The sequence below is a fragment of the Crassostrea angulata genome, chromosome 9 (assembly GCF_025612915.1).
Source record: "Crassostrea angulata isolate pt1a10 chromosome 9, ASM2561291v2, whole genome shotgun sequence".
NCBI classification, from domain to species: Eukaryota; Metazoa; Mollusca; class Bivalvia; order Ostreida; family Ostreidae; genus Magallana; species Magallana angulata.
The window spans coordinates 34,453,752-34,525,840 of NC_069119.1; the positions used below are offsets into that span (position 1 = coordinate 34,453,752).

A 72,089-nucleotide genomic window follows, 5' to 3' on the forward strand; every position below is an offset into this window, starting at 1 on the left:
ATTAGAGGCAAGAAAGGTCAATTTCTTTTCTTTTTTACATGCGCAATGCAAATAACTGTACATATTAATTTTACTAGGAAAAAATGTACAAATTCCCGGAATATAAGTTGGTTATAATAGTGAAAAATAATACAAATAGTCCATGGTTAGTTGTATCTTCATTCTACATTCCTTGTCCAGTTGTATTAGTGGATTTTAGGACGCAATTTTCAACGTATTAAATTCAGCAGTTATAAATCGATCAGGCTTATGAATAATAACTTCTCTCATATATATTTCATTTGGTATCAAGTTTAAAGATGCAATACTATTTTTAAAAGTATTCACTTTCATAGTTTGATTGTGATTTTCAAAAAATACACAGTTGTATGATAATTGTTAAAATATAGGATTTATAATAATTTATGATAATCTATAAATTTCATCCAACGAGTTTTCCGTTATTCCCCCCAAGCCTATAATAAGGAATGAAAATTTACAACGACATTTCGTTAGTAATGCGCAAAATCTGTTTTGATTCCATCGTAGTGAAATATCAAAAATGTATTAGATGGTAAGAATAATATGTACCGTGAATTGACAAAAACATATGTTTAAGGTGGTATGGGACACCTCCATGTTGTGACGTATTATTTATCGAAACAAACAACAAAATCAAATATAATGTCATAAAAAGAATTTTTACCAATTTACGTAGCGCAGTAGGTTAGGGAGTTCAGTACTGATCTTTTAGTCATGAGTTCGATTTTCGCAGGATATTTTAAAAGTCTTACCTTTCCAAACATATTTAAAACGTATTTTTTAAAAGTTGAATGATGTAAAATTTGGAAGTTTAAAACCGTAAAAGTATTTAATTATGGTGTACTTTAAACTTCATTAATATCGTCAGATGTCCCTTACCACCTTACAATGAAATCAATATATTTCAGGTTTAATATCTCAGGATTATTATGCAAGATTTACAAAAGTTAATCAGATATTTTTTTTACGTTTTGATATTCATACTTTTAAGAGCGAAAGGAGTAAACCACAGTAACCCTGAAAAAGAGAGCAATGATACTAATAATAATCATAGCGTTAATCAAAGTACATTATGTGTTATTAAAAGTCAAATTTTCCAAGTCCACAATAATGTCAACTGACATCATATAACTTCTCTCGCCAAAAAAAAAATTCCCAAACTTACACATTCATTAAAGATGATCTACGAGAACGAAATCATACAAAAAGCTACAACAGATATTTTGGATCATTCTTACAATACTCATTAATTCTTCTGATATTTTTGTTACTTTCGTTTTAAATCCAAAAGGTCTAATGTTCCATTTGAAATAATTTGAGCATTTTTTTATTCTGTATGACATAAAAACGATCAGTTATATTTTTAACTCTACGATAAGATATTTCGATTTTTTACTTTAAATTACGCGCAAGAGTAATTGATTTATCAACCACACAATCCTGGTACAATATAAGCTCTATCTTCAGGAGATTATTTTTTCTCAATTATATACTATAATGATGAATCTGAAACTGTTAACCTCAAAGCAAAATGAGCTGCAATTTTCATGTTGAATTTTTTTTTTTTTAACAAAAATGTTATTTTCTGCTAAGATGACAAAAAATATCATGGCTTTTAAATTTCTGATAGCCATATCTTTGTAAGATTAGCCATCAAAAAGCCTTAATTGGTATAAATTTAAATTATTGTCGTCCTGTACAAAAATTGAATTGCTCTATATTTTTTAGATGAGAACTATTTCTTTGGACAAAAATTAATGATTTGTTCAAATCTTATTTATCATAAAAGTGTAAATTACATGCAGTCTTTTCATACTGACAGATTTTTGCACCAAAATAAAAAAATCTAAAAATACAGATCATATTGCTTTAAATCGTGGGGGAAAAATAAAACAATTTAGCTCCTTATATTGAATCAGGAGATTTATTTCTGTACAATGGAAAATATTGCATAACAATTTATCTAGGATTTTGTTTTAAATTGCTTCAACGGTCTCAAAACACTTGTTGTAATGTAATGTTTTTTCAAAAGAAAATTAAAAGTTTAGGAATTAATGAAGGTTCCGAAATAAAGAAATTAACAAATATTGCTTTTGAGGGAATTCATAGTTGATTTAGCATGTCAACCATTAACTGTTTACAAAATATGGTTAAAAGACCAAGTCAAATGACGTATTAATGATAAATCACATGGTACTATCAAATATCGCTTTAGGTCTCCACAATTCAAAATAATCATCAGAAACTCAATATCGTGTTTACTTTTTTTAAAGATAGCTGGAAAATGCGTGACAAAAACATGTAACATATTGTGTTTTTTACAACGAATTTGAATAAATCGTGCACCATTTATCAAAGGTAATAGTGATACAAAATATATTAAAAAAGATGGATACTATAAAAGCTTTCGAGTGGAAGTCATTTCCTAACCTTGATTTGTTCCATGCAACAACAACAATGCTTTGGTTGGCAGTTTTCTCAGCACTGACTCTTTCGGTTCCGGCTTACAGGTTTTGGAGCTGCAGTTCCATTCCTGAGGTTGAACAGGTTGAATTCTGTCGAGCTGATATTGGTAGGCTTAATGTTCATGCATATTCTTTTTATAAAATAGATTGATTAAGAAAAAAAGAAATTACGAATGATGGCAAAGATTGTTATATCGCAAATTTAAACTAAGAGCATATATTTATTTTCGATATCAGGTATCATTTCAAAGTATATATCCTGTAAGATTGTTTGTAACAAGGTATTTATTACCTTTCAGTTTTTGAAGTGAATATAACATCTCTAAGATGGTTTGATGGTAATGTTGACTACAAATATGTTGTAAACAAAGTCTATAAGGTAAGAAATATTGAACTAAGTACAAGAGAAATTATGGTTGTTCGAAGATAGATAGATAGATAGATAGATAGATAGATAGATATATATATATATATATATATATATATATATATATATATATATATATATATATATATATATATATATATATATATATATATATATATATATATATATATATATATATATATATATCTTTTTTTTTTACTAGGGAAATACTGAGAATATATCATCGATACTTATGGGACCGAGTGATATGGACACATACCCGTGTTACGGTTATGACGAAGCATCGCTAAAAAAATGGTTTCGGTTAAGCGTGAACACAACTTACATTATTTACGGTAAATCAAGTACCAAGATACAAATAAATTGTAGGTTTATAAGGTTCTTGATATTTCATGCCATTTGAGATTTTATTTATTATTATTATTTGCTGTTTGATCTTTTTTTATGAAAAAAAGGACTTGCACGTGTATTGATTCAGACAATTTCGGGGTTGTTAGCAAGCATGGCTCTATTTTCTCTGTGGGTTTGTTGAAATCAGAAAAACAAATTATTTTGAAAGCAACCTTCAATTTTTTTTATAACTTAAATTTTAAAACTTTCAATGTGTTTAAAATCATTCAAAAGTTTCTCTATTCCTAGAATAATTTTTCGTTAGGTACATATTAATACATGTGTTAATATATAAGTATTTGTACTAGTTTTTAACTCTTAATTAATTTTTCACTTTCAGCCGGTTTTAGCACGTATTTATTCAGGCAATGGCCCATTCCTGAACTTGTGATGACTTATGTAAAAAATACTGCTAAAATTACAAACATGGACATTGAACGATGGACAACTAAATTCGACTGCAACTGTAAAGTAAGTGTTTGAGTAGCTAACATCCATATACCAATTTGTTTTTTCATTCATTATAGCAATACGTTACTAATTAATACTAATATAGTTCGTACATACTGTGGAATCAATAAAATTCGTGGGGGCATATTTTCGTGGATTGCTTAAAATTTAATGGTTTGTAATTTCGTTTATTATCGTAGATCTACAAAAGGAAATAAACTTAATAACCCCCATATATTAATTCGATGAAGAAGGTTAATTTGTGATGAGAAGTACCCAAAAATTCCACGAAAATGGAGCCACTACGAAATCTAATGACTCCACAGTATAAAAAAAAGATTATGAAGCATTGTTTTAGAAATTCTTCATGTTACCAGTGGAGTAGAGTTACAGATTTATACATGAGGATAAACACTTCTGCAATAAGGGTTACTAAAAGAATATTTTCTAAATTGGGTTGTATATCAATATCCAGATTATTTTATAGTCAGTGTAAGTTTGCAGGGGTTTATTTGTTGAAAAAATAAACTGTTTTTATTCTGACAATACTAGCAGTCTTAAGAATAAAGACAATATTTCAGACTTATTTCCGGAATCATGAAACTGTCTTAAATCTTAAGTCAGACTTAAGTCAATAAATTTGCATTTAAATTTTATAATTGTTCATAAAGTGGATCACCAAAAAATGACTTAGGATTAAGTCTGAAATATTGTCTTAAATCTTAAGACTGCTTTTAGGCAGACTTATTAAAATTGTTACTTATTAAGTTTAAAATGGCGACAATCGTTGAGTTTTTAAGAAGAAATGATCAGCAAAGAAGGTGGCTCCCTCGTCCTAGGGTTTTCTATTAATAGTCTAGGTTTTTCCCGTTGTGGACTTGCTGTTGTAGTTATTTCCCTTTGTTAATTTATAAAGTGAAAGTGTGCAATGACTGAAATAGTATCAAGTAAGAAACTATACTAATATTTGTGTGTAGCATCTTTTGAATATAATTTTTGAAATTTTGTGATATATGATAATGTTTATGATGCACCCGATAGGAATCTTCAAATGTTGAAGAGTTCCACTCTTAACAAATTCGGTCGAAAACTCGCACGAGTTACTATGAAAGTTAGCTAAGACTAATCTTAGCTTAGTTTGTTCTTATATAGTTTTGTGATCCACTTAAGTAAGCAATCTTAACGAAGTCTACATCTTAAATTTAAGGACGTTGGATCCTGCGATCAAAAGTCTCTAAGTTTTTTTCTAAAGTATTTTTTTTTAAATCTACACACATATCTAAACCAAAATTCAAAACAAAATTTTGGTGTCTATATGCTACTTTAGGTGCTACGGTGTTTTTAACATGACCTTTCTGCACTGAAAGTGCAAATTGCGCATAAATCGCTTTTCCCTCTATAATTTTTTATTGAAATGAACTATGGTATCAAAAACAAATTTACATTTGGAATGAAAAAAAAATTAAAATTATCATAATAAAAAAGTTTGTAATTTCTTTACCTTGTTGATATTTTGACCTTTTTGCACTGAAAAAATAATATTCTTATTCATAAACGATTCATCATGCAATTAAATAATTTAAAAGTCTCAAACTTTTTCTCAAATTATGACAGACTTGTCAAAAGAAACTTAAATATTCAGAAAATAAAACCAAAAGTATGGGTCTATAATGTTAATTTTGAGATATGGCATGAAATAAACTAATTCTAGGGGAAAATTGGAGTTGATTTTCTCTTTTCTTTTATGAAATATCACTTAAACATGCCAATATATGTCGATAGAATTATTGAAATATTGTTGAAATATGTTTTTTGAAACAATACGAAGATATCCCAATGCATAAACTATCTGAAACGTTGGTCTGCACAGAAAACAAGAAAGCTAAAATTACGGTACACTTAAAACAACTGGGTTATGAAAAATGTTTATTTTCTTCTTAAAAACCTTCCGCCACAAAATATAGTCCCTTACTACACTCTCTAAATATGAATTTCTTTTCACTATTTTATTCAATAGAGTTTATTTGGCATTGCAAAAAAGGAATTTACGAGTGGAATTCATATATGACACAGAATTTCCAGAATAGACGTGACACAAAATGGCTACCCAAAATCAGAGGATCGAACCTCTTTAAGACAAAATTTTAACTTAAATTTAAGACAGTTTCATGATCCCGGCGCCAGGTGTTTATCATCATGGTTTATATCGTTTAATTTGCCAACCATTTATCAACTTACGCATACCGCCCTCAAAATTATTGAATGAGAATTAGGTCATCAAAATAGTACGAAAGAAACTAACTACAATGCAATTAATGATGTGAAGTAAGCAGGCAATTGCAATGCATCATCTAATTACTCAATGTTCATTATATCAATTTATAATAAGATAACTAAACTAGTGATGTTATAATTCTTCTAAAACATTAATTTCCATTAAAGGTATGACTCAATTATTTTATCTTTTCTTTTTAAAAAAAACTGTTTTATTAATTAAAGATAAACTATGACAAAGAAGCATTGAATGGCCGACCATCCCAGGGACTTCCAAAGCCAAAACCAAGCGAGTGTAACGCCCCGATAGATTTCTGTCCAAGAAGTGGGTTCTGTAAGAAAAATCAGAAGGGCATCTGTCATTGGGGTAATCATGGCAAGTGTAATTACTGATGTCGACACAGATCTATCAAATGTATTTTCCATAATAAAGTGAGTTTCAAGTACATGTTGTTTTCTATCTGTGGTATTTGTAAATTTATCCCACACGTATGTATCTAGAATAGATTTCAGAAAAAGAAACTACGTCGAATCCTTTTAACTCTACAAATAAAAAAAAATTATATTTGAATAACTTGTGAGACGATTTTTTTTAAAATTGGTATGTTACCTACATAGACGCCATTAACAAGGTATATCCAAAATCTACCCAAAAAAATGTAAAATTTTTAATGCTGTTTCTTTACACTTTTATTAATGATTAGGATATGTTCGAATACGGTCGAAAATTATATGTTATGTGTTTAAAATTGAATCATTATCTTAGCAAAATGTTATTTATATATACCGGTAGTAGATATGGTGTGCGACTCAAAAGTATAATTTGCAGATAGATAGATATAGAAAACACATTAGGGTCACTTGTTCGATAAAAATCATTTAAAGCTCGACACTCAGGTGTATAACCATCGCAGTGACTGACAAAACATCACTCTACGCTTGAACGCGCATAGTACACTTTAATTTTTTTAGTTCATATAAAATGATTATCTATTTAAGGAAAGGCATTTAATGCCATTTGATATGCTTAACAGATTATATTGAATTTCATGTTTTGCGATTAATAAGTGAAGTATTTTTAATCATTATTTTAAAAAAGGGTGAAAATAAAGAGTTTCAAAGTCAATACCTCTGTAAAGCTTCATTCATCTGCCTGTCCCTTGTTTATTACATCAAGAAAAAATAACAGTGGTTAGAACACTTAAAAAGTGTATTGATGCATATAGACGCTTGTTTTAATGTACGTCCATGCCATGCCTAAAAGTGAAGTGAGAACACTTCAAAGGTCAGAATGCACCCTAGACTGCATGGAAACATACATGGAGCTACAGGGTGCAATACACCTGGTCATATCTCTTTTTTATAAAAATTATTTTTTTTTACACTTTGTGGAAGAATAAAGCCAAGCTTGGGTTGTTGTTATAAATATTTTGTATACAGAAGTAACCTGAAATTGTGTAACTATACAAAGAACACAGAATAGACATAAATGACAAGATAATTAGACACGGAAAAACATACTTAAATGAAATGAAACATTAATGTAACAATTAAGAACAAACTTTTATTTATTATATGTTATTAATATAAGTACATCGCTATACTGTGCTGACCTGTTCAAAGGCTAAGTGGAGAGTGCCAGTCCTGAGTAAGATTTTGGCGGGAATGAGTGCATGCCTAATTAGTCATGTGACCCTTCTGTCCAGTCTTGTCATTATCCATGTTACATATTTTAAACTTATACATAAACACTCTATACACGTACATGCCAATCAAACACGTACGCTGCCCCTATAATTTAATATACAAATAATATAACTCGTTACATTAAAATGTGGCAAAATGAATAATTTTCAGGACAATTCGATCACATTCTACTTTACATTAAGAATTTAGGGCTAAACGGGAAAAAGTGGGGTTTTTTTAGGAATGTCAAGACAATTTAAGTTTGATGTGCTCCGTCCACTTTAAAAATAAATGATACGTAACTGCTAAATTAATAGATAATACCTTGGCCAGACATTCATACAAAACAGATGGTGTATTGGATATTGATTAACTCAATATATATAAAGAAATACAAAAAAACATTTAAAAAAATACATATACACAAACATACGTAACATAAACGAGTTTGCTAAAATGGTGGTAACCTACGTATGATATTGAAAGTAAAAAATCCAAACATAAATTAATTATTTAAAAACAATTTCCATAGCAAGTCTCAAGTTATTGAAAGACGGTAACTAGGATGAACACACACATCATGCATACACCATGTAAAACAATTCTATTTTATTCATAACAAAAGACATTCTCATTACAGAATACTGTATGGAATATATAAATCAAGTGGATTTCAATTAAGATTCATTGCCACACTAGTATTGTGATCCATGATTCTTACAACCAATGTTCTTAAATCAGCATCTGCAAATTGATTTGCTCGACTTTTGCACTTTTAATTAAACTTAGTTTTAGACGTTCGTGTCTGATTTTGGTGAGAAATAGTGGGTTTTTTTCGTAAGGATTTTAAGCAATAGAAATTTTCATTCGTTGAAAAGGACAGCTTTTATATCCACATGAAGCTTTCAAAAATCTTCTTTCTGTTAATTAAACCGGTATTGACAAGGTCAGTTAAGGAGGCAATCTTTTGATTTCTGAATTCTTTGAAGTATTTATGATATGGTTAATTTTAAATTTGCTGGATATGATTTCGCTTTTGTTTCTTTGAAGGTCGACAAAGTGATTAGAGTATATTTATTCTATCTGATTTCTGATATTTGTGATGATAGTGTATATATTTCTTTGTGCCATTCCTTTCTTTTCAGAAACTTTGAAAATCTTGTATGTTACCTCTCTACATATTTCGGATAACTTTCTTTTTCTAGCTCATTTAAATCCTTCAGAATAATCTCTTTTTGTTTTTAAAATCTGCAAAATGCAACGTTTAATGATTTAAATGATCAATTTAACTCAAACAATCAAAGCAGGTATGAATATTCATGTTTCACTCTAGAGTTTGCATTGTGTTGATTGATGTTTTTGACATTTAGGATAATTTGTAAGAGATTAATGTTTTGGTATTCAAATTATTTGGTCACTTATTCATCAGAGACAGGCTTCCCTAAAATGATAAGCACAGTATTGTATTACAGGTGTTACAGAAATCTTAGGGAACATGTGTCTCACACAGATGACACCGTACAGCACCCTGCTGACTGCAATTTGGATCCATGATCGAGCAATCAATTTTCTGAAGCAAAATTTGATTAGCATTAAATTTCATTTACAACACGTAAAAAAATAATTTTTTCTTCAGTAACCTAAAGCAATATCATATTTTTTAGTTGTATATTTATTATTTTTAGTTATGTACCTACTAATATCTAATGAGAAATATCAAAGTTAATAAGAATAAATTCTCATTACATTTTCAATTACTTGATGAGACATACATATGTTAATATTTATTTGGAGGGGGATGCGAATAATTTTATTCAAACCTTGACAATTCAGTACTACTGAATATTCTGAATGATTATTTGTTGTATTTAAGTAATTTATACACATATGCATGTACATGAATATTACTACACATTTAAGGTGTATCTTAACACCCACAGTTTATTCCAATTTTCAATAGAATACAACAAAACATATTCTTATCAAATATTAAAATGATGAGAGTGATACTATAGGTATTTTTTTTTTTAAAAAAATAATGTTTTTTTTGTGATTTTGTAAAAAAAAATTTAAAAGGTTAACTATTAACAAATCAAAAGAATTTTTTGTCATATGATGGATATGTCCTTCAGACACATAAGAAAAAATAACATTTCATAACATTCAAAAATTTTACTATTGCAATTTTTTTTAGTATGTCCCCAAAACATAATTTTTCATATCTTCTTACTCTGTTGACAAATTCACTGAAAAAGCTGCTTGATATTATAAGAAAATGTATTTTAATAAATGTTACATGAAAAATTGAATGAAAATCATTGCAAAAAAAAATACAAAAGGAATTAAACATTTTATTTGGTATGAAAGTTCCTCAGGTAAGAGTTATCGTTCCTAAGTCCCAAGGCCCAAACACCTTAGAGGCTTTTCAATTTCTGAGTTGAAAATAAATTCCTTAATATGCTTTAAAATGATAAATACATATTTATTTTATTATAGGCTTATATAAGTAAATATATTCGCTTTAATGCAAACCTAAGTCAAATAAATAAAGGGGAAAATTAACTTCTAGGATTTTATGTTCATGTATCCCATCCTGAGAGAAATTCAAGGCCACCCTCCCATTCCCCTAAAGGTGGCATGGAAAATCTGTTGATATTAATGTGGATTAAGGTACATTATAATTGTAATACTTTCATCTGTTTAGAATTTTCTTTTAACCAAAAAATACGTTTTAGAAAATTTTGGAAAGGTAAAAACTTTAAAACTCCCCAGCGGGATTCAAAGTCATGACTTACAGGTCCGTAATGAACCCCCAAACCCAATGCGCTACGCTGTAAGTTTGACAATGATGGGAAAGAAACTATTTATAAAAAATTTGATTTTATTATTTATTTCGAAAAATAATACGACACAACATTAAGGTGTCCCATACATGTACCACCTTACATGTAAATAAAGAATTTTCCAATTTTCAAATTAAATCTAATTCATTTAGCAGTTGTATAAAAGAGCAATCCCCCTACAATTTGTCTCATTTGAAACCAGCCAGTACCGGAAATACATGCCTTCAAATTTACTTTTTTGCGTACTGCGTCATCAAAAAGTGGTGTATAGAGCAACCTTGAGATAATCTGCGTTAGTCTTATCAGTTTATAGTGACATGATGTATAAGCATAATCAAATATAACACAAAATAACCGTCAATATAGTCTATCCAAAAAAAAAAATAAGCTAATACGTAACGTGGATGAGTCAGGCGTTTTTGAAATGACAGTTACAGTCATTTCATGCATATCTTTTACAATTTTATGCTATGCTATGGTATGCAATTTCAATGATATGCTATGAGATATGTATGCTATACTATGAAAATTAAAATAAAGGGCTTAATGATATGGTATACTATGGTATGCTATGGTATGCTATGAGATTTGCACAAACACGTCTTCAAACACAGAAGAGTTCCACACATTTCGAAGTTTCGAAATTATAAAAAGCAAAAGTTTACCTCAAATATATTATGTGAACATTTATTTTTTCAAATAAAAACATTTAAAACCGAGTTAAAATAGTGTTGTATGCTATGCTATGGTATGCTATGATATGATATGATATGACGAATGCGATTCTCTGAGATTGTATGCTATGGTATGAGATTCCAATGTTTTGCTATGAGATTTCAATGCTATGCTATTAGATTTCAATGCTATGCTATGCTATGCTATGGTTATGTTGTAAAAGATATGCTTGAACCGACTGTAAGACAACTTCAATTTAATAACATTATTTACAAAAGAACACCTGAAATATATTTACAATACCACAATCACATCCACACTCGCCCACATCCCATATTTATTCAGTTTGAATTTAATTTAATAACTAATATGCTCAAACAAAATCATGAAAAAATATATACCGGTAAAAAAATGATTTTTTTAGTTTAAAACATTGTGCCCACACTCCAATTCATCAGTTTTTTCATTGGTTTAGGCTTGCAAAATTATATTAACCACTCAATATTTAATAACTGGTTCATATCTCGACCACTTTTCTCGATTACAGAACATCAATAAGTAATCGTGTTGATGGAGTAGATTGGCTACTCTCCTTGTTGTCAACTATAAATACCTTTCAGGGCTGTAGTTCTGTAACTTTGGTATCGTCGTTGTGGTGTTACGCATCAGGATGGGGTCTCCTCATTGGACTCTCGCCACAGCATGACCAAGTCAAAACACATGGTCTGTCAGCCGAGCTCTCTTATTAAAAAGGTTAATGCACAAAGCATACTGCAATAATATTATACTGTACAGCAAATCTGAGCTGCCCTCAAAATCATGTCCTGTAACATGGCAGCCAGGGAATGACAGGGTGTGAGCAGTTCTCCCTGACTGTGCATTTTCAGAGAATTATTGATAACCCGTATTACAGAATAAAAGGGTCATGGCGCTAGCCTTGTGCTGGTATACAAGTGACTGTCGCATAATGCTACGTAAAAGTGGCGTCACTTTTCGTTCATTTAGTCTTGATTTTATTTTTAGAACTCTGGTTGTATTATGTTAGGCATAGATGCACTTAAAATGTGACTCATGCAGCATTGAGAATCTACACATATTCTTTCTGATTAAAAATAGCATTGATGTAATGTTAATTTGATAATAGAAATATTTTGCTTCGTAATAATATATTTCATTCGTGTTATCTACAGCAGTAAGTAATAATCATGAAACTGAAATATATGTTGAAATCTAGTTTTTAAAATATATAACCGAGGTCAAGGACACAGATGGTGAGCAAATGATCATAAAATACGATTGTCACTGCAAGACATTTGTTTGAAAAGTTTAGTAAAATTTAATAATTGCCATTCAATTTTAATAGGGTTGATTTTTGCTACTCACTCAACAAATTGTTAACTGATAGTTATAATCAAAGTACTGAAGTACTGTCGGGAGTTGATTTTATTGATTATTATCAATTTTGAAATTAACGATATGGTTTTTTGCCTGGCAAGTAGTTTCAAATCTATATTTGAATTTCGCACATTTTTCTGATAGGAATTCTAGAACTTTTCCGACAAGAATTTCGAGAAAACCCCGTATGAATCATGTTGTGTAATATTTAAAAATAGAGTTAATTCCATCAAAGTGTTTATCAGTAATCAAAATGTTTCTAAAAATTGTACACGTCTGGATCCAAGCAATAATGAACCCTAGTCTCGTTCAACCAGACGTTCGACTGTCTCCGTTAATATCCGACAACCAAGAGAGACTCTCTGCTTGTCAGAGATTTAATGAGACAGCCGAACGTCTGCTTAAACGAGACTATATTAAAATCTGGTGTAGGAATACATGCAACTACAAAAAAAAAACCAATTAAATTGTTCATACTGTATAAAATCGACTATTTTCAAGGTATTATTAAATACGCTTCTTTAAAAAAAACAATGGTACAGCATACAGTGCACCGAATTTATATATTATTTTCAAGATCTACGTCTTGTCAGCGGTGATGATTTGTGCTTAGGTCCAAACACTGTTTCACTTTCGGTTTGCTAGAGTAACTGCGTAGGAGAGTTGATTAAAATCAACTCCCAAAAATATGACTGAAAGGTTGAGCTATGAAATTTAGTCATCTAAAAGCTCTGTTTAAGTAATCTTTAAATATTTTCCGGTGAAATCATTATCCATGATATATTTTCGGGGTCATTTTTTGTAATTTTTTTTTTTGGGGGGGGGGGGTGGTACCTGTTAAACTACTACAAGTAACTTTGTTGTTTGTTGTTACATGTTTGTGTCACGACATCCGTCGTGACTGTTTAGTCAAACACAACAAGATTCGATTTATATTTACAATTTTTATATGACATAAAACCAAACAAATATACATAATTTATACATAACATGAACAATAAAATGTTTAAGTTTTTGTGGTGTCCCAAGTCTCCATCACGGGCATGTAGAATAGAAGTAGATGCCATCCAGTGAGTAGACAGACGATATAGGTAGATATGGCATGGCGTGAGACAGTGGCGGACAGGTATAACCACGGCGATGGACTGCCAGACACTAGATTAGGACCTAATTTAATTAAAAAAATAAACATATTTTGAGTTACATTATTAAAATACATAAACATAGGCTAAGTCGCACGGACTTAAATATAACATTATGGCAACAACAGCACGTCATACAACAGCAAGAAACCACAGCGAATACGAACACTGCATAACGTTAAGAGTTTCACAGTACTTAACAAAGAAAAAACACGTCTACACGATAGACAAAATACTCCGCACTACACGGAAAATATACAAGTACACCGTACTACACGGCAAAAATACAGGTATATCATGCATTTATATCCCAATATAAAGCACACACACTCGACACGTGACCACACAGGAACACGCGCGAGCAAGCACCTATGTTTAACAGTTCTACCTCGTAAAACCAGTATATCAAAAGTAACAAAAAATACTTAATATAAACTCCACAGTAATGTAAAAGACTGAGCCGTAGTTAAATTACAAAAGTATAAAAAGTTTAACTTACCCCTAGTAGGAGAAAGGGTTACTCAAAACCTTAGCTGCTCATACCTGTCATGTAGAAAACGTGGCAACTGTCTGCCTGGTCTGCAGTGCGGAAGTTTAAATAAGGTCAAATCAAACAATAGAAAAGAACTGACCAATACGTACTGTAGCTGACACCGTGTCCAGAGAGGTACACTACCGGTATAAAACTAGTTACACAGAAACGTTTAAGAGGGTCCCTACAGGATACTAATATGTAAAGAAAAAATATAATACCAGTAGATACTGATTTGTGACAGTTTTATTTATCGTTTCCGTCCCTCTTCTGTTTTAAATATCTTTTATTATAATTTTCATAAGCCTGAAAAATCTTCAGAATGTTCGTGTTCATTGCTTGGATTTTCAAATATTAACGATGATTTCTGTTTTGTTTCGTATCAACTACGACAACCGTGCTCTTTGGGAACAATCATAGACGGAACTCTCTAAACAAAAAGCTAACAAACGCAACGCAAAGTTTTAAAAAGACGACGAGCTATTTTAGTATTTTTTTTTAAAAATTGCAATTCCTGATCGTTCTCCAAAAACCTATTATATTTCATAAAGACATATACAGTGAAAACTTTACGGTGTTAATAAGGATTCGCTGATATAGCATGTGATCTGTGCCGATTGCTAATGGGTTCTGCGGTTTTCCTTTACACTGCAATTGACTGACACGGCTTGGCAAACTATCTCAATTTGCAATCTGTTTCGGTAATTTACGATACATTTTATTTAAAGAATCAGATAAAAATACAATATATAAAATTAGCATAAAGTGATTAACAAAATATCGTTTGAATTTAAAATTGTTATTTGGTTTTTTTTTAAAATAGGCAATATCGTCATTTCACATGCCAGCGTTGAGCAGATAAGTATATCAGCCGCCGTTTTGCTTGTTGACATATTTCAAAACACCTGATAAGAAAACTGTTGAAAAAATAGGTAAAACGATTATATTCTACTTCCTTGTCAGAATATCAAACGGTTTTCTTTATTTTATTTCAGTACAACAACATTGGGAAACTCAAAATGATTTGGCAGTTACTTACATTTGTATTTTCTACATTTTTATGTAAGTATGATGTTTTCAATAAACATTTCTATATATACCATTGCTTTTGAATATCCATCAAACACTTGTAAATGCTGATTTATTGTTTTGTCTATCAATTCCAAATATCATTTCGTTCGTTTTCCGGTTACATGCATACATTTTTATGATACCTTGGTCACTCTAGACTTTGTTCCATATCCACCTATTATTCGTTTTTTGTTTTTTGTTTTGTTTTGTTTTGTTTGTTTTTTTTGGGTTTTTTTTTTGGGGGGGGGGATTATTTGTTCAGTTTTTTGTTGTTGTTTTGTTGTTGTTGTTGTTGTTGTTTTTTGTTGTTGTTTTTTTGTTTGTTGTTTGTTTGTTTTTACTTGCAGAGTAAATATTTAAAACATACATCGAATAATATGAATATTTGTTTACGAAATTAAGACGGTCATGACCGGTGATAAAGTAAATATATGTTTGATGAATAGGTTTCTAGGTCTACTTATTCACTGCGAGTAACACTGCATGTACAAAATCCATTGATAATTCACTACGATGTCCCACAAACTGTATTGCATTAACAAGCTGCTAAGTTAAACCCAATAAGAGTTGTTATTTTTTTGTACCTGATTAAGGTGTGAGAGCAGGGATTATATATATATATATATATATATATATATATATATATATATATATATATATATATATATATATATATATATACTGATAAAATACCTTGTTAACCAGTGTTTCAGCTAGTATTCTAAGTTTATTTTATTTGTAAACTTCGTGTAAATAGATACAACATCTAAATTCTCATTTTACATATGTTACATTATGATTGATTTGAGGCGATTTTTTAGAAGACTGTACGAGGTTTGAAAACTTGAAAATTAAAAACATTACCATTAAAATAGTTGTAAATCCCAACTACCAAAATAAACTTGCCCTCTTTATGTACTTTTCTCTATGCTGTATTTTAAAGAAGCATTTATATATGTGAGTTTTTGTCTCATTTTTTATGTTATTTTAATCTTAGGTGTACGCACGAGATACTAGAACTACATGTATTGTAAACGTATTATATTTAACGTGTATGACATTTGGAGGTTTTGAGTTTTCAATTAGTACGCATGTAATACGTTGTTGGTTCAAGATACCATGCCGAACAAACAAGATGCACGGCAAACGTGCTATATAATTGCATAAAGAAGCAAGGGTAATTCTAGATGTATATTAATACTAACTTCATTCAAATGGAGTTTGAAGGTATATACATTATTTTCAACTTGCATTTTACTATAAATTGTAGCAGTAAAAATGCATCAGGTCAATAACCGTTAGCCTATCTAGTTAATTTATTTGACAATAAAGCAATATAACTGGGATAAAAAAAAATACAAGCATATTAAAAATAGTTCACAATATACATGCACCCCTTTTTAATAAAACTGTCTTATTTAAACAAAACCTTATGCTTAACCTTTGCAAATTTAAAACGTAAAACATGTTTTATCAAAACATTCTAATAAAAATCTGATAAAAATAACTAAATCCATTTTTTAAATTATTTATTTTAGCTTTTTAAATTATATCAAAGTTAGCAAATTAGTTCTTTATTTACATAAGGTATTGAAATTGTCCAGCTAATGATATTTACATATATTTACATTGGTGAGTTTTTTCCATTCTTAAGATGGAGTATGTACCGGTGTAGAATTTGAGCCATGCTTCCCTGCAGTTAAAAATGAACCTTGCAACATGACTTGCATAGTTCCTGACTTTACGGAAGTGGTTGAATTTCAATGCAATGGATCATCTAGAGGAGCATGCACTATATTTGGTTGTTCCCCAAATATTATCAAAGAAGGGGGTAATACAGTCATTCTTCAAATACCTTCCCTGTCGTACACCAATGATGCTTGTGAATGGACTTGTACATATGGAGCAACTTCATCACCAGCAACAAAATTAATAATCTACAGTAAGTATGGAAATTACATCATTAAAATATGTGGAATAAAAAAAAAATTTTTAAAAAAGTGGAATATGGTTTTTGTCACATGTCACTTTAATCGACTAAACGCCCGACAACTTTTCGCCTTTCCAATGTATTTCTTTCTTAATGCTGTTAAACACAAAAAATCAAACAACTGCAATTTAATTTTAAACTGTCATCACAATTACAGTCATATCCATTTGAAAAACCAAAAGTAAATTCGTACTGAAATCTATTTTATTTAATTTGAATGATGTGAAGAAATAAATCATACAAAAAGTACCTGTTGAAACCTAAAGCAAATACCATATCCCAAACATTACCAACAATAACTTCTAAAACACTAAATTACAAAACCAATTTTTCTGCAAGTCTTTTACATTATTTCAGAACAATATGTCATATATACATTTTTCACTGTTTCTTTCAAATCTTTTCTTTTAATAAAAGAAATGTGACAAGTATTCGCTAATGGTTATCGAAGAATTTTTTTTATTAAATTTTAGGTGGAATCTCGGATAACATAAACTTATCAGGTCGAAAACATGCAAATGGGGTGAGATTGACTGCAACAGCAGACTGTCTATATCCATATAATCCTATGGTGAATGTCCAATACAGAGAGCAGGTATAATTTTGTAACACTAATCCTCTTTAAACATCACTCAATGTTTTTAATTTTTAAAATAACTAAAAAAAGTTTTATCACATGTATTTAAAAGATGAACATAATATAACATGTAAGTACACGAGATTTCAAACTATTGGTAAAAGTACAATTATTCTTCAACAATTGAAATATCAAGACGGATTTCGTATGGAGAAATATCAAAATGTATTTGTTGGAAGAGCATTTTCTATGTCAGATAATAATCCTATATTCTATACCAAATTCTTTTAAATGTTTTGGCACATAAGGGCTGTTTAAAGAAATTGTAAGGTATTTAACAGACAATATATGATTGTACATATAGAACAGTTGAAAGTGTTTTGAAGATATTTCTTTGATGCTTAGTCAATATTGTCAATATGTAATCTCTATAGCCAATTATTTTCAGTTTTAGCATATGCCTTTGCTGTTTAAGCACACTGACTTCCTGCTCCTGTTTCCTTAAATTTAAATGGGTGTAAATGGTTGTCTTCAAATTTGAAGAACTCGCTTAACAGAGGCTGATGCATTTTATGAGATTTGGATTTAAATGTTTTGTAAATTTGTTTAGAGGGAATGATTTGAATGATTATCAACACAGCATAGTTAAATTATCGGTATTGTGACCTGTAGATTCCTAGTTGAAACTTCCAATAACTGGGTGGGTTCGTCCCTATCACGTGTAATTTCACCTCATTTAAATACATATGGTATTTTAACTAAAGCCTAAGCACGTGTAGATATTGCTTGAAACAAATTCAAACTAATCGCTAACGTTGTGTTTTATGGCAAAAACTATTAATTTTTATATACATTTGTCATGTTTGTAGTAAAGACGTTTATGCGAATTTTTGCGTGTTTACACTTTCAAAATAATCTAGAATTGTTCAATATTGAATGTAAATTCTTTACTGAAAATTTCAAAAGTCAATTTTTCACATTACTAAGTAATTTCTTAATAATCAATTTCAGATCGGTAAAGATTTAACACTACATTCTAATTGACTTAAAATTATTTTGAAACTCAAATATGAAAAACAAAGAGTCTGCACAAACTGTACATTGTATTTTAAATGTAGTTTATGATTCCATTTTAGCTCACCTGAGCTGAAAGCTCAAGTGAGCTATTCTGATCACATTTTGTCCGTCGTCCGTCTGTCCGTCTGTCTGTCCGTCTGTCTGTCCGTCTGTTAACTTTTCACATTTTGAACTTCTTCTCTAAAACCACTGAACCAAATTCAACCAAATTTGGCTCAAAGCATTCATATGGAAAGATGAATATAAATTGCAGAAATGAAAGAAAAATTTTCATTGAAAGCGGAGAAAACCTCAAAACTGTAAAAAAAAAAAAAAAAAAAAAAAGAAAAAAAAGGGGGGGTGTATTTTAAAAAATCTTCTTCTCAAGAACTACTGAGGCAAATTCAACGTAATTTAGCATGAATAATCCTTATGGGAAGGAAAATATAAATTGCAAAAATTAAGTGCTGATTCTGTTTCAAATCTGAGTTATTACGAAAATAATAATAAAGGAAAGGCGTTTTTCAATCAGTTTAATAGCTTCGGGCTCGGCATCCGGACAAATGGGTAGGCAAGACTTGGCCTGGGCAAAACAAAAGATTGGCAGTTATTAATCTGCTAATCTGATTAAAATTTCAGGACATTTGATGGACCAGTATATTTGTATTCGCTGTAAATATTGCTGCAAAATAATGTGTATTTGGAATTGACGATTGCCGATCTGCCCCGGCTTAAATTTCGCCACGGCCCGGGTTTGCATACCCAATTTACCAAGACTCGTATTCCATAATTCTAAAACGAGGTTCTTTGTTTAAAGCAGCCATGACACTATTTGATAAACGGGTCGATCTGACAATGATGAATTTGTTTGTTGTGCAACAGTTCGTGTACGAAGGGAATCTTTGAAACATGCAAAATTCATTGGTGCCGATTTTGTGAAGTAAATTGAGGCTAAATATTTCAATGCGTTGACAGTTTTCACATATGACGGTGGTTTAAGCTTGTGATTTTCGTTTCGTTTTCATTTATGCTTTGTGTTAACCTGGGAACTGTCGCTTGTATTTCCTGATTTTTACGTATCAAATCAAACAGAGACTTCGGAAAATCAAACAGTTTACTGTTTACCTGCGCAAATTAAGCAACATCTGATGTATTAAGAAAGAACTAAAATGCAATTCATTCAGGCTATCGGTAATTCGGTATCATCTTTTGCGTAATGGTAGAATAATGCAATAGGTTTTGTTGAGATGCTCGGCATTTTCTCGAGTTTATTCAGTTTAGATAGAGTTTAATATCGCTGACAGAAATATATAGGTATATACATGTATATGATTCATTTTGAAAAATAAATTGTGTTCTTCATTTGTTATATAGTGCAAGTTTCTTGTGTTTAATCGTTTACAATTTCTATTTACTTACCATATTTGAGTGTCTTAAGCTTCGAATTATAAGCAAGATACAGAGATTTGCTCACAATTCTATGTTTGTACACAGATCTGAGGCCATTCATTTTTTTCCATTTTGAATGCCGAATAGGAAATACCAAGTTAAAAATCTTAAATCTTAAAAATCTTAAGCTGCATGAATGTAATAAACTCATGTGAACAAAATATGACTCAAACCTAGCAAAATTTTGAGCTCATCTTGCTTATAATTTTACAATTGACGCTGAAATTTTGGTTGATCATTATAAATTCTATATGAATAAGAGTATGTTAAATACTTGGTCACAAAAAAATAAAGAATGATATGCTGTATATAATGTGATATGTGAGTAAATAAAAACGACATCGTTAAAACAGTTTCCATAATTCTGACACATTTCTGTTGCGGGGATAAAAGATTTATCGCTATTCGTAAGAAAATATTACAGCGGAAAATTATCCTGGATTGTTGCCATTTGTTATTTTTGAATAAAAATGAAAATAATGGGTGGGCCATAGTAAATTAGAGTGATGTGCCTGTCAATACGGTAAAATTGATTTTTATAGCTCTTTAACATGTCACGTGACAACATTTTTCATACCAGTGTATTCATCAATCAAGTGTGAGTAAAGTTATAAAAGTCACGAGTTTACGCGAAGTAAACAAGAGTCATTTAATTATAATGGAGAAGACAAATTAAGTGTTGAATATATTTAATTTGAGAAATTGAGCGCATTGAGGTGCAATTTTCTTCTTCACATATATACATGTAGGATTTTTTTTTATAAAATACAATAACTATTATATTTTTAAAAAATACAATAACTAGTAAGTAGTTGAGGAAGAAAATGTACCTATATGCTCTCATATATTTTGATCGCTTTATTAAGTGGGGGAGGGGGGCAGAACGAAAATATAGGGAATTAGAAGTTATATAACAGTGTACCCCTACCAAATATTTAGTTCTATATCTTGCGTAGGATTTTCTTATTCTGTGTAAAAACAGTATTTCATGAAGGTACAATGTCAAAGATTACGTGTATGCAAAAATAAGTGTAAAATTCGAATACTTTACAATATTTATTTTTTTTTGTTATTCTACCGAGGGCCATATGGCACAATATCTTTTGAACGCCCATTGTTGCTCAGGTGAGCGATGTGGCCTCTTGTTCTTAGTTGTGTTAGTCATTAATAAAATTAGACTTCAAAATACTTACAGTTTTAAACACCCCATTGGAACGTATCTAAAGCTATAGCCATGGAAAGATATTTTAATAGAATGATATTCTCGAAAAAAAACTTGCAAAAGGCCGGTGTAATGAAGAATAATGACCCCCGTAGAATAATGACCGGGGGTCATTTTTCTACGTAGAATAATGACCCCCCTAGCTGAAGAATAATTGGATTTTTCTGAAGAAAAATGACCCCCATTAAAAAATGCCCCCTCCCCCTAAACATGAATAGAAATTGGTTACCCCGTATCCAAGATAGGACTTTGAAATTACTTAATTTTTTCACTCTGTTCAACTGATTTTGAAGTTATAAACACCGAACTTGTAAATTAATCGCTATATATAGTTTTTCATATCCGAAACAAGTACGCGCAAAACACTCTGACATTGCCACAAATTGATTGTTAACAGTTACGTTACTTCTCTCGTCGACATACGGCGGGAAATGACGCAAATAAAGAAAAATTCATACGAAATGGTAATATTGTGTGATAATTAACGAACAATAATCATGAAAGAATAATCGGTGTAATGATATAAGCAATATTCATTGGTGAATGAATTGTCAATCGAAGAATGATACATATCTATGGTGCATATATCTTTATGGAAAAAGACTAAGGGGGCAGGTAACGTAGGAATATGAATATAAACTTCTTATTTACATTTCTGGGGGAAAATGATTTTTTTTTTAAATCATTCTGCGTTAGTTTTGTTTTCTTCTACGTCATACAAGAACATCAATATTATAAACATTTGTTGTAGTGTTGTTTTGTGATCATGAATATACTTTATTCTTTTAGAGCAAATTTGTGAAGAGTACCTGACTATAGTAAATCTTAATAGATAATAAACACTGATCGATTATAATAAGAAAAGATTGTTTCTGAAAGCGTTGATAAGAGGTTAGGGCCCATGTTAGGGGTTTATATCCCGCTTGATATTGATCACACGATCTTTATTGTATCCAAAGTTACCAATGCTCATGCAAACTATTGAAGCATTAATCATCTTGATATTAACTAAACTTACTAAAGTATGCCGAGGATAAAGTAAAATATACTTTCTGTACGAGTACTCTCAGTACTTTGACGATTTTCCTTATTGGCCATTAACCTCTACTGGCTGCTGTCAATGCCTACTAACTTCAGCTTGGTTATAATGCCTAATAGTGGAGTAAACTTTTCATAATTTTGGTTTCATCATTAATTCTGGGTGATGAACTAGTATACCCAGCAGTTTGTATTGTGGAAATCCTCAATGCAAGTATAATTCATGAACAATATGAAGAATATAGAAGATACGACGGCGAAGCGCGAAGATACGAAGACGAAAGTGCTAAGTTGCGAAGGCGAAGAAGTGATACAACTATCGCTTTTTCGCCTTTGCAACTTCGCACTCTCGCCTTCGAATCATCGCGCTTTCGCCTTTTTAGCTCACCGAGACGAAGTCAATGGGAGCATATGCTATACCCCCGATGTTGGCGTCCGGAGCTGGTTAAAGTTTTAGTTGCAGCTCCTGTATCTAAGCTATTACTTGTCCTCTCTTCACCAAAATTACATGGATGATGCATCTGGACCTACTGAATCTAGTTCCTAACTTTCAGATGCTGGAGGAGGTTAAGGTTTTTGGAGCAGGTTTAAAGTTTTTGTTGCAAGTGCCCTTTAATAGCGATATCTAAGTTACTGCTGGTCCGTACTTCACCAAACTTGCATGGATGGTGTGTCTTATGATACTGATGCACCAGACAGGCTTGAGTGCTGAATCTGAGCTATAGGTTTCGGATCCTGGAGGAGGTTAAGGTTTTTGGAGCTGGTTAAAGTTTTTGTTGCAGGTGCCCTCTAATGGTTATATCTTAGTTACTACTGGTTCTAAATTCATTAAACTTGTATGGATGGTGCGTCTTATGATACTGATGCACCTGACAGACCTAAATGCTGAGTCTGAGCCATAGGTTTCGGATGCTAGATAATGGTAAGTTTTTTTGGAACAGGTAACATGTTTAATAGATAATAGTACTATTTCAAACTTGCATAGCTGATTAAACTGTAATATGAATGAATCACAGATGTAACTTCAGATGCAGAGTTTGATCTCCATTATTAAGGATACTCAAAATACATATCTTTGCTGGTGCCCTCTGATGATGATTTCTTAGTTATTTCAGGTCCTAACTTCACCTAACCTGAATGGATGGTGTGTCTTATGATACAGATGCACCTGACAGGCATGGATGCTGAATCAGAGCCATAGGTTGGAGATGCTGGAGGAGGTAAAAGTTTTAATTGCTGGTGCCCTCTGATGATGATATCTTAGTTATTACTGGTGCTAACCTCACCAATCTTGCATGGATGGTGCGTCTTATGATACTGATGCACCTGACAGGCTTGAATGCTGAATCAGAGCCATAGGTTTATGATTCTTGATGAGGTTTAGTTTTTTGGAACATGTCACATGTTTTATAGATGATAGCTTGCATAGTTGATTTAACTATATTATTAATGAAACGCAGAGGCTGCTTTAGATAACATGAAAATGTATATATGATGTTGAAATATTATAAAATATCGTATCATACGATATTGTATAATATGATAGTGGTTTATATGATATATTATCATATCACATGCAATTGTATTTTATGATATGATATATTTTTATAATATGATTGTATTATATAATATTTTATTTTATCCCATGATATTGTATCATTTATTTGATACAATGTTGTATAAAAATACATTGTATTATACATGTATAATACAATATCATATTATGTATCAAATATGAAACAGTATCATACAATACTATATCATACTATAATATTTACATTCACTTTCTTTCCCTCTATTAAATTGAATTGGTTGATTTGAGTGATATTTATGCACAACACAGAAGACCCAATCACCAAATCTGGTGCGTATGAATACATTTAGTATTCCTTCAGTATTTCTCAAAGAACAAGAACTGACTCATCTCGCGACTTCAAACCGGATAACGACCTGATATTATATTTACGCTGATAAATATTTCATTGATGTAAATATATTTTGACAGTTAAATGAATTCAATTGATTAATTTCTTAGTTTACCAAGAGTATATTCATTAAATTATAGAAAGAAAAATAAAATTGTGTTATTAGAATTTAAAACGCTGTGCACGATTTATGTCAGCATATTTCGGCTGTTCCAGTGGCCATTCCGTTAATTGCGCATTATTCGTTGAATCAGACAGAGCTTTTTTTAAAAAAAGTCATATTTGCGGGAAGGAAATACATGTTTTAAAAACGTAAATATAAGCAATGATTTATTATTTTTTGAAAGATGAGGTCTTATAACTGCAACGATAAGTGCAAACAAATTTTCATAACGCGCTAGCGCGCGTTATACAATTTATATGCACACTTCGTTTCAGTCATGAGACCACATCTTTCAAAAAATAATAAATCAATGCTTAATTATTCAATATAATATCATATGTTTCAATGTTATGATGTATTATTGCAATATGATATTGTTTCATATAATACTATATTGTATTATGTTTTATGATATTCTATTATTTGATAAAATACAATTATAATGTATAACACATTACAATGCCATATCATACGTTACAATATCATATCACAATTTTTTACGGTATGTTATGGTAATATATGATATATATTGTAAGTTTCATAGGATGCAATTTTAATTTTATATTATTGTATTGATTAACATATGAACATATGATTATCATACACATTTTTAACAGATAATATACGATATTGTTTCAAAACAGAATCCATGAATATCCAAGATCATAAAGGATAGTTTTCATATAATATGATAAAGGTGGTCTCATAAAGGTGATGCCTCATAAAGGTGATGCCTCGTCTCGGTGAGCTTTGTAATCTGTGATTACCTATGTTTTATAATTGCGGAGCTCTCCATCGTTTAAAGGGTTCCGAGGCATATTTTGGATTTTTTTTTGTTTATAAAATTAGTAAAAATAAATTATCCAGGAGGATAGGGTCCGGACTCCCTCTCCCGTTTTACTGCGTAAAATTATGAATATTGAATTTTCCAGGGGGGCGGACCCCCTCTCCCCCTCTAGATCCATGCATGAGCAAGGGGTATCGCAAAATGAAATTAGAATGTTACTGTGTCGGTCCACGGTAAACAGACGGCTTGTAAGTGACAGAAGTCTAGAAGTACATATGTACACATTGTGGCGGATATTAAATTTTGTGTGGAGTAGATAATGATTAGGCATAGCCAGCACTGGTAAAAATATATGTTACATGTACACAATAAAATATTTATAAACATTCATAGTAAGCGCGATGGCATAGCGCATGCGTACCAATAATAGCATGGATTAATCGGAAAACCTTGGCGAGTACGGTGCCTGTATTAAAATCTATGCAATCGACCGAGACTTGCTGAATGCAATCAAAAAAGGCGAAAGTGCGAAGATGCGAAGGCCAGAGTGTAAGTTGGGAAGGAGCGATAGTAGCACATTCGCACTTTAGGCATCACATCTTCGCGCTTAATCGTCGCATCTTCGCACTTTTGCTCCTTCGCCTTCGCACTATCGCCTTTGCAACTATAGTCTGTCCCAAGTTATTGCTTCCATCGCTTTTTGATGATTTTTAATAAAATTACACATACCTGTGAAAGAAATACAGTTGAAATCGTTTAAAGGGAATATATCCAAGATATTTTCATTGAACAATTATCCCTTTCCTCTCAGAAAAATTCACAGGAACGAAAACATATTCCTTACGGAGATTTATAATGGGGAATGTTTACATCTTTTCTCCATTCGGAATACACTCGGAATACATCGCGCAATTTTTTAACGTTATCATCCGGGCTTATTAATGGCTGTTGCAATGCAAAATCTCCGTAGACTTTCAATTTCGGGATGTGTATTGAAACCTGAAACGGTAGAGGGGACGTTTCAAAACAGATAATCTGGGCATTTTTTATATTAGCGGATGAACGTAGTTTGAGCACAAAGGTATTTACTATTATTGAAATATCAAGCAAAAAGTGGTGGAAGCAAAAACTCAGGACAGAGTATAAGGTTGAAGTGGCCCTATCGGAACACCATAGATATATGTAAACGTAATTGTTAAGATAACAACCATACCCTGATGCAATACGGAAGGATGTTTATTTTCTAAGATATACCCCTTTTTTTACTTTAAGTTTATTTGAATATGAATTATAATTTCTGTTATTTTCTGTAAACTGCAGCAGTAAAAATTACAATAGTGTAAAGACTATTTCACAAATAATAAAAAAATATACTGAAAAACTTTAATTTACAAGGGGGGTCATTATTCTACAGGGGTCACTTTTCTTCATGTGGAGTGTGCTCATTTTTATGAAAATGACACTTATTCTTCAGGCAAAGGGGTCATTTTTCTACGTAGAATAATGACCGGGGGTCATTTTTCGGCGTAGAATAATGACCGGGGGGTCATTATTCTACGTAGAAAAATGACCCCCGGTCATTATTCTACGGGGGTCATTATTCTTCATTACACCGGCCCTTTCCTCTCATTATTAAGATTAATTAAACTGCTTATAATTAATAACACTGTGCCGGATAATTATGCCAGTACCAAAAAATCTATACATGCCAAATGATAGACCATTGTCTAGAGAGTATATTACCACTTTTGTTTTTAATGTGTTTCATCTAAAAATTAATACCCCATTGGAAAATTATAAATCCCATCAGAGAAATTATTCTCCTAAAGAAAATATTGACATTGCTATAGAATTTTATTTCAAAAAAATCCAATGGGAATTATATTTCCTATAGGAGAATGGTATTTCCTGTAAGAAATTAAAATCTTTTATCGGATTTTATCAAATTCTGTCTGAATTGAAATTCCTATAGGAAGTTCTTGTATTCCGATAGTTTCAAATTTCCTGCAGGAATATTGTTTGGTTTTTTTTCTATGGGAAAATTATTTTCCTGTAGGAATTTATTTCTGAAAGATAAATATCTCACATGACAGATGAGATACACTGATAACAAAGGTGGTTGTAAACTTTTTAGCAATGGTCTATCATGTGGCATATTTCAATTTTTTTTCGATATACGCAGCTTAGTGCAAAAATGCCGATTTGGCACTGGCATAATGTTTAATGATCAAACGAGCGCTCGACAATCAGTGTCTCAGTACTCGGGGTAAATCTACCCAGAGAAACCACCTTATCATAGGGAATCCAAAACAGGGAACCAAACTAAAATAACTCACCTGGGGTTTTTATCATACTATTGGATTACATTTCAGATCCAAAGTTACCTTTTGCTTTGCCTATTTGACTTACCAGAATAACTTTCTTAAATAATTTAAGAATCTTTTCAGCGTTTTCTGCTGATTTGAGAATTATCTAAAAGTTGATTTAAGCCATCGTTAATCATCAACCATATCAAACGTCATTAATTTTAAACATACAGTAACAAAGGTATATGTCTGGGTTTTGTTTTCGTGTACTTTCTCTTTTTTAAAAAATCATGTTGAAAGGTTTTTTTAAAGGACCCATTACTATTAGTTTAATAGAGGATGGAACAGAGATACCTGGTATTTAAGGAATAATTTTGATTCGGATGGTTAGATTGCGTGGGTATATTACGATAAGAATCCGCATAATCAGTAACAATTGGGTACGAACATAAGGGAGCATAAAGAAGGAAGAACTAGAAGACTACATGTACCAATACTGTGGAATCATTAAAATTCGTGGTAACTCAATTTTCGTGGTATTCGTGGGTAACCCTCGGCCACGAATTTACATGAAAGGTTTAGTTTACCTACTGAAACGGAAATCTGACTCATCCACGAAATAACATCCCCACGAATAAGCAAAAACTCCACAATCCGCGAAAATTGGCCCCCACGAAATTAAATGATTCCACAGTAACTTATGTCATTCAATAATAATGGTTTAGTATGTTTTAACTTGTAGACTGGTGGACAGTTTGGTTCCCTTAACCTACAAATTAGTCTTCAGAGTTCCACTTCACCAGGTGCTTGTAATTATAGTATCGAGAAAAGAGTAACTGCAACAGCTGATGTGTCTGGCATCCCGCCCGTTTTGAAAGGGAAAATCGTTTTCTTTAGGATGACATATGCACAGTACCCGTCAGCCAGATCTACTAGTAGTAATGAAGTGGGACCATTCAGCTTTTGAAGTGAAATTCAGTTTGACTTTTAACCATGGATATGTACATGTAGTTTGTGTTAAAACATGGTGCCTTCATTTACACTTTTAATGTATATCATTTGCACAATGTCTGCAAAAGGCATATTCAACGTATGTTTTGTATACAAACGGTGACGAAAAAAAGCTTTTATTTTCCGCGGTTTCTTAACCAGTTTACAAGTTGTTGCTATATAAGACAAATATGTATGTTTATAAAATAATTTACTTCAATGTTGTGAATTTTCTTTAAGAAAGACAATTGTTTACCTTCTAAAAACAAATCAAATTAAATTGACAAAAATAGTTAGAATTTTGTTTCAACAAGGTAAGACTTTCTACTGCATTTCCAAACGTATATTTCGTACTGACATGAGTTAAATCGTTTTAACTGTTTCAACATTAAGTTGGCATTAAATAATGTAAAATCCCAAGAGGGATTCGAACTCATGACTAAAAGATTAGTAGTAAACCAACTACTAAGTAACCAACTGCGCTACGCTGTTAGGTGACAATATTGGGAAATAAACTACTTATATAATTACACTTCATTTTATTGTTTATATCGATAAACAATACGTCACAACATGGAAGTGTCCCATACCACCTTAATAACAATTTCAAAAATTACAAGCAAGAGGTGTCAATGGAGGGGCGATCAACCAGCAAGAGGCGTCAATATAGTGGTAGTCTACAACGTTATTTTAGTTAACACTGTGAAATGACCTGTACTTGGTTAGCTACCATATCTAATTGTATGCTGTTTAAAGTCACTGTGTTAATTTCACCTCCTATTGTTATTGTTGACCACTTGCATCTTCAAACGGTCTCATCCCGTCTGAAATTCACTCAGATGAAGAAAAACAATGTAAGACATTGAAATTAACCTATTCTTCAATATCTCCTCCCAGCCTTCACCCTGTATAACGTAAATACCCGCTTGGCGATTATTTATTATGCCGAAAGTCTCTCGTAAATGTTGTCTATACATGTGCTGCCTATGTTTGGATTTAAGTTTTTAAAAATAAAGGAAAAACGTGTTTTTATTATGAATCTTTTAATGCAATGGTGATGCAGATTGTGAGTTAGAAGGTATTTCAAGATAACAAGCCAAGTGTATGCATGTATAGACAGTCGTACTGATATAAATTGTCGATGTTCAATTGACTATACCGGTATAAGGTTATGCTTCAAAATTACTGGCTCTAGTAATATTAATTTAAGATACATTACAATATAATAAGGTACCATATCATTTGTTATTTTTAATCATTAATACATAAAAATATAACATAAATCACAAAACTATCAGTGATATAAAAATATATTTATGGCTGATTTTACGATGCGTGGACCAAGATGCAAATAAGAGTTGCAAGTCAGAAAATCATTATGGTAAACGTTACTCAAAAAGAAAGCTCTTCTGATTTGTAAAGAAATCTATTAACAAATTCATAGTTGCATTGGATTGTTATATATTTACATGTACAGTCATATATACTGAGGATTGTCAAACAACAATTTCTTGTGAGCAAATGAAGGCGGGGTCAATTAACTTCATACAAGCATGATTAAAAATAAACACCGATCAAATAATAATAAAAACACTCTTAAAAATGTAAAATCAAAACAAAAATTGTATCACATTCATAACGTAATTAAATATATGGCTCGTATAAGTTTAAAAAAATTATCAACCAGGAACATCCTCTATATTGCAAATATTTTACCGGGATTAAACAATGATTATTTTTAACACAGTATAATTTTCATTTTATGAATGAAATACAAATCAGGTAACAATTCTAAAAAATTATCATAAAATTAATTACAATATGTTCGACCACATTTTGTACCTGATAAATGAATGGACCGATATTCTTACTCATGATATCATTTTGAAGGTGTTATCAAATATAAAAAAAAACTCCACCAATCGAATTTTCAAAATTTTGATTATGGTCCAACTAATTACACCTTGAATTTTGCATTGAAGTATATGGGCTACGTATGTTTTATTAAGATATTGTTAAGAGTAACTTAAATTCCGTAAAAACTCTCTTGGTTAATACATGCGTAAACTTTCATTTTATTAAAATATGAAATAAAATAAATCATTTACCGCAGATATTTCGACAAATTAAAATTTCCCTTTTTTTCATTAAGGAGAGATAACTCTTTAAAAAAAATTTAAGGTACAAAATGACTGGCTTCTTATATGTTAGTCATGTGAATTTGGTTCCTTTTACTTTCGTTGTTATCTAGCAATACATATTTAACTAGTTTAAAATTGTTCAATATCCTTTCATTATACATTGAAAACCTTTTACGATGATCTTTTTTTTTCACTTTTACATCGCAAAAAATCAAAACTCAGAAAAAAATACATCCGGTATTGTTTGCTATAAGGAAACTATTTAATGGCACAAACGGTAAAAAATGACCTCCCCAAATAAAACAAAGTTACATATTTTCCCTATTTTCGCAAATTTTGTGACACGCAAAAAAAGGTATACGGAATAGTTACAAATTTGCAATCGTTCATGATTCATTTTTCATCAGCAAATTGAAATAATGAATGGGGATGTTAAGGTATATGTTATAATGTGTTTCAATAAATACATGAACTCATTGCTCAGTTTTATCATAATTGTATTAATTGCATAATAAATAATATCTAACCCGAAGGTTTTTTTTTTCATTTAATGAAATAAAATGCAAATCAGGTTAAGATTATAAAAATATCAAAATAAAATCAGTTACAATGTGTCCTTTGAAACTGATTATCAGTCTACATGTATATAATGTGTTTGTGCCACTAAGATATAAAACTGCAGTTATTTCATAGCTTGCATCCCGTAACTAAATACATGACGTTTTACTAAATTAAATTTTTAATCAGCAGATTGAAATAATGATCAGTGACATTAAGGTACATTACATGTACATGTATATAATGTGTTTCCATAAACACTATCTCATGCCTCATTTTCGTCATAATTGCATTGATTACGTTGTCGGTTTTCTTGTCATGTCCAATCCCTTGTCAAACATTTGTTAAAGTTTGGCAGTGAGGTTCGAATCTGAGAGGACCACACTTCCTACTTGATCAAAGCAGGTCTGAATTTCCTCTGCAAATTTATCAGAGCTGGCTATCTTGCTGGTCTTCCAAGTTGTAACCACTACCTCTATGCTGAAATCAGAAGACATTTGGAAATGCCATAAAAAATGGATATCCGTGATATTTTCACAAACATGCTGAATCATCTGACTACTTTTTACAAAAAATTCATAAGTACTATATAATATTGCTACACTCGTTCTGTATAATTCTTAATGATTGATTATTCCCCATAATATCTTAACGACATAGTTCTTCACGGCCTCAGTCGTTAATGTTTTAGAACCATTTTAACAGGAGCTTGGACTTAGTGTAGTTGTGTCAAACGGCAAAATGACGTGAAAACGACTTTTAAAATGGACATTATTTTTTCAGAAATACGGAATCGTTTGAACTTGAAAAGTCCTACATAATATCGCTTCACACGTTCTGTATATTTCTTAACGATTGATACTTACCCATAGTATCTTAACAACGCTGTTCTTCACGACCTCAGTCATGAACGTTTTAGAACCATTTTAACAGGAGCTTGGATTTTGTGTAGTTGTGTCAAACTGCAATCTTACGTAGGCATATCTATTTCATTATTAGCAACTTGACGCTCTGAAATCAAGATTTGGCTGCATTTTGAGCAAACACTACAAAATCTGTGTAAATTTACTTGAAACCAACGTCCTTTTAAACTTGTTTTGAAGCAAGAAATAGATACATGTAGTTACATCCTACCAAAAGTCCAAGGTCTTGTTTAAACGGTTATAGAGCCCAAAATTTCGTAATATCCGAAGGTGTGCTATATGTACATCCGAACACTAGTTTAAGTATATTTTTTATCTTTGTTCTCTATCAAAAAGATATCGTGACAAGTTTTTCAATTTCAACTTCGTAATTCCGTAAGATAAAATATTTTTTTTTATAAAGCTCCCTTGAATTACAGCACCGATTTTATATGGCCATATAAAATCAAGTCATCGACTTTCACCTGCTAACAGCAGCAGAATCGGTCTTTTTGAAAAATATAAATATTCGAAGCAAATACAAATAGTTTCTTTGCTTGGATGAAATTTTATATTGAAACGGACCATGCAGCTTGTATGGCACACATGTTGATAATACCCATTTGGCATTTGAAAAGCGATCAAAACTAACATGGCGACCAAATGCTTTCATTACTTTTTATTTACTTTAATATAAAAGTCATAATAATTTTAACAAATATATCACTTGTTTAGAATTTTCAAATTTTACAATATTTGACCAAAAATTGCTTTAAATTTTTTGGAAAGGTCAAAACTATAAAAGCTTCACCTCAATGCGAACTCATGACTTAATGATTCATAATTAACGCTCTAATCCATTGCGCTACGCTTTTAGGAAACAATTTTTGGAAAGAAAACAATTAAAAATATGCTTGATTTTGTTTATTTCGATAGGAATTACATCGCAATATGGAGGTGTCCCAGTCCACTTTAAGTATAATTTTTAAAAAAAAAGTGTACATATGTACTACATTTCTTTTGAAAAACAACTTAATTTGATAATAGTCTTGTGTTTAAGATAGTCTAGAAGATTAGAAGTGACTGAGACGCAGTTCTGGGTCATCAACATCATATTTTTCATCAAAACAACCACCTTAGAGATATACTTACTACTTGTCCTCCATGTGGTAAAAGGAGCCGTATCCATCATTGGTCATTGCTGCCACGCCCCCGAATACCGGCGTGTACCCCACAAAGCTGGTGGAGAGTTCAAAGTTACCCCCTCCTCCACTGCAAAAAAGCATTTAGGGAGTCTACATGCATCAAAATTTACTTCTATCTGAATCATATATTAACGGTTCTAGTTTTATTTTACTAAGAGCTACATGTATTATAACCACAACCTGTTCTCAAATGAGTTAAAAAAAACACTCTGAATCATATGCTGCATTATGCATCCCCCCACCCCCCTCCTCCCAAATATAATGTTGACGATAGTTGAAATCATATCGAGACGTGACGAAAACTTTTCCTTGAGAATATAAATCAATCTTATTTCAGTGTTACATAAGACCGTAATTATTACTTCGGTTTTAAGATTAAAACTTTTCAATAACCACGTCAAATAGATACCCCCAGAACTTTTCACAATTTATCAAGATAAAGTTATATAAAAACTAATTGAATTTAACTTAATACTGGTTATATTTTTAATCAAATAATTATATATGGAATGACAGACATTTTTTTGCAGATTTTAAATTTGATTACAAAAAGTCAAATATGCCGTTGCCATGGCAACGTTTTGGGCTTAAATCATAAAATAATATTTTTTCATAGATTTTTCATTGAATAGTGGAATATTTTGATACCATATTGAATGATAAAGTAATATACAGATTATTCTACAGAAAAATACATTGTAAAGTATTATTGAACAGCTGGAATTCTAATCAAAACAATTTGAAACTACTTATTTGTATGTTGCTTTGCGCAACATTTGGCATTTTCTGATCAAAATAAAAGTAACAACAAACAATTGTAATAAAGTTTCAAAGTGTGTCTTTAGTGACCCCAAAAAGGCAATTACAATGTACAATGTGGTATATAATGTTACCGACGATATATTTTTTTCTAATTATACATTCTTGAAAATGCACAAACAATAGATACCATAGCAACAAGACCACAAAGTCATTAAGGTATCTCAATAAAATTATTTCGTTATGAATACAACAAAATTCAAATGGAAAGAAACGAAGAAGTTTTATCAATTTTTCAAGAAAATCAATGAATTAAGAATTCAGCTTTGGTATACAATAGAAATATGAAAAACATGTACATAAATTAAAAATGGTTGTCATGGCAACAGTTACCAACACACAGTGATGAATAGTTTATTTCTATTCAATAACATATTTAGATTATTTTTTAGATTTAGGTTTTAAAAATACATGGTACACGACAAAATCACATGTTTAAAAAATGCAAACCATTTGAGTGGATTAGATAAGTGCTTGGAGCCACCAAATAAAGTAAACGCATATTATTTGCACAAAACATGCAATTATAAACAGACATTTCATGATATATAAACCTATTCCATAAGCAAGTGATGATAAGTGTGATAGGCCTGAAAACAAGCTCCTCTACACAGATGTACATTACAAATGCTACAACCAAAAAATGTGTCACTTCTTCTGCCATTCTTCTTGCACTGTTTGCATCTTCCTCGCGGTCTTGTCAACTTTGTGCTGATGTGCCGGTTGATGTTAGCAACACTAATACCTGCAACTCCCCTTCCACATGAAGGTGCCCGCTTTCTGCTAGAGAAATCACCAATAAGTTTCTCCGCGATAGACAAGTTACAGTCAACCATAGAGAAATGTTTTGTTGGTTTTCTTGTTCCTGGGGTTTCAAACCAAAGAAGGAATGTGTTGATCAGAGAAATTTCAAAAATATAGTTGACCAGATACTTCCAAAACTTTTTGGATGGACGGCCAACTGGACACTTGGATCTGTACTGTTGTGTTCTGTCTACACCATAGTAGTGTTGCTGGTAGTGCTCAACTGCAGGCGGGCGCTGAATGATGATAACACCACCACCCCGAACCCTTCTTTGAGCTGGGCCATCTCCGAGAGGGTCAGATGTTGTAGATGCAATGTGAACCTGAGATTAATTTTATATGAAAAATTAAATAAGCCTGCCTTTTGAAATCATATGAAGACATGTTTACTCTCGCAAATATAATTTTTTTTTCACGTAAAACATATAAGCACTGAACCTAGACTTTTACAAATACAACACCTATTTTACCACATAAAAACTACGTACAGGTTTAGCATCATTCCATACGGTGGCAACAAGGTTATTATGTTTCATCTGTTCAGCATCTCCTCTCTCAGGAAGGTGTGGGTTCTTCAGCTGTGAGGGAAACCCTTTCCTGTTTGCCATTATAGTCCCACAACCATAAACACCGTAGGATTCAAGAGTTTGGAGAAGAGGAATAGAAGTGAAATATCTGAAGGAAAAGAAAACCAATAATATAATGAACTTAAGGTGGTATGGGACATCTGTCAATATTAATGTGGATTAAAATACATTATAATTGACATACTTTCAACGGTTTAAAATTTTCAAATATTACAATATTTAACCAAAAATTAGCTTTTAAAAATATTCTATCTGAGAGGTAAAAATTGTAAAATCCCCAGCAAGATTCGACCTCCTGACTTTCAGATTCGTAGCAATCCCTCTAACTCACAGCGCTAAGCTATTAGGTGACAATATTGGGAAAGAAACTAGCTACTTATATAATTACACTTGGTTTTATTGTTTATTTCGATAAACAATACGTCACAACATGGAAGTGTCCCATACAACCTTAATTTCAAAATTTTAATAAAATAAGATTAAGAAAAAGTCATATGACTGATGGACTGATTCTGATTTTTTATAAAGTCGTTAAAATAATGACTGCATGCGCGAGACACGTAAATGTATGTTCCTTTTATAAATTCAGTCATTTCAAAATGAGACATCAAACTTAATTTAATAATCGGAGACAATATTTTACCCATTTCCATTTCAGTCTCGAGCAACTATGACAGGATAGAATGTAAACATATATAAATAATCCCCTAAAAATGTAGTACATGTAGTATGAACACGGTCAAGATTGTAATTCAAAACTTTTGCCATTGGTTTACATATTTGTCAATATAGCAGAGACATAGTAGTAGAGATACAGTAGAAGTATACAAAAGTTTTCTATTTCACAAGAACATAAATGTGTCACATTTCCTGCAAATAAATGAAGTAGCATTCAAACATTTCATGCATCATTAAAAAAAGTTGCCCCCCCCCATCCCCAAAAATAAAAATTAGATAAAACACACAACTGAGAAAACCTATCCTGTGTCACAGCAAATTTATGGTGCATAAACTCTGAAATTTTTATAACCTTTGTTTATGACAAGTCATTTTAACTTGCATATAAACAGACAGACATTCTGACAATAATTAATTTACCTATCGAAGAACACATGATGACCTTTCCACTTCAGTGGCTTGCATAAATGTTTGACGACTCGTTCCCCTGTTAATGGGCCACACATTGAATCATGTTTACCAAGATACACTCTGTAATCATTGGTGTAGCCACTTGTTTCACATCTCATCCATATCTTCATGAAAAAAAAAGTTTCAATGTCATAACATTTATGATATTTAACGTTTCAATATTTTTTCAATTTCACATAAAAAGTGTCAGTAAACTTTCTGGGTTTTTTTAAATAAAACTTATAAAATATCTTTGAAAAAAATAATGATCACTTAGGGATTCCAAGGTTTTGAAAAAAAGATATGAAGATTACAAAAGTTATAAATATTGAAATACCTTTAGACCGCGCTTTTTTGGTTTTCCTGGCGTGTACTGCTGTGCATAATGGTGTCCCTTGTACCTGTAAGAATATGAGAATTGAATCATAATATAGGCAAATCTATACATTCTGGATAAAATAATGTAGTAGGAAAGTAAGAATGAACATATAAATATAATGAAAATATATGGCTTGACTGGAAATCAAGGCCAGGACCCAAGCAGCTTTCACTAGCATAATGCTAACAAGTTGCGTTTAGAAAGCGGATATAAAATGAGCAAGGATGAAATGCCATGATATGTACCTTATCATTCCTTCATCTATACTCTGACACTTCCCTGGTTTGTAAAACTTCTGGAAATTTCCTCTTGTCATGTCGATAAGTGGTCTGATTTTATGAAGTCTGAAATGTAATAAAACATGTGTTCTAAAATGTATTTGGGGAGGGGGGGTGGGGGGGTGGAGGATTTCAACTGCAAGCCCACACCCCCTTTGAAAAATTCTAAGTTATATAGTTCACATAGTAAAGTACCATAACTAAAAATAGATCTTGGAACCCACCCACCCCTTCCCTGGCAAACAGAATTTCTGCATCCGTGTATACATGTAATATACTTGTTCACTGAGTTACATGTAGTAGTTTTGTATTCTAGTTTTGAAATTTCGGTTTCAGTCAAAACTCTAAACCATGGTCCAAAACTTGACATGCCAAGACTCTACTAATACTGAACCACTGATTGTGACTTAGGACATGTCATTAACATTTTTGTTGTTCATATTATTTTCTAAGTGAAATAGTATGTGAATAGAAGTATTATAAGCTATGAAAATCAAAATTAAATACAATATATATTACTTTCAAAAACCTTGAAAATAAAATGATCCAGTTTATATTTCATCGGGTTTTATTTTTACTTTTCTCCCTGTGCAATGCACGTGTTGGTTGGAATCACTCATAATGGGGGACCAAGTTTTATTACCAAAAGAACTGAATGTTATAAAATTGTTTCCAGTATTTGTTCAATGAGAATATTTTAGCACAAGCTTTTCTGTTTGCTAATATTTTTTATTTTTTTTTTACAAATGTGTCTTTACAATCTTTACAAAAAATTAATAATAGCAAACAAAAATAAATCAAATTCCCTCACAAAAAGAAATTAGTTTTGTATAAACCAAAGCAAAACCATGTATGATACCTGTCATAATTCGGTGATCCAGCAGGTGCTTGAGCCTGGTTGTCATTTATGTGCAGATACTGCAGCAATTTTTCAAACCTTGTTCTTGTCATGCATTTCTTGAAGCCTTCATTTCCTGGGAGAATAAAAACCAAAAATATTAATTCTTAGGGAGTATATTATTTTAATTTTCTCTTTCTGTGTGGCAGGTTGTTTTTGTGGTTTTTGTTATTCTATTTTTTTTTTCAATATAATTTTGTGTATTTTATATCGTACAAGCGGCTTTATAAGCTTAGTGAATTTCTTGCAATATATGCAATGCAAATCATATATTTTACTTACCAACAAATGGCGGCTTTATAAGCTTAGTGAATTTCTTGCAATATATGCAATGCAAATCATATATTTTACTTACCAACAAATGGGTTTTCCGACCAGTACATATCGATGCGAGGTAACTGATTTATTCCCATAATGATATTCAGTCCAAAGAAAGCTTTCATTTCTGGGCTAGTTGTGGGGTACCAAATCGAATCGCGGGAACCTTTGCGAGTCATTTTCTGTTCTGCATATCTGTTCGTCTCCTGAGCCGCGATTTCAAAGAATTCTTCGTTTATCATAAGATAAAAATACTTCAACAAGTCATTGTCAGGCAGTAAAGTATGATCTGGCCCTACTTGTTCAGTAAATGGTGCTATGTCCACTGGGTGGAGATCGTAAGACCAGAAGTCATCATCAGTTGCTTCTGATTGTTGGCTGTCAGGCTCCATTGATGACTCTGTCTGCTGTGTATCATCGTCACTGTCTGTGTCCGATGAAAATTCATGTTCACTAAATAGCTGGAGATCTGAACCCTCAGACAAGGTATCGCTATCGTCATCCGATGAACTGTTCTCCATTTCTACTGTCAAACTCGGAAATCCCGCGCTTGTTCAATGTTTACATTGTAGCGTAGTAACGGAAAAGGGAGATAAATTCAGCTTGTTGTGATCTCGGCAAAAGACTTCGTATTTTATAAAATGTTGACAAAATATATATGATTATTTGAAGCAGTTACTAGCTTGGTCCATTTTAGTTTTATATACAAATATAAATACGTAATGCAATCGATACTAGCCTATACCGTGTGAATGAAAACTAAAAAATATATGTACAACAACGTAATACTATTGAACCCTGTTTATAATTTTGTTCTTCTAAAAACATCACATGAAACATGTATAAAAAATATCAAGGATGTTATAAAAAGTTGTTAATTACTTGTTTACTTAATAAATACGGGGATTTTTTTTTATTTAAATAGGTGCTTTCGAGCTGTAAAAGCCGCCCTTGTCCGACAATGCGCATTCAAAATGTAGAGCTAAAAATCATTTTAAATTTTAACTATGATTTATTATTTAAGTTATTATTCATTTTTCTTTAATTACTCCTGTTTTCCTGAGGATTTGTATTTTCTTTTGATATCTAGTTCTTTATCATACGATATAAAATAAGCGAGTAATTAAACTTTTAGTACATGTATTATCAAAGTGCGTCCAAATGCGTCAATGGGGGTTAAAGGGTTAAACCTCTATTTGTAGGCTCATGCACAGACTTTAACATGATATTACAAGAAAACAATAGATTTCTATAAATTGAAAAACTATTTAATTTACAGAATAGCATTTACGAACACTCTGACCCCGATCTTTGAGTCAATTTGTGTCAAACACACATTTTCAAATTAAACTTTAAAATCTACACATTGTGTAACAATCTTAGGTAAACTCTCAACGGATCTAAAAATCACAAGCCACCAGCCACAGAAGTAAATACAGCAAGTGTTATGTTCAACTGAATACTCTGGCAGGTACATCATTCACCATGATGCTAAAGCTGATTTTAGGGAAAAGTGGCCATTTAATAGTACTTTTTTACATCTTACTTTGATGAACCTTAACGAAACATGATAGAATTGAAATTTATACTCAAACATGTACAAGTGATTAGTTTGTTTGATCATGTTGATGATGATTCTACTGACTTATACTTGTTTCTTATGATATCGCGGGTTCTATGGTATCGCGGTATTTCTACTTAAGTATAGTAGCGCGCGCTGAAATTGACATTTGACGTCGGGATAGTTTTAGACATAGTAAACAGTGGCACGCTGAACATCACTGAGGTATATAATAGAGGAAACTCACAATAACATTAGTTTCTGAAAATATTTCCGTATTGATAGATTTTTCGATAAAATGATTTAACTACCGCGATATCAAAGGACGGGCTCATACTTCTTTACCAATTTGGCATCTTTGTACCAACTGATATTCTTTTTATTAATTAAGAAGTACCTTTTAGTAAAAGACTTGTCCTGGTAAAGCAGTGGTTTTGGTAGACCCAATTCTTCTGCTATTGTTGCTAGGCCAAGTAAATGCCTGTCACAACCTGTTTTAATAAAATTGAAAGGTAAACATAAACATGCAGTAGTTTGATTGCACAACATATGAATTATCATGAAATTAAGAAATTGCCGGTAAGCCCATAAAAAGGTTCTCATTCTGACATTTAGTTTTAGCTCTTATGATTCCTTTTGGTAAAGATTTACCAAGTATTTTTTTCCTGCATGGGTTAAAATATTTCCTTTGAAATTGCTTACATTATGAAAACTACAAAATGAGAAATCTCGGAGAAATTAAATCAAAGTACTGAAAGTACTGAAAAGCGCAAAGCCTGGAAGAAAGTGTTAAAAATATATCGATTGATATGTAAAGAATCATATTGTACGTTTTTGAGAAATGATGTAGAATTTGGATATGTCTCAGTTATAGAATGCATATTTTAAAAAATGAATAATGCATGCTGTCGTGTAACAGTGAAAACAAAATGCTAGTGACTTTTTAAAAAATCAATTATGATTTTTTAAAAAGTTTAAAAGCAATAAATATAAGTGTATCTTTATTTTTGAAGCAAAAAATGATTTATTGTAAAGTCACAATTTCCAATTTACATAATAACAATCTGTCTTAAAGCATGTATAAATAGATAATGCTTGATTTTAAAATGTTAGCAATTTCTGGAAATCGAGATCATTTGTAGTAATTTTATAACGATATTGTTCGTTAGTTTTTAACAGATTTCTCTACTGTTTAGCAGAGCTACAGAATGCATGCTTCTCGTGATGAAAATAAAGTAAAATAAGATTGTCGCCAATACTGTGGAATCATTAAATTTCAAGGGGGCCAATTTTCGTGGATTGCTTAAATTTTACAAGTTTGTGGGGACGTAATTTCGTATATTCTGTTAAACCTACAAAGGAAATATGATTTTATTACCATAATTTATTAATTCTTGGAGGATATTAATTCGTGGATGAGAGGTACCCCTGAATTCCACGAAAATTGAGCCACCACGAAATCTAATGATTCCACAGTAACAATGATCAAATGATGATTAATATTTATTATATCCCCGCTCCGAAGGAGAGGGGGTACATGTATACTGTTTTACCCTTGTCTGTCTGTGTCTGTCTGTCCGTTCGTAACACAAATTTCTTTCGCATTTATCTCAGCAAATATATATCGCAGATGCTTGAAATTTTGTGTACCAATCGGACGTCAATTTCCTGTTAAATGAGTACTTTGTTTATTTTAGCCAAAATTTTCAAACAAATTTCCGACAAAGATTTCTCAGCAACTATCTATCGCAGATGCTTGAAATTTTAACACACTATTTGTTTAGGCATGCCATGCTGTGGGATATATGTTTGTATCAATCGGACGTCAACTTCCTGTTAAATGACTTTGCTTATTTTTAGCCAAAATTTTCAAACAAATTTTCTTCAAAGATTTCTCAGCAGCTATTTATCGCAGATGCTTGACATGTTTACACAGTGTTTGTGAAGGCATGCCATATCTTGGTATATATTTTTGTACTAATCGGACGTCAACTTCCTGTTAAATGAGTACTTTGTTTATTTTAGCCAAAATTTTCAAACACATTTTCCTCAAAGATTTCTCAGCAGCTTTTTATCGCAGATGCTTGAAATTTTAACACACTTTTTGTTTAGGCATGCCATATTGTGGGATATATTTCTGTACCAATCGATTGCCAGCTTTCTGTTAAATGTCGACTTTGCTTATTTTGCATATTCACATCAGAGCGGGGGTATCACTAGTGAGTATTGGCTCACAGATATCTTGTTTATGTTAATTTGATAATTTTTCTCATTTCTTTGTTTTTACATCTGACAACTTCCAAACCCAAAAAAAAATCGATGTACACTAAAAATACAGTGGCAAATTACGATACCAATATTATTGCAAAATAAAAAGCCAAAAAGTTTTGACAGAAGTTAGATAATTCTAATCGGATTACAGATCTGCCTTGCAGGAAATGCTACTTCTTATTCAAAATATAAGCTTTCGCATTCGAATAATATTCCCAGCCTTATTTTACAATACACCATGCAAAGACCACTAATGTATTAACATTACCGGATGTTAGAATATCAAAATGGAGTCGCTTCTTTTCATTTAAGCACCAACTAGACGGTCTCTTCTGTGGTATATTTAAGGGTAAACTGTTATGCTGTAATGACACCTGCAACGGTCTGCCGGAAAGTTGCCTCAGAATGGCGTATCAGAAGTTGTATTAAAGAAAACTTGTAACCATGTAATAGGGCACGGGTTCTTTTAGAAAAATTGAACTCGGATAGAAAACTTTTGGTATATTTTCGACGTTATCAAGCAATATTAAATTAGCAAGAAGTTTTATTTCATATATACCAATATAATGGGTACAGTTATCACAGAATACGCGAATTCATTTAAATATCTAATAGTTATATTTAGTTCATAGCAATGTTGAATCTTACACATCTCTTTCAATTTTTACTGTTATTAGTGTATTTATTACTGTGTAATTTGTCCATACTGCACATAAATTAAATCATCAATATAATCTTATTTGCAAATTAAACGAGGTAAGCTGGTATCACTTTATAAAGATTATTACATATATTTACTGTAGTATTTCAATTAACTCGACAGTTATTTTTAAAATAATAATCAAATCATTGGTTTCGGATAATTATAACATAACATATAAATGCAAATTAATAGGAAAATAATTCTAAAATATTGCATACAGAACATGGAGCCTTAAATAATGTTAATAAAAAGCAGCAAAAATTATCGTGGAAAATGTGTTAATCGATGCTAGCCATAGGTCCAGCATTCGCCATTAGGTGGCGGTATATAGGAAACGCGAAAACGAAAGTGGAAGTAGGTTTAGAAATCTGGCGACAAAAAACCGCTGCAGCTTTGCTTAGCGCTTTAAAAAGAAACACATCATCAAAAACTTGGGAAAAGAATCAGTTACTCCATGTATAATTATATCTGTTATATTTAGCTAAATGTCTTGATTTCACAGCTTAGGATCTCTGATTACTTACTCCATGTATATATCTGTTATATTTAGTTAAATATTTTGATTTCACAGCTTAGGATCTCTGATTTATTTAGTGTTATTACTTTTTTTCCAAAACATGTTTTTTTAATTTTAGATGACTACTGTGGAATCATTCAAATTCGTGGGGGCCAATTTTCGCGGATTGTGGATTTTTTGCTTATTCGTGGGGATGTAATTTCATGGATGCGCCGGTTTTCAGTTTCCGTAACAAAGATAACTCTTTCTAAATTTGTTTTCGTTGAGGATGTAAATTCGTGGGGGGAGGGCTACCCACGAATGCCACGGAAATTGAGCCACCACGAATTCTTATGATTCTACAGTATTTCAAATGCCATAGAAGAGCAAAACCTTTGAATCTGTACAGGTAAAATAATAGTACTTTTTTCAGTGACAGATGTATAAAGTTTTCTCACCAAAAAAAAAATGTTCTTCATTTCATCAAAGTTTGTTTAATGTATGTGTAACATTACCTTGCAGCTCTTTGGCTTCTTCCATTAATTTGTTGTGTCGATTGGCTGCTTTTAGATATGTCATTTTTCTCTCCTGAACCTGATAAGCAAAATATCAATATTGTAAACCATTTTCAGGATCAACTGGCTATTAACTTCATATTATCACCTTGAAAACATTCATCGTTAAAAGATTTGTCTTTAAAATTATGTATGCTGATTGCAATAATCACTGCTGCTATGTGTCAATTCTTACCTTTATTGAGTATAGATGGAATTGAGAAAAGTAGCAATGTATATAATTTACAGTATGAAGGTCTTTTGAAGTCGGATAGACCTGGGTGTCATACAAAGTATCTAGAACTGAGAGCTTGTCCTCCAGATAGAAGATTATGTGTGATTACTGTGTTAAAAGATTATCTGAAGAGGACAAGTAATAATAGAAAAGATTGTACATATCTGTTTGTTAGTTATGGGAAACCTCATAACAGAGTTTGCAGGGACACTCTTTCAAGATGGCTTAAATCTTGAATTAGTAAAGCAGGTATAGATATAAAGAAGTTTTCAAGTCATAGTATCAGAATTTAAAAATTCTAAGCAAATAAAAGTGTTTTATTGTAAATAATGTACTTTTATCCACATTATTATCAACAGGTGTCCCATGTTTACTTTAATTTTTTACATTGTTTATGATATTATTTATGATATATCTAGCCAAAGTCAGAAAAATTTCAAATAATTTAGATTCAAAAGTTTCCTATAGTTTTATATACAGCTCTTCTTTTCAATCATATTAGTGAACTCTAAAAATTGCCATGACCATCTAGCCTTATTCAAAGTATATTTGAAGAAGTACATAATGTATATTTATTTTAAAGTATTAAATCTCATATAATGGGATGTGTGCTATTCAAAAGACTTGCATATGAAGATGCAAGAGTTTAAAGGTTACTCTAATCAGAAGCTATCAAGACAAAAATAAAAGATCCATTTAGCCTAAGCTAAGCAATCCACATAAATATTAAAGATCTATCATGCCAAAGCTAAGTTATTCAGATAGATATCAGAGACTAATCTAGCCCATTAAAATAAGCTATCCAGACAGATATAAAAGATTCATCTAGTCAAGCTAAGCTATCCAGAAAGATACCAAAGATCCATCTAGCCAAGCTAAGCTATCCAGAAAGATACAAAAGATTCATCTAGTCAAGCTAAGCTATCCAGAAAGATACCAAAGATTCATCTAGTCAAGCTAAGCTATCCAGAAAGATACCAAAGATTCATCTAGTCAAGCTAAGCTATCCAGAAAGATACCAAAGATTCATCTAGTCAAGCTAAGCTATCCAGAAAGATACCAAAGATTCATCTAGCCAAGCTAACCTATCCAGAAAGATACCAAAGATTCATCTAGTCAAGCTAACCTATCCAGAAATATATCAAAAATCCATCTCGACCCATCAAAGACCAAATTAACATAGAAGACTTACCGATGTCTTGGGGTTACACATGGCCTTGCAAAACTCGACTGCTTCCACTGTGCATGACCTCAATGTCTCTGTCCTGCCATGATAAAACTTTCTGGTTGTGGCTGTTTCATAGACAGGGGCTGGTCTGTTAAAGACAGAAGAAAATTAAATTATTTATTCACCTTTCATTTATCCTTCAGTCACCTTTCATTTGACTGATTAATAGGTTCATCCTGTGGGGATATGGTGATATATAATGGCTGCTTTCGTTAAAATACAGAAAAAATTGAGGTGCTGATAGTCCTGAAATACAGACATATTGGATGTCTTATATACATGTGTAAGACAGATTAAACTCAACTTATTGAAGGTACATGTATTTTCTTAAAATATTACATACACAGCAGCTAATTAGTTAAAGACATGGTAAAAAGCAAAGTAGTGAGGTTACTGAAAGTAAAAAAAAATGTCATTTAAATTTAGCAAAACAGACCCAAAAATGTGCATAAATTAATTTTGCTATGAATTAAATAGTAAACTACAGTAACTATACTATATATAGTTACTTCAATTAAAACTAGAATTTCTTACTTTCCGTGGGTTTTGTAGTATGCATATTGTAGAACCAGCTGAATATGGGTGTCTGGGTGAAGTTTGTGTTTCCTCAAAGCTTTCTTGCCATACTTTGTGTATTTGAATGTATTGCATGATAAAAGACTTGCCTACAAATTTAAGTTAACATTTCAGAGCCTTATCTTTAATCCACTGTTACAAAAACACAGCATCTACACATTTTTACTCCACTTCATCTTAATGAAGAACAAAATTCTATAATGTAATCTTGGTTCTATTTCTTTCAATCTTTCAGATCTTTATTTGTTTGACTATTAAGAAAATCAATATCAAATATTTCTAGGTTGGCATACTTGGTAAAATTCAATACAAACATTGCTTAAAAAGAACTTCTCAGCAGCTACAATGGCCTCAAGAATCACGCTATCCACATGGAATTTTAATTCTGTGGGCTTTGGTAGATTTCGAATCTCCATAGAACCCTGAATGAAATAGATGAAATAATGGTAAGCAATATCATTGGAAGTTCATGTCCAGTATATGCTTACTAACAGTGCAGGAAAACTTGTTGAAATTTACTTGGTGTTATATATAGTCTTTTTTTTAAATCAGCAATGATGAATTGAAACTTAATGGCTTATATTATTCACCAGAGGAACAAGTGCCATTAAGTTGTTAAGTTTTTTTTTTGTTAAGATAACTTGAATGTCAAGAAACTGAAAGGTACATGTATCTCAATGGCAGAGCTATATGCCATCTGTTATCTTTGAGTAACTTTGAATGATAGAGGTTTCTCCTGTGACTTGTGCATTTAAACAATGCCAATGTTATGAAAATAATGTGGGGGGGGGGGGGTTTAAGGAAGGAGTCTTTTCTGGTTTTCGACTTGTCAAACGTAAATTTGATTAATTGGTAAAATTAAGATGAAAGGAAATTAAAATAGTATATTTTTCTTTCTTTTTTATTATCATACAACTTGGCATAGCAAATCAATTATTTCTTTTTTATTATCATACAACTTGGCATAGCAAAACTAATCAATGTTTAGAATCTAACAAGGACTATATTTCTGGCGTAATACTGGCTGAGGAAAATATCACATGTTTCGCAATTCAGAATTGCTGCAGATTAGCATTTTATTAACAATAACATTAATGTTGGATATTTTTAGTAATGTGAACTAATGATATGATACTTGGGTTTCAGAATATGCTTTTAAAATATGATTTGCCTATCAAATTACATTTTTTATAAGCTTTTTAAAGCGCATATTCTATACATTGATTTTTGTGGAAAAAATCACTAAATCAGTTTTTCTCTCTTATTAAATGGTCATTATATTAGCTTTTCTGTCAATTTATATCTTTATATAAAGTCTTCATTATACATAAAAATTAGAAATATTATATTATTGGAAGGCAGAATAAAAAAATAATCAAAATTTCTTCAAAATTTTAGAAAATTAGAGGAAATACGGGCTAAGCAATTATATCAATTTTAGTATAAATATTTATTCCAATTTAGTAGTAAAAGCTGATAGACATTCTGATATTCCATCATTTCATTGAAGAATATAATCTTCAAACCTTAAAGGGGCATGGTCACGATTTTGGTCAAAAATTATTTTTTCGATTTTGATGTTTACAATGCTTCTGTAAGGCATGTTTAATAGGCAACCAAAATTTGAGTGCCATTTGATGAGTCGTAAGCGAGTGACAGAACTTACAATTCTTCGCTATGTAAACAAAGCGTTTGTTTACATTTTGAATGTTGAAGTAAGAATTCCAGTTTTAGACCTAAAATGAATGTGTTAATCTTTAGGAACTGTCTATTTATGCTTAAAATGAATATTAAGATAGACAAACCAGCTTTAAACAAGATTTTGTACTGGTATATTAACCCTATGTAAACAAAAACAGGGCACGAGCCTTGTTTACATGACGAAGAATTATAAGCCCTGTATCTTGCTCAAAACTCAACGACTGGCACACAAATTTTATTTGTCATAATGATCATTAGAAATGCATTCCTAAAGCATTGCATATAATAAAAACAGAAAAACAAAATTTGACCAAAATCGTGACCATGTCCCTTTAAACAAATGTCTACAGAACTACAAAAAGCTACACTTATTTTTATCATCTTTTACGTTGAGGAAAAAGGATATAAAGGTTTATTCGAAAACAAATAGGTCAAATTTGATTAAACTGGTAGTATCATTTGGTAATATGATACGTTGACTGTGTCAAAATTTCATGAATTTCTTATTATAAGAAGTATGTTTGATAATGAGAAGATTCCTTCCTTAAGTACATGCTAGTATTATCAAAAATGATGAGATTCCCAATACAAAGTTGAAAAGGCCCCAATCAGAACAGAGCATAAAATATTCATGAAACTTATGAAATTTCAGCCAGTTTGCCCATGGTTAAATATCATTTGCCAATCCCTTTCTATTGTGTTGTGATTCTTTAACACAGACTTTCCTAACAACCTTATAATGCCATTTATTTAATTTTGTTAACCTTTCTATAACAAAATGTCATAAAATCTTTAAGAACTGCGAACGCTAACGCCCGTTTCCCGCCTACATTTTACACCAAATATTTCGGAATTTCTGTCAGATATTCAAAAACTAAGTTTTCTACTTAAAAGTATAATCAAATCCTAATCAATTTATATCAAAACAAAATTTGTAATAAAATTATTTATTTTTAAACAAAAGTTTTGCTAACGCGGGGTCTAAAAAAAATTTCATTGACATCGGTCTTTATGAGTGAGGAAAATTTTATTTAGCGGCCAATATGTGCATAAAAACTTAATATTAACATACTTACGATATGTATTAAAGTAAAATTTCATTTTAATTCATATCTGTTAATAAGTTTTCGAAAATTTACAAAGCAAAATTCTTTTTTTGGAATGTATTTCGGTCTGTAGACATATGTTCCCCCCCCGTGAAACAACAAACCCTTTGGTAAAAATATGCTACATAACAATAATTAAAACCCCTCAAAAGGAATTTTTGTTTTACGGGGGGGGGGGGGGGGGGGGGAAGATGTTTTAAAAAACATTTCCGTTATTTTCTATTATGAAATGAGCTATTTTAACCCAAAATACAAAGTTACCTCGCTTTGTTTGACCAAATCATTTATATTTAATGAAAATATACATAAATGTTTACATTATTATAAAAAATTAACTTTAATTAGACAACTTTCAAAAAATGACTTTTAGTTAGGCGGCTAGACAATGTTATCGTTCGCAGTCCTGTATACCAAAACATTCAAATCTCACATAATTTGATTGATAAATAGCATATAAGATAAGAATTCTTTCTTAATACCACAGCATTAAGAAATCTACTTATTTAATGGCATATGTTTTAATTAAGAAAACAAAATATTACACGTTCAAGGAGGATAACATTGAGCTTCAAATTTAGTGAGTGAATTTACCTGCCATTTTCCTTTTGACCTCTGTACATTAAGGTCGATGTAGAAGGTACTTGAAATCATGACCATGCCATCATATGGAGCATGCTGAAAACAGTGTTCAAAAATAATTTTTTTGGAAAAGAAAAAACAATATTTCATTTTTAAAATAAAATTTCACCATTTTTAACCCTTGGTACATGTAAACAATATATAGCCCCAGACTCCTAGATTTAATAATCAAGGTTTTCAAAAACTGTATCTCACTTGTGAGTCAATGCAAAAATCTTACGCCATTAACATTTTAAGGTACTTCACTACACCGAGACTTATACTTTTTAAGACACTACGTCACAAGATGGTGATTTAAACGTTTTGTTAAACTGTATGTATCAATCGATTCTGATGTACATGTATATCATAATAGCTTAGTGGTTAAAGTATCAGGCTTGTGAGCCGCAGGTCATGAGTTCGAATCCGCCTGGGACTTTTGTTCATGTTAAATGAATGACATTTTTTAAAAATATCATTTTTTATCTAAAATTGGACATTTTTTCGCCTATTTGACACGTATACTTCTAATCCATCATGCTTTCTATCATAATCAAGTAATTTTCTGCTGATTTGAGAAACTATTTCAAGGTGTAGTGGGGCACCTTAATCAAGCATTAGAAATCCCATTTTAACCATTTAAGACAAATAAAAAAGTCCAAAAAAACATTCAAGATTTCAGTTAAAATCATGTCTATGTTCTCTTAGAGAGGCTGGATAGTCAACAAATTAACCATCAGATCTACGGGAAAAACGAGATCCACAACACCTATTTTGTACCAAAATTTTTTATACACGACTTGTTAGCTAAAGAAAAAGACCAAATATTTTACCTTTTGAATTAAGGTAATTTCCTAGGTTTTTTATATAGAGCTCTTCTTCTAAAGGAGATCAATACAGCCTAAAATGGCCACGACTATGAAGCTAAGCCCTCTTAAGGAGGCTTGGTGGTCAACTACTTACTTTAATTTCAGGTATGATTTCTTTGGCCATAAACTATTATTAAGTAAAATATCCAAATAGTTCAGCTTTAAAATTTTCTATATCTTTATGTAGAGCTCTTCTACTAAAGGAGATTGATAAAAAATGCCCAAAACCATCCAGCCCTCTTAATAATGATATTAAACTTATGTACAGAAACCATGAGTACTTGGCATTAACAGTAAAAAAAAAACTTACATCACAGTTACAACCGCATATGCCATTACGATAGAAGATATGATTAACACTCTTGTCAAACCATCTGTCTTTGGCATTGATGCCTGCTCCAGTGTAGAAAAATGTCTACAAAACCAAAAAAAAAATACATGTTTATAAACATACCTTGTACTGAATAATATAAAATACAATAACATCACCTTTTGATAAAGTTTAAACTTTAAAGTCATTTTAAAGTGTCTTTATCATTCTGGTTGCAAATATGTCAGGGCAGATATTAAGAAAGTTTGTCTGACTTGAGTTAAAATGAATTTCTTTTCAAAAATTGTATTTCAGATTTTATTCCACTTACATGAATTTAAAAGCTGCACATCTAATGACCTAGTTTTTAAGATTCATTATCTTGTGGAAAATATTATCATTTCGTTTGGTATCAAAATGACAAAAACTCCATTTAAAGCCAATTGAAAATGAAATTAATTTTTGTTTGGATTTTTACCTCTCGCCTCCTTTAAATACCCCCTGCTGATGATTTTTTTTTTCAGCAAAAAATTAAGAACTTTTTTCTATATGGAAATATCTATTTTTTCACCTATTTTTAATCAGCAAAAACTTCAAGTTTGAAAAACAAATAGAGCCTTCTGTCCCTCCTTTGGTTCAGAAACTTCCAGGCAGCAATTCCAAACAAACTTTTTTTAAGGACAGCCTAATGTAGCAAATTTTAAATTCATACATAATGCTTGTTTTCACTTAAATCTTTGAAATAATCTGGATGCAATTTAACATTATATTTTAACAATCATACTGTAGTTGTATCTTCTTATACTTAAAACATCGAAATCAATGCCATGCATAAACATGTACATTGCTAATTTTATAATGTTTTTCATTCTCCACATCTCTATTCCTTGGATATTGCAAAGCTACATGTACTTTCCATATCCAATCAAATTTGAGACATCAAGGTTTGACAGTACAGTGTCCTGTAGCAGACTTGCCTCTGAGTTGTTTTGTGGCTCTGTTTCATCAAGAGAGACTGTGAACAGACTTGTTTCTATCTTCTTCAAGTTGTGGAAGTTTTCTGGGTGTAGGGCACTTAGTCTGCTTCTCATCTACCAAGTGTAAAGTTATAAACATATACTTTCTAATACTAAACCTAATTCTTAAGTTTCTGTAGTAGACCTGCTCCATTGTAGAAAAATGTTTACAAAACCAAGAAAAAAATACAAGTCACATGTTTAAAACATACCTGGTATTAAATAATGTAAAATACAATAACATCACCTTTTGATAAGGTTTAAAATCATGTCTTTATCCGTCTGGTTAGAAATGTGTCAAGGCAGATATTAAGAAAGTTTGTCTGACTTCTTTTTCAAAAATTGTATTTCAGATTTTATCCCACTTATATAAATTTTAAAGCTGCACATCTAATGACTAAGTTTTTAAGATTCATTATCTTGTGGTTCCACTGAAATTTTATCCATAATTTGGCATCAAAAAATGACATTATCATCCATAATCGTAAAAAAAAACAGGGAGATTTAATCCTCTTTATTTCTGAAGCCTACTGGCTTCGCATTTTGTGTGCCTGGCATATATTTATACTTGTGTATATACTGATGGGCTTATGGATCAAAGTTGAAATAAATAATAATAAAATAATAAAATTCTGCATTATTATTCAATCAAAATTTAATCAAAGACAGTCATCAATCTAAATATTGACATTAAGTGTAAAACAGTTCATGAAATACTGAGGATATCAGGCCCATGCTTGCCATCACCAACCTTAAATATTTTAACTTCCTCAGCCTCAGCCTCAAACCGGAGGTTTTACCTCATTTGTATACACTTTTCATTTTTTAAGAATTTGAGTTGAGAACAGAATTGAGCAATGCTGGTGATGACAGGGCTAAAAAAACACCTGCACTAACCTCAGCCCATTTTTTTCTGGTTTCCCCCGTGAGTGCCCCTAACCCTATCCCTGGGGGCTCCTTGTCACATTGCTCTTTTATCTGGGTCAGCTGATGCTGGATTTCAGGGGGCCTCAGGGGTTCCTCCTGGTCGTCCACCATGTCTACACTGAACATCCGCCCCTTGTACAATACAACAGCATGGACCGGTGTCTGACCCTCCGATTCTAAAAATAACTCAACATAATTAAGGTACTCACACAACAAACTGGTCTTATTCAATTTGAATTGCCTTAACAAGTAACTTAACAAAATCAAGATTCTGAACCAACAAACTGAGAGTTGTTTTTTTTTTAATTTGAATTTATTTAACTGCTTTCTTTTATATTGTTAATTCAAGACTGAAAAAGTGGTTAATATTTCTGCTGGTGTTTAAGGAGGCATTTTTTGAAGTATGCGGATGCATGATTTACAATACATAAGTTTTGCGTTTTTACAATATGTGCAGGTTTCTTTTACAAAGATATACCCTTACTGGGTATTAACTAGACTAGTGTAAAATTTCCCCATGCCTAAATAACAACTTTTACAGTAAATAACCTAACATATTCAAGGTAAAATCAAGGTACTGAAGCAACAAACTGATTTTCATTCATCTGGAATTCAGATCAAACAAGGTAATATATAATCAAGGTACCAGCTGAAACAAAAACACTGTCTGCTTTTCCTTCTACCTGAAATTGATCAACCTGCCTTCTTGTAAAGGATAATATTTAAGACTTCATTTGATTCTGGTTGATTTTCCTTATGGTAAGGTTAAGAAAATAAATATTTTGCAGACCTCATCCGAAAGAACAAAATTAAGCAATGTCTTAATTGCTATCATAGTCATAAGACCAATTAAAGATAAACAAGTTCTTATTGCACATTGTCATCACTGAGTCTAACCATTAATAAGATGGTTCAAACAAATGTCTATGAGGAAAATAAATGAATTTGAAATTTTATGGAAGACATGGAAATTGTCATCAAGTATTGTTGACTATGTATGAGTGTAAAATTCCATCAGTCATTTGTATAAAATGCATCTGAGATAAAACTTCCTAAGAAATGTAGGACAAAGGACCCTTTTTTCTGCCTGCATTTAAGACCACCTATTACAATGTACCGTCAAACTACGTTATCTCAAAATAAATGGGACTGTTTAAAAACTTCAAGATATCAGAGTATTCAAGATATTGAGGGTAAAATATTTAAAAGATAAGTGGTTGGGACTCACAATTAACTTTGACATAACCATTGTATTCGAGATATCAGTGTTCGAGATATCAGTGTTCGAGATATCAGTGTTCGAGATATCAGTGTTCGAGATATCAGTGTTCGAGATATCAGTGTTCGAGATATCAAAGTTCAACTGTATAAACCTTACAAAGGTGAACTTGCTGTACCTGTCTTGAAGTGGCTGAGGAGCTGGTCCCTGAACACACCTGGCACCCGACAGGTGGAGAAAGCTCTCCTCATCTGGTTCATACACATCTTTCTACCTTTGTTGTCTACTTCCACCTTCAGTTTCTCACTGCAAAGCAAAACATGAGGGCTGTTCAATAAAATGTGTCTTCAAACTCAGTACCATTGAAAAACAAAGGGTCTGATGACATAAAGCTATGCTGAATGGTTGAATATTTTTAAGAACTGACAGCAACAACCAATGTAATTTTGAGACAATGCATGGAAGAAATGGTGAGAAATCAGCTAACAAATCTCTGGAGAGAGAGAGAGAGAGAGAGAGAGAGAGAGAGAGAGAGAGAGAGAGAGAGCACAGACAGACACAGAGAGAGAGAGAGTACTTCGAGTTTACCTTCTAATGAGCTTCCAGAATTTAGTGACATAGTGCAACAACCAATGTAATTTTGAGACAATGCATGGAAGAAATAGCGAGCAATCAGCTGCTAACAAATCTTTGGAGAGAGAGAGAGAGAGAGAGAGAGAGAGAGAGAGAGAGAGAGAGAGAGAGAGAGAGAGAGAGAGAGAACACAGACAGACAGAGAGAGAGAGAGAGAGTACTTTGATTTGTTTACCTTCTAATGAGCTTCCAGAATGTAGTGACATAGTGTAGAACAAACCCCGCCCTCTCTAACTGAGTTCCTCTCTGAGGAGTCCAGAAATGATTGACATAAGGTCCTGGACCAATCAAATTCATAAATGGCACCATAGGAATTCCTAGCTCTAGATATCCCTTTTCTTCCCACCATTTCTCCAGCTGATAAAAAAAATTATAATCTAATTATACTACTATAAAATCTGAAAAAAGAACAAAGAATGAATGTAAAGACAATGCACACAAAATTGAGGATATTGTACACTGGTCAAACGACAGGATAAAAGACCTTGTACCAACTTTATCAAATAGTACTTAATTAATTTTGAATTGTGTACGTCATAATTAATGTCTGGTTTTTTTATGCAGCACTAGACAAAAATGTTCATATACATGTACCTCTAAAAGTCTCAACTTATTGATGATGAAACTTAGGTTAGGACCTACATATTTAAGATGGCCATAGATTGCAGTTGGTTTTCATAAAATGGCTTAAGCTTACAGAAGTAGTGTCAGACTAACTAGAGATGAGGTTTATAATTATGCCCTGAGCAACATGCATAATCAAATATATACACATATCAAAGCATTTATTGATGTTTTTAGTATTTGTTTTTAAATTTTCTTGTCCTCAAAGACCTTAATTAAGTTAGAAAATAAGGTTCCAATATGGATTGGGTACCTTAAGATATTTGTTTGTCTTACCCAATTCCTCTCCTTACTCGCTTTCTCTACCAGTTTTTTATGGAGTTCTTTTCCAATACCTGATGCAAACTGTTGAACTATGAACTCTGTTTGTCGATACTCTTCATCTGTGACATGTGGTTTCACTTTAAAAAAAAAAAAAAAAAGAATTAAAATTGTTAAAAATCATGCAGCATTCAAATTAGCTCACTTGGAACTTGCTATTACCTTTATCTCCAGGCATTATTTTTTTTATTAGCCTAAATTTTAAAAATGTTGAATTTGAATGATTTATAGAATGGCATTTTTTTCCTTTTTCACTTGCACATTCCAAAACCAATATTAAGAATAAAAGTATATGCACCTGAGTCCAAGTATCTCTGTAATGTGTGTTGTAGATCAGGGACGGGCAGAGATGGTAGTGATTCGTCCGAGCTAAAAGTCTTTTCATTGTCTGAAGCAAAGAGCAGTTTGGGATCCGGAATGTTTTGAGTGTCGTTCATCTTTTTTCAACTACAAATCAAATGAAATAAGTTAATAGATGGAGCTTTGGGAGCAGGTCCTGGCACATTTAGCGTATTCTTTATGATTGAATATTTCCCCTACTGATGTTTAAATTTTGATACGTACATGCATGGTTTTTTTTTAAATTGTTGATTCTGCATGAATGTAAATAAACTTTCAAGATCTGAGATTTTTCCATATTTTCTTAAGATCAGAGATTTTTTCATATTTTCTTAGTAGAAAATAAAATTTTGTAATTGTATTGTTACGTGTACGTTAAATTTTGGTCATATAGTATTTTCATTTAGCTTGCAAAGCAAAATTTACTGTAGATTCCTGATAACATGCAAAGAATTAATATCCGAGTAAGACTTTGAGAAGCACGTACATCTCATGAATTTTAAAATCTCGCACATTTTTTGGAACATAGCTACATGACATTTTGATAAAAGTTTGGCATTTTTGATCTTATGTTCTTGCGGAAAGCTTTTGATGGAAAAAGGTTGAATTGCATAAAATAAGGAATCTACAGTATAGACACCATTCATTCTGTTGTATAGGGCAAAATATAACACAACTATTGATGTTCAAATTTGAGAAAGGTATTTAAAAGCATTTTTTTCATACAAAATGACTGAATCCTGGTGCAGTGAGCTTAAAGCTGAACACCGCTCGTAAGCCGGCACTGTCAGCCATAAGCTAAACCGCTCATAAGCAGGCACTGTCAGCCATAAGCTGAACACGGCTCGTAAGCAGGCACTGTCAGCCATAAGCTGAACACCGCTCGTAAGCCGGCACTGTCAGCCATAAGCTGAGCACTGCTCGTAAGCAGGCACTGTCAGCCATAAGCTGAACACCGCTCGTAAGCTGGTACTGTCAGCCATAAGCTGAACACCGCTCGTAAGCTGGCACTGTCATGCAGCCATACTTCTCTTTTTAAGCTGGGAAACACTTTTAAAACAGTCTAAAAATACTTTACAGTATAATTCTCAACTGTGTGGGCGTACATTTTGCCTTGTTGTGTATGCTACTCGTTCGCAATGAAATTATCAAATTTTACACACTTTTTTCAAGACAGGCAGATACAAACATCAAATAAACAGGTCAATGCATTATTTACAAACAGAAAACACACATTGAATAATATATAATGCATAAAACCAAAAGACCAAGAGAGGGGTACTGGTACTACACATCAGCCATGAATTTCATGTTTGCAATCGGGTGTAACAAAATTGAATGGTTTATATACCTGTGTGAAGGTGCCTATTTACAAGCAGTGTTCAGCTGTAATTGAGTTGAAGTATTGCAGTTCTATCACATTTGTAACAATAGTCAATGAAAAAACCAACGATTGTCATACATATTCAAAGAATGAGTACGTAAAACCAAAACAAATTTTACTTTCTAATAATCTAATAATCTGCATTTTTTAGTCTTTAGATCAATCAGTATATGGGTTCAACAGCAGCGTGGGTGCACGCGCGCGCTCGCCAAAATTTGTGTTGCAGGTATAAGGAATTTCGGCGAGCGCTCGCGAGCCCCCGCTGACTACCCCTGCCGCTCTGTTTACAGCTCATTCTGCAGGTTTGGTGCTTACTGTACTGTTCTTGGGATACTGCAGGAAATACTTCGAAAACGTGATTTTTTTTTTTTTAAAACATATTTGTGAAAATAAAATAAAGCGAGTGTAGTTTAAGAGCTGCGTTTGACATTCATCAATCAATACCTTTATGACTGCCTGTATACACTGCCCATCGTTTTAGGTTCAAAGTTCTCTGGGACACCGGAATCGAATATATTCAAGTTTCATATTTGAAACCGAAAGTAGGGCGCGTCAATTTACCCAAATAGACCCAAAAGGTACCAGAATGGAGAAAATCGTAAGGCTAAGAACAGTTCTATTAAAAACTCTCTCCAAGAACCATCTTCTACGTTAAATATTTTTTTCATAATGAATCAAATGGTCCAAAAGGTAACAAGCGGAGCAGTAGCTAAAAACTTACACGTTCTATAAAATAAAGGGGGGGGGGGGGGGGGGTAATTATACATAAAATCATACTTGTAACTATATTTCCAACATTATACATGTACTATATAAAATACGGGGACCGACTCTTACTGAGAATCTACTCGTATGAACAAGCAAACACATTATGTTACTTTTAATCTTTAATGAAAGCGCAGGTATTTAACACAGATGCTTGAGGACAGGACAGAACCCAACCCTACTTCCACTCCAGGTATCTAGACCTCGAGATTCTGCTCTCTTTTTTCCATAAAACATTTAACAACTATCCTTTTAAGACATATACTTGTACAAAATAGTGAGCATGGAAATTTGTCTAGATACATAGTTTTTGAGCCTTTATGGCTCAAGCAATGAATTAAAATGGTGAAATGAAAAAGAAAGAATATGAAAATTAAATGACTTACATAGAAGTAATTGATATGTAAATGTTGAGTTATGATTGGTTTATAAAGTTCTAGAGTTATCTTTCTTAAGGCATTAAACGTTTTTAAAAGTTCATAATCACAAAATCTTGGATTTTTTTTATTTTCATGGAGTTTAAAGAGCTGCCGAAAAGTCTTTTCTTTTTTGTTGAAGACAAAAAAACCAATCTATCGTATTTACTTAATCATTCTTATTTAAACCAAAGTCGATATTTTGAATTGGTTTTGTGTTTTCATCATAGGGATGGCAATCGATTACAGAACAGCGAATTCATCAGAACTCATTCTGACCGATTATACATACAGGTATATATAAATTATATTAAAAAAACCGAGCTCTTAATAATCTTAATAATTGCTTCCTTTACACTTTATTGCCTCTATTATGTACTCGAAATTAGCTTGGCCGATAAGCTATATCATAGTTTGTACAATTAATTCCCCCTATATTCATTTGAAACATGCATCAACATTTTAAAATGTGATCTACAATTGCTTCGAACTTTAAGGGTTCTAATTAAAATTCACAGTGTTTCACACCGAAATTCAGAGCCAGACATTATTTATATTCTAATATTAATTAATGCGTCATGTCATTAAGCAAAATTAAGCTGTCGAAAAGTCTTGCCTTTTTTGTTGAAGACAAAAAAACCCAGGTCTATCATATTTACTTAATCATTCTTATTTAAACCAAAATCGGTATTTTGAACCGGTGTTGTATAGCAGTTTTTCCCCCATAGTAGCTTTTCCTCCCGGAAAACCTACTATATAGTAGACTTTTCCCCCAGGGGGAAAACCTACTATATAGTAGACTTTCCCCCCAGGGGGAAAAGCTACTATATAGTAGCTTTTCCCCCATAGTAGGGTTTCTCCCTCACGGTTTTGGTTCAGATTTTATAATAAATATTTATGGAAATCCAGTAAGGATTAAAATCAATGTTTCTACACTACAAGGATGCATATATCTGCATCCATCTGTACAGGTAACGTTTAGTTTTGCCGATTTATTATTTTTATAGACAATGCTGAAACTTTAACATGTGTTTAATGGAATAACACATAGAACTTAATTAAGGTAATTAATTGAAAAAAGTACTTGGTTTTACAAGATATACACTTAAATGCATAATTCTGTGTTCTGAAATTGTAAGTGAAAATATTTTAAGTTTTTTTTGATAAATCTATCAGTCTGTCTGTCTGTCTCTGCAAATTTTATCCAGGTTAAACCTCAGTTTAAGAAAAAAAAATTTCCGAAGTTTCAGATCCCGATGCTTAAAATCCTATTTTAAGGTCCGACGACACGTTCCTCGAGCATCTTTTTTGTATCTCCTCGTAATAAACAGTTCCAATACAAAATAATTGATTTAATGATTATTTTTCAAATGATTAAAATTTACTTGTATATGGTTTTATGTCTATATGGTCGAGTGGTTAGAACCGTGGGCGCTCACTCCCAGAACCGCACAGGTTCTAAAAGTCGTGAGTTCAAAGCCCTGCCCCGGCCGAGATAGAGTTCCAATAAAGTGAATATCGCTGTGCTGTATATTCATTTATTTTTATATCAGCAATTCAAGTGTATTTTCAAGAAGATTATATAGGAAAATTGCATACTCTAGTATTTTGCAGATATGCATGGTAATGCACCCTAATTTTTTGCAAGACATCTTATCAAAGAGTAGTAATCCATAAACAAATTCCTGGAAAAAGTTATATAAAATTGAGGAACGTGTCGTCTGACCCTAATGATAATAATGCACATTCTTTAGGGTCATATATTTATAAACTAGAGATGACCATATAACCATATTTTCACAGTGGAAGTGGTTTACCACTTGTAGACGACTCTAAAAATTTCAGTCCTGGGAGAAGTGTCCCTCGATGTTTCAGTGCCCGATATTTAAAACCCCATGATAATGATTGAATAGTGTTCTATAAGTGGGAACCTGCATTTCAAATTCTAGAGATGACCAATTAACCATATTTTCACAGTGGTAGTGGTATACCACTCATATGTCCTTTTTACGCTGAATTACGAAAGAAATATATAAAGAGTTTTTATTACAAAAAACCAAGTGTTTTTAAGCTAGCTAAACTTTTAATTGTTAACAATACAAAGGAACTCAATATATATTTCATTCTATGTATTAATAAATGCCATAATTATCCTTTATTATGAGAAATTAATATCATTTCAGTTATTGCAAATTTTTACCACGAATGCTCCGCCATAAACATGACCGGATTGTAAAAAAGGGGGAAAATACACTATATGGTAAGTTTTCCGTGGGGGTAATCTGGCTATAAAAAGGGGGAAAACCCACTATATAGTCAGCTTTCTGTGGGGGAAAAACTGCTATATAGCCATTTTTCTGGGGGGAAAAACTGCTATATAGTAATTTTTCCGGGGGGAAAGATGGCTAGTGGGAAAAGGCACTATATAACACCGGTTTTGTGTTTTCATCATAGAGATGGCAATCGATTGCAGAATGGCGAATTCATCGGAACTCATTCTGACCGATTATGCATACAGGTATATATATAAAGTAGTAGACTAATTGTTCTCGAACAATTAGAGGTCTTTCCACCTTATTATTTTTTATGATTTGTTGCAGTATAATTAATAAAACATTTTCTCTGCGTAACTTTATTTTAAAAAAATCAAAAACTTAAATACGGGATTTTTTGGGGGGTTTGACCTTGACTTTTGACCTTTATGGCACATTGACTGATAAAGGTCAACATTTAGTTTAAAGAGGTTTGATGACCCCACGATGTAAGGTTCAAAAGTTTCAAAGTTTTTTATAACAAACTTTAGAAACTTTCAGGGGCGATAACTGCTAAAAGGGGTACTGAGGCCCTTTCGGTTTGATAAACTGAAGAACCCTATAAGAGTACTGAATACATTAGTAAAAGAGTACTGAATACATTAGTAAAAGTTTCATGTCTCTTCCGGTTTATGAGAAATAGCAATAACAAGCTTTTTGTACAATAGCAGCAATAACTATATCCTTGTTTTAATGTAGGGGCTGAAGGGTTATATTTTGAAATGTCACAAGAAGTCCTACAACATCCCTGAAAAGTTTTTCTGTACCATCCTAAACAAAAGAGATCTAAAAACTCATTAATTAACAGATTTTCAAATGACCTTGACCTTTGACCTTTATGTAATTTTCTTTGGCCAAGGTAGACGCTTCCATCCCAAGTGGTTCGAAGTCTCTATGACAAATAATAAAATAGTTGAAAGTGATTTTATAGAAATTCAAATACATTCAGGGGCAATAACTACTAGAAGGGGACCTCAGATCCTTTCGGTGTGAATAGATTGAAGAACCCTCTTAGTGTGCTGAAGACATTGGTAAAAGTTTCAGAGGAGTAGCAATAACATGCTTTAAGTACACAAGGGCAAAAACTTTGTAAGTTCTGGGAGTTATCAAGCAAAGGGTCATTTGGTACCATAACATTAAATGGTCAATAACAAAAAGAAAAAAATGTTTCAATATCTCTAGAAATAAAAAAGCTGTCCCTTGAAAAAAAGAGAAGAAAAAAAAAATAATAAAAAACATAAGAAATACAAAAGGTCTTTCACCTGAAAGGTGGAAAGACCTAAAAATAACAAGAGGCCCATGGGCCACATCGCTCACCTGAACAGCAGTTCCTTGTAACAATACATTTCGTAGCATATGCTTTTTCTATTTTAAACATTGAACCCCTTTCTGGGGACCCAGTATTGGTCCAAGGTTTATGGTTGGCTTGAACAACATAAATAGTAACATAGTAATGAAAATGTGTAGCACTGCGGTGGGACCGCACGTACACAGCCTGAAAAACTGAACGTAGAAGAGTTCCACTTCAAGAGGAAAAACTCTCAGACTGTACACAACATCAAGAAAGATAACTCTTGGTTCCACTACATTAGAGTTTACACGATTTGAGGATCCTTGCATAGTAATCTCACAAACTGTAGCATTATAGTTCTCGAGAAAAACTTTTTAAAAACATTTTCAATATATCTTTCTATGTGAAACTTTGAACCCCTCTTAGGGCCACAGTATTAGTCCAGTGCTAAAGATTTAATTATTTGGAATCTACATTATTTAAGGATGCTTGCATAGTAATCTCACGTGCTGAAGCATTATACCGGTAGTTCCCTAGAAAAATATTTTTCAACATTTTCCCTCTATATTTCTATGCTAAACTTTGAACACCTCTTGGGGCCCCAGTATTAGATTGGGGTCACGGCTTTTATAATTTCGAATCTACACTATTTGAGGATGCTTACGTAGTTATCTGACATTGTAGTTCTCGAGAAGAAGATTTTTAAACATTTTCCATATATACTTCTACATTTAAATTTAAACCCATCTTGGTTCCCCAGTGTTAGTCCAGAGGTCACTATTTAAAAACTGTCGAACCTTCATTATCCAAGGTTGTATGCATGATAGTAATCTCACAAATTGAAGCATTGTAGTTCTCGAAAAGAAGATTTTTTAACATGTTACCTTCATATTTCTATAATAAACTTTGACCCTCTCTTGGGGCCCCAGTATTGGTCTGGGGGTCACGATTTTACCAATTAGGAATCTACACAAGCCAAGGATGCATGCATAGAAATTCCACAAACTATAACATAGTAGTTCTTAAGAAGAACATTTTTAAACATTTCCTTTATGTTTTTTAAAATGTTTAAATTTTGAACCCCTCTTGGTGCCCCATCAATTGAGCTACAATTTTTACAAATTAGAATCTACATTATTTAAGGATGTACATGTATGCATAGTAATATCCCAAACAGTTGCATTATAGTTCTTGAGAAGAAGATTTTAAAACATTCTCCTATATATGTTAAAATCTAAACCCCTCCTGGGCCCCCACTTTTTGTTCGGGGGGCACGATTTTTACAATTAGAATCTTCACTATATATACAACCTTTTGTGTAAATATTGGCATTTTTGGTGAAGTAGTTCTTGAGAAGAACATTTTTAAACATTTTTCATATGTAGTTCTATGTTAAATTTGAACCCCGCCTGGGGCTGCAGTTTTGGTCCGAGGGTCACGATTTCTACAATTTAGAATCTTCATTATACATATCAAAGGCCGGAACGCCCACAAAGGCCTCGAGCTGACATTTTCTTTAAAATAGGTATCATTAATTTAAATTTCTGTACCAATAGTCGTATATCAAATAATATCAGACTAAAAATATTTGTTTTATAACTATATTCGTACATATTATAGTTTTTTTTGCCAAGCAGACAACATACAAATACACATAAAACATGGGTTCATCAACAAGATTTCACAATAGCCTTCGCCATCCGCCGGGACACATCCGTCCTCGACCAGGGATCCCGCGAGATAGAGATCAAAAGGTGGCAGGGGATAGTTTCGTACTAAAGACCCGTCAAATTTCTTAAAAATTAGTGATAGGTGCTGTTTGATGAGATATTTTATGAATAAAAATGAATGAAGTAATTATCAGATACATTTCCTGTATAGCAGAGTGCTTGCTGAGAAAAATGATGTGCAATATGTAGGTGTCACTATGATGCAAATGCGAAACTAATACATGCTGTGAGATGCTGAGGAAATAACGCTGGTAAGCAGTAGGGTTTAGGAGAAGGTCTGTATCTCAGAACGAAGATCGATTGGTGAAATTTCATCAGGGCATACAATTATCTACCAAATGCTTTGTTATTTATCTCCCGCGCTCGGGACTGGGAGGGGCTGTAGAAGTGCGGATGAGGCCCACATTTTGAAAAATCAAGCCAAAATCTTGCAGGGCCCCCAGTGTGTTTTTAGTGCATCTTCACTGCAATATGTAGATTACATGCTCTGGGTGGGTCTATTATTTAAGCTAGGGGTATATGAAGTGTAATTAACCAGCCCTCATGAAACTGTCCCCCCTTATTTATTTACATTGACCTCAAGTATATGTCTACCCCCTCGGTACATGTTAGGCACTCAAAAAACTGTCCCCTGCCACCTTCAGTGGACGCGCTGTCTGAGCTAGGTCGTACGTACAATAAGTCCATTAATACCACAATATGCAACTATATTTTAATATGCAATTTTAACATCACCATCTGATTGTATACTCAGTATATTTCCTTATAAAATACGTAGTGATGCATTTGTAATACAATGAATCATAACTCATCATGGTTACAAAAATCGAAGAAATTTCAAAGTTAAAAAAAAAATTATCTTCTTTCTGCTTTAAACACTCTTTGAGCAAATTTTACGGGTTCATCATTTGTTTACGAGGGAAACACATTAACAGTGTTTCCCTAATTATAATAAAACATACTTTTTTATAAATTTAATTCCCGTGTGAAACAAGATTATCTATGGTATGGTTGTTTATAAATAAATCCACACCACGTGCATTGATCTGCCGTATCTATTACGCTCAACCAAACTAGCTGCAATATTGCAATAAAATCACAAGATAAGGTTATCGCTTACATTTATTTTGGAGACCGTGCCCGATAACAAATCAATTTACATATCAATTTTTATTTTTATCGGGCACGGTATCCAAAATACATGTAAGCGATAAACTAAAATAATATTTAGTGAGTTTTTACACCTTATCGTATTCATCCATCATTTCTTGATTAAACAACCTTATATACTTATGCAATGAGTTGTCAATAATCAGGGAGACACAGTTGGGTGTTTCGGTGCACAATCTAGTTGAATAAATGGAACAAAAGTCATTAAAACATTGTTCCTATGTATTTCTATGTTAAACTTTGAACCCCGCCTGGGTCCCCAGTTTTGGTCCGAGGGTCAGGATTTTTACAATTTAGAATCTTCACTATATATACAAGCTTTTGTATAAAAATTGGCATTTCTGGTGCAGTGGTTCTTGAGAAAAAGATTTTTAAAGATACGCACCCTATACTCACTGTTTCGCAATTATCTCCCCTTTGAAAAAGGCTGTGCCCTTTATTTTAAAATTTCGTAATCCCCTTTCCATAAGGATGCTTTGTACCAAATTTGGTTAAATTTTGCCCGGTGTTTTTTGAGAAGAAGTCGAAAATGTGAAAAGTTTACAGACGGACGACGGACAACGGGTGATTAGAAAAGCACACTTGAGCCAATAAAAAACATAAGAAATACAAAAGGTCTTTCACCTGAAAGGTGAAAGACCTAAAAAAAAAAAACAAGCTCTTAATAATCGCTTACACTCTATTGCCTTTATTATGTACTCGAAATTAGCTTGACCGATAATCTATATCATAGTTTGTACAATTGCCCTTATATTCATTTAATACATGCATCAACATTTTAAAATGTGATCTACAATTGCTTCGAACTTTAAGGGTTCTAATTAAAAATTCACAGTGTTTCTCGCCGCAATTCAGAGCCAGACATTTTATAACCTCTAATATTGATTAATGTGTCATGTCATAAAGCAAAAATAAGCTTTGTTTGAGACACCGTTTGCTATATGTAGGCAATGACCTTTATCTTGCGCTTTTAGGATGCCAATTCGACGAAATAAGTGCTTCAGTCGGATTATTTGAAATTATTCAGGGCAATACATATATTATAGGCCTATATTTAATTTACAGGTTCAGTAGGTTTCTGTTTCAGTGAATTAAACTCAGGCAAAAAAACATTCGACGTCATTTTTTTGTTATTTCGTAAAATAATGAGGTGCAATTCCAAATGATAGTGAACGAAAGTGTGAAATAAGACCTGATGCCTATATTCTATGATGTATGTTAAATTGTAACGTTTTAGCTATTGAATTAATGTTTAATTATTTTATTTTCAACATAGCCCCTCTATTCAAGATTTTAACTAAGATAAAATGGCCATGAATTGGACATGTACATGTATGTAGAATGCAGCCAACTTCCATCCAAAGGGTACCAATGAGGGGGACTCCAACTGGAGAGAGAAAAAACGAGAAAAACCAAAAGGAGAAGATCAGTTGCGAAAAGAAATGAAAGAGAACAAGTGCACTTGGGGACAGTTCCGGAGATGGACATAGGTCAGACCAACATGAAAATTTCTAGTGACGGCCATATGTGTTAACCAGCACGAAAACGTCACTGTAACTGTGACGTAGACAGCAGAATTAGTTATTGCTCCATACATCCTTAATTCTTTGTGATGACTTATAGAAAGCCGCATTGTCAAACATGACGTTACAAAAGTAATCGTTACATGACTTACATTAGACCTTAGATGGTTTATACGGGGGTCAGTAAATTTCGCTCTCGCCCCATATGGAATTTACTGACCATGTAAAAACCAAAATAGGTCAACATCAAACGATGTAACAAATAATAATTGGTCTATAATAGTTTCTAATGAAAGTTTTAAATATGATATTTTGGCCAAACAATTTTCATTTATTAAAGAAAATTCCAAAAATCATGGTTTTAAAATTCAAGCTATTTCCTCCATTTTTAAGCAGGGCTGGTAGTAATTAAAGCTAAAATGGCCACAAACAGTCCTGCAGTTGTTTTAAAGACTTTTTTCCAAGCAATAATACAAAAGTGAAACAGAACAACCTGTATATGTAAATTATACTTTCGAGGTTGCAATTTTATCAATTGTTATGATCTCTTCAGGTATTTATGATTAGGACGTTCAAAAAAGGTTATAAATTTTTGACCTGATTTGGTGTGCAAGGATTTCTTCACCACTAAGGATGTCTGACGATATTAAATCATGCGCCACATGACGCCTACAATTGTATTTAATCTTTTAAATGTGATCTTTAAAGTCCGTTAATGAAGAATAAAGCAATGATAATTGATTTTCACATCTATCCACATTTGAAAACCAATCTTTTTACACGATTCTCTAACTTGTGCGTATTTTGTTTAAACTAATTCATAATTATATCGTTTTTCTTTTTTGAAATTTCTATGTTATTAATTTTACAATTTTTTTTTTTTTTTTTTTTGCTTGAAAAATTTATGTTATGAGATTTTGTTTGTACACTATTACTGGCTGTGCAATATTTTTTTTTCGAATTCTTTTACTTAATACGTCTGCCTCTGTCCAATACTTCATGTAACATAAAACTTTTAGAAATTCATCGATTAATTAATGATCTGTCCTGTTACAATTAAAATGATATGGATGTTACCTTTAACAAATGATTTCATTATCACATTGCTTCTAATTACAAAACACGGAATAAAAACACGAAGCACAGTTTTTACTTAAATATATAATTTGAATACAGCAAGCAGTAAGGTAAGAATAATAAATCACAAAGCAGCTGATAGTACACATTCATGCAAATTACTTGTATATAATTCCAAAATTATTGATAGAACAAAGAGGGAATCATGACCATTGTTTTGCCAAGAATTTTTCCAAAGAAATGTTTGCAGAGGATTGCTCTTAAGGTGTTCATCCATGCACGAGCTCTCTAAATCTGTCCAAATGTTTCCGGTCCGGCCTGTGCCCTCTAGAGCAGGGTGATAGTATTGTTCGAGTCCTTCCGGGACCAGCTGAAGGCATGTGCAGTTATCGACTTTGGAGAGACAATGGCTGTTACTAGTCCGAGTAATTCATAGTGTTACAGTGCTCCCTCAAGAGAAACATAAAATGTACAATGTTTTTAACCTCAGCTGCGGGTTACCTACAAAAAATACCTCATTTTGAACGATAAGTACTAAAAAAAACTTTAAGTGATTTGCTCGATCACGTATGAAACATTTTCTTTATCTGCTTTACCATTTATCAATTTAGAACTTTGTTTGAATTCTTATATTGTTTAATCATTCTTTCTGAGGTTTGTAGATTGTCAAATCGATTATTCCTGACAATAAAAAGGAATTTTGTTCTGGAAAAAATGTGAACAAAATTAAAAATATATCTAAAATTGCTACATGTATTTAGTTTGATATTTGCATTGTGATAATAAATGTAATGGTATACATTTTATCACAATGCAAATATCAAATGTTTCGTTTCTCTAAATTTTTGTCTTGATGTGGGTTTTGTCTGTTTTTTTTTTTTTGGGGGGGGGGGGGGTTATTTCGTTTTTGGGTGTTTTTTTTTATTTGTTTGATTTCTTTTAAATGGTTTTTTTTTTCTTTGTGTTTTTTTCTTTTGTTGTGTGTGTGTTTGAGACTAGTTTGCTGTCATGTTTTTGTGTAACTTAAAAGTTAATATATTGGTTCAATATTTTATTTACATGACAAAAATGCCCGCCAGTGGGTGGTGGATTGGTAAATGATATGAAATCTTTAATTAGCATTGGGTTTCTACAAACCAATATTAAAAAGTCTCGTTTAACCAGAAGTTTTGTTTATTCAATGCTTCAAAGCTTCTGTAAAAAACAATAAAAAGTATATTTAAACGCTACTTGTTCAAAAAATTGTTCTGATCAGTGTATTGATTATTGAGATTTACATGTATGTTTGTACTTAGAGTCATCTACATGTAAAACAAATTGGGTTTTTTTTTATTTATTATCATTCTGAATGTATTCAGGTTACTATTATCCTTTAAATACATTAAATTCAGTTCGGCAAGCCAGCAAAAAAAATGTACTGCTTGTTTTGCATTTTTAAAGATATTATATCAGCTAAAACGGAAGTAACCTAGGTTTTTAATACAGTTCTGTAGGGACCAGTTTTAAGGCCTTCATTTGGATTGCTGTAATTCTCTTTTTTTTACCTAACCATCGGTACCTATTGGGCGTCATCCCTCTTTTATCTACCGCAAATATTATTTCGTAGGTTTTTTTTTTATTTCTTTGCATCTGAATATATGAACAATTGAATTAAATCGGTACTGTAGCATTGCATGATTGAATGATTGAATACAAAGAGAAATATATTCAAAGTTAGATAAATAAAAACGAACTAATTTTGGAAATGAATAGGAAGAAATAAAGTGATCATAGAAAAAAAAGCTTATGTCATTATTCTTTCACGACATAAAAACCGTCCCGAATTTCCTCAAAGAAAGTCGCTGACTTTCCCATTATGATTTGTTTAACGGTTAAACCTATAGAATGTCATTCATACTACACGTGCAACAAATGTAAGGAATATCAAATAGTTTAAATGATAAAATTTAGATAGGTAAGGTAATTAGCTCAGGGTAAATTTGCCCATTACCGCGTAAATAATGGATGTCGATTTGTTCAGACTCCGACAGGGTAACATTACATCAACTATATATAATACCAGCTAGTTATAAAACTTCAGAGAAAATATAAAAATAAGCAAATTAATTCTTTGTTACAGTTCTACAAAGTTGCCGTGGTTGCAATCCAAAGGATGGAGCACTTATAATCATAAGTTTTCCTATAATGAATTACCGGTCAAATAAAACAAATGTTCAAATAAAATGGTTTTAATTTATTTGTGATTGAGTTTTAAATCGATGGACTTATAAACAACAAGTATATATTCAATATATGTTATTGTGTATAGCAATTTGCACCTCGATAGACACTGGTCACTCCAGGTGAACAACATCTGTTTAAATGGGGCCCCGCCTGTTTTCCAGTAACATTACGGTCATGAAATGGGTCTTAAAGGTGGCTCTGTACACCCCCAGTTTATTCCATTTTTCAATAGAAGAAACATATACATATCAAATATTAGAAAGATGATAGTGATAATGTAGGTATTTTTAAAGAATTTTTTTAATGTTTTTTCGTGTTTTTGTAATTCTTTTTAAAAAGTTAACTATAAACAAATTGAAAGAATATTTTTGTAATATGTTGGATATTTTCTTTAGACACATAAAAAATATAACACTTCATAACATTCACAAATTTTATTATAGAATTTTTTTTTAGTATTTCCCCTAAACATAATTTTCATATCATCTTACTCTGTTGACAAAACATCTGAAAAAGTTGCTTGATGTTATAAGAAAATGTATTTTAATAAATATGACCAAAAAAAATTAAATGAAAATCATCCAAAGAAACACAATTATTTTTTTAGTTTATTTGGTTTGAAAGTTCCTCAGGTAAGAGTTATCGTTCCTAAGTTCCAAGACCCAAACACCTTTGGGACTTTTCAATTGTTGGAATGCAGTGGCGTAGCTACACTGAAGCAATTTTAGCATGTGCTTATTTTTTTTTATCTATTTAAAAAAAAAACATTGGTATATTTTCAGTGCAAATTACGACAAAATTTTGCATTAGTGCCGGTATTTTCCCGAAGCATCCCGATCTTCTTGTTCATATACATGTAGTAGTATAGAACATCAGTCAATATTCATGTGGATTTAAGCATATAATAATTGAAATACTTTCACCGGTTTAGAATATCATTTCAATATTTAACCAAAAAAACACGTTTTAGGAAATATTGGAAAGGTAAAAAAAATTAAAATCCCCAGAAAGATTCGAACACGACTTACAGGTCCGTAATAAACCCTCTAACCTACTGCGCTACGCTGTACGATGAAAATGATGGGAAACAAACTATTTTTAAAATTATATTTGATTTTTTTTTGTTTATAATACGACACAACATGATGGTGTCCTACTTGTAAATAGTGATTTTTCCAATTATCAAATTAGATCTATTCGATTAACAAATTTATAAAAAGAGCGGTCCTCATGCAATTCGCCTCACTTTGAATCAGCCAGACCAGAATTACATGCTTCCAGATTTACTTTTTTGCGAACTGGCTCAAAAAGTGGTGTACAGCGCCACCTTTAACAAACATTGGGGCATTTGGCTGGTGATGTAAACGTGAATACACTGGCTAGAACTCGTTTGATGTAAGTAACAAACTGAGTGTTAGAATGATAAAAATTATAATTCATTAAAATAAAAATAAAACATAGGCACTTGAATCTTTTCATACATCTCTTACATATGTTTACATGGAAAACCTATTTCTAGAACAAACAAGTACTGGTATACTAGTATTACTATAGATCGATTTTAACGTAATGTTTTCATAATCAGCCGTGATTATGCTCTCGTTGCCTACGAGTGGATTGTTAAATAAGACGATTTGGAAAATAAGCCCCACTTTGTTACCAAAACTTAAAATGTTAATAAGCTGCGGCTTTTTTCAAGGTTTTAGGGTGTATGGAATGTTGTGTCACATATGATATCTAAAATCTAAAAAAAAAATTTTAGATGTAGTAAAAACGTTATGCTGCATTTTTGTTACATGTATTTAATTTTTAAAATGTGCTTTATCAAACGCTGCTATTTTCTCCGTAAAATAAGCAATATTATGTCTTTCTCATTGACTTTGAGCTCCTACATGTACATTTAAAGCCAAAAAATATACAAATGCAGCCTCAACGTAGCAACGTTCGTTAACATTTATTAAAATGCATGTATAGTACATGTATGTTTGTAGTGTTGAAATTAGTTCTAAGAAAATTCATTTTTCTTTACTGTTATCATA

At 32.0% G+C, this 72,089-nt stretch overlaps 4 protein-coding genes across 4 annotated transcripts; 2 read left to right on the forward strand and 2 right to left on the reverse strand.

Annotated features, from left to right (window-relative positions):
- Positions 1-2,473: 2,473 nt before the first annotated feature.
- Positions 2,474-6,426, forward strand: LOC128163715 (uncharacterized). Its single transcript, XM_052827357.1, has 5 exons — positions 2,474-2,593; positions 2,786-2,865; positions 3,077-3,209; positions 3,605-3,735; positions 6,214-6,426. The coding sequence occupies exons 1-5, from the start codon at positions 2,479-2,481 to the stop codon at positions 6,379-6,381; spliced, it is 627 nt and encodes a 208-aa protein (XP_052683317.1). The 5' UTR covers positions 2,474-2,478; the 3' UTR covers positions 6,382-6,426.
- An 8,715-nt stretch (positions 6,427-15,141) lies between these two features.
- LOC128163220 (uncharacterized) lies at positions 15,142-29,055 on the forward strand. The gene is made up of 4 exons (XM_052826762.1): positions 15,142-15,323; positions 16,987-17,274; positions 17,796-17,917; positions 28,588-29,055. The coding sequence occupies exons 1-4, from the start codon at positions 15,281-15,283 to the stop codon at positions 28,810-28,812; spliced, it is 678 nt and encodes a 225-aa protein (XP_052682722.1). The 5' UTR covers positions 15,142-15,280; the 3' UTR covers positions 28,813-29,055.
- Positions 29,056-30,245: 1,190 nt separating this feature from the next.
- LOC128163218 (peroxisomal carnitine O-octanoyltransferase-like) lies at positions 30,246-58,086 on the reverse strand. The gene is made up of 16 exons (XM_052826760.1): positions 57,988-58,086; positions 56,119-56,267; positions 55,776-55,900; positions 55,051-55,232; positions 54,421-54,548; positions 52,994-53,199; positions 52,058-52,171; positions 51,081-51,185; positions 49,875-49,958; positions 46,791-46,898; positions 46,435-46,565; positions 45,865-45,988; positions 44,399-44,477; positions 40,811-40,904; positions 33,589-33,708; positions 30,246-32,014 (listed from the first exon to the last, which is right to left on the reverse strand). The coding sequence occupies exons 2-16, from the start codon at positions 56,255-56,257 to the stop codon at positions 31,879-31,881; spliced, it is 1,875 nt and encodes a 624-aa protein (XP_052682720.1). The 5' UTR covers positions 56,258-56,267; positions 57,988-58,086; the 3' UTR covers positions 30,246-31,878.
- LOC128163219 (piggyBac transposable element-derived protein 4-like) lies at positions 34,119-39,996 on the reverse strand. Its single transcript, XM_052826761.1, has 7 exons — positions 38,890-39,996; positions 38,496-38,610; positions 37,604-37,702; positions 37,317-37,380; positions 36,950-37,104; positions 35,753-35,939; positions 34,119-35,587 (listed from the first exon to the last, which is right to left on the reverse strand). Exons 1-7 carry the CDS (start codon positions 39,371-39,373, stop codon positions 35,015-35,017), a joined length of 1,677 nt encoding a protein of 558 aa, XP_052682721.1. The 5' UTR covers positions 39,374-39,996; the 3' UTR covers positions 34,119-35,014.
- Positions 58,087-72,089: the final 14,003 nt, after the last annotated feature.

Coding starts and splice junctions, on each gene's coding strand:
- LOC128163715 (XM_052827357.1), top strand. CDS start 2,479: ATGCTTTGGTTGGCAGTTTTCTCAGCACTGACTCTTTCGGTTCCGGCT. Junction 2,866..3,076: donor TTGTAAACAAAGTCTATAAG/GTAAGAAATATT, acceptor TTTTTTTACTAG/GGAAATACTGAGAATATATC. Junction 3,210..3,604: donor CACAACTTACATTATTTACG/GTAAATCAAGTA, acceptor TTTCACTTTCAG/CCGGTTTTAGCACGTATTTA.
- LOC128163220 (XM_052826762.1), top strand. CDS start 15,281: ATGATTTGGCAGTTACTTACATTTGTATTTTCTACATTTTTAT. Junction 17,275..17,795: donor AACAAAATTAATAATCTACA/GTAAGTATGGAA, acceptor ATTAAATTTTAG/GTGGAATCTCGGATAACATA. Junction 17,918..28,587: donor ATGTCCAATACAGAGAGCAG/GTATAATTTTGT, acceptor TTTAACTTGTAG/ACTGGTGGACAGTTTGGTTC.
- LOC128163219 (XM_052826761.1), bottom strand. CDS start 39,373: ATGGAGAACAGTTCATCGGATGACGATAGCGATACCTTGTCTGAGGGT. Junction 37,703..38,495: donor GGATCACCGAATTATGACAG/GTATCATACATG, acceptor ATTACATTTCAG/ACTTCATAAAATCAGACCAC. Junction 35,940..36,949: donor CATCATGTGTTCTTCGATAG/GTAAATTAATTA, acceptor CTTTTCCTTCAG/ATATTTCACTTCTATTCCTC.
- LOC128163218 (XM_052826760.1), bottom strand. CDS start 56,257: ATGAACGACACTCAAAACATTCCGGATCCCAAACTGCTCTTTGCTTCA. Junction 53,200..54,420: donor CCTCAGCCACTTCAAGACAG/GTACAGCAAGTT, acceptor AGTTATTTTTAG/AATCGGAGGGTCAGACACCG. Junction 52,172..52,993: donor CCAGAAAAAAATGGGCTGAG/GTTAGTGCAGGT, acceptor TACACTTGGTAG/ATGAGAAGCAGACTAAGTGC.